This window comes from Perognathus longimembris, chromosome 4 (genome assembly GCF_023159225.1).
Source record: "Perognathus longimembris pacificus isolate PPM17 chromosome 4, ASM2315922v1, whole genome shotgun sequence".
In the NCBI taxonomy this organism is placed as follows: Eukaryota; Metazoa; Chordata; class Mammalia; order Rodentia; family Heteromyidae; genus Perognathus; species Perognathus longimembris.
In genome coordinates, this window is record NC_063164.1 from 38,158,947 (window position 1) to 38,231,035 (window position 72,089).

The 72,089-nt window shown below is 37.8% G+C and overlaps 1 protein-coding gene across 1 annotated transcript; it reads right to left on the reverse strand.

Annotated features, from left to right (window-relative positions):
• Positions 1 to 22,686: 22,686 nt before the first annotated feature.
• On the reverse strand, positions 22,687 to 46,201 carry Wdr75 (WD repeat domain 75). The gene is made up of 21 exons (XM_048345107.1): positions 45,813 to 46,201; positions 44,209 to 44,338; positions 41,769 to 41,834; positions 40,895 to 40,985; positions 37,563 to 37,687; positions 35,963 to 36,033; positions 34,645 to 34,764; positions 34,039 to 34,127; positions 33,500 to 33,658; positions 32,720 to 32,779; positions 32,520 to 32,635; positions 31,983 to 32,158; positions 31,212 to 31,372; positions 30,176 to 30,356; positions 29,045 to 29,139; positions 28,209 to 28,304; positions 27,423 to 27,592; positions 26,750 to 26,809; positions 24,384 to 24,530; positions 23,274 to 23,365; positions 22,687 to 23,022 (listed from the first exon to the last, which is right to left on the reverse strand). The coding sequence occupies exons 1-21, from the start codon at positions 45,896 to 45,898 to the stop codon at positions 22,821 to 22,823; spliced, it is 2,493 nt and encodes an 830-aa protein (XP_048201064.1). The 5' UTR covers positions 45,899 to 46,201; the 3' UTR covers positions 22,687 to 22,820.
• Positions 46,202 to 72,089: the final 25,888 nt, after the last annotated feature.

A 72,089-nucleotide genomic window follows, 5' to 3' on the forward strand; every position in this document is an offset into this window, starting at 1 on the left:
ATATCCAAAAGAATTTGGTTTTTGAGACAAGAGTCTTATTCTCTTTGATTCTCTCATGATTCACCTTCCTCAGCTTCCTGAGAGCCAAGATTATACACATGCTCCAGTAAGCCTGACATTTCATTCCCCAAACTCATTAAGAGAAAAGGAGAAATTTATCCCAGGAAATTACATAGGAGACCTTCAATTGTATAGTAGCCAACTCATTTTATTCCTATTTTAAGAAAAAGCAAAGCAGGGTGCCAATGGCTAATACCTGTTATCTTAGTCCTCAGAAAGCAGAGATCTGACGCTTTCAGTTTAAAGCCAGCTAGGGCTGGCTGACACATCTAGGAAACTCATCTCCAAAAAGCCAGAAGTGAGGATGTGGCTCAAGTGGTACAGTGTCAGCATTAAGCAACAATTACTAAACAACTACTAAACAAGAGAGTGAAGCCCTGAGTTTAAGTACCAGTACTGGCGCAAAAAATTGCAGAGAAAGTCTTCATATGCCTGTTTCTTTATATCAATCCTTTTTAATTTAGGTTACATGTTATGTGGAATTCGAGGAAGTGTGTCTGTGTTAGAGTAAATTAGTAATGGGTTGTTTGTGTGATCTGACCACTGCGGGGGTGGGGGGGTGGGGGGGTGGAGTGTGAGAAGCTGGTGGAGATCTGATTGGCCCTCTATTGACTTGGTATCTCAAATGAGCTTGTGAGAAGCAGGCAAGAGAGGGGGTTTGTATCCCTGTCTGCTCCTGAAATCGCAGGGTTCCGGGCTGTAGACTGAGAGTGGTTCCTCACATAACTGCTATTTGTGTAAGAAGCAAAGCCAGAGTTCTTTTAGGGCCTTTTAAGAGCCCTTTCTACCCGCCCCCCCACCCCTGACTGGATGGGAGCTCCTACTTAACATTTTCATTTCTTAGAAGTAGATTGCCAAATGGTCACGACTGTGAACAAAAATTATTGATCATGGCCGTCATGTTATGAAAGGAACACTGACATATTATTTGAAAATAATGGGAAGTAGTCATTGACTATCTGAAAAAAAGAGCGCCTTGAACCATCATTTTTCAGTTCATGTGATGAGGTAGCCTGTTGACACAGCTGGCTAAACCTATGTGTGGTAAAAGAATTACATTTTAATGAGCATTCCTCTTTACCATTTGCTTAGAGGATGACCTAAGCAAAAATGGTAAAGATTGTGGTTAGAAATTTTGCTCTGTATTTCTTTTTACTTGAAACTTGTGTGTGTGTGTGTGTGTGTGTGTGTGTGTGTGTGTGTGTGTGTGTGTGCTTGCGCATATGTGTATACCCATCCTGGGGCTTGAACTCATGACCTGGGTGCTTTCCAGGAACTTTTGTGCTCAAGACTAGCTCTCTATTACTGGACCCACTGCTCCACTTCAGGCTTTTTAGGTGGTTAATTGGAGATAAGAGTTTCATGGACTTGCCTGCCACAGCAGCTTTGAACCACAATCCTCAGATCTCTGCCTACAGAATATCTAGGATTACAGGCATGGGCCACAAGTACTTTAAAATGTCTTATCAATATAGTTACAGCGACAGATTTACATGTAGTTTAAGAGTTTACACAGGATATTCCTGTTTATACTGTTCCTAATTTTCCTCAGTGGTAGCAGAACTATAGTATAAATTCATCATAAGAGACATTGGTGTCAATCTAATACAGATTGACAGACCACATACAAAAATTTAAATGGAATTACTATGATTTTTCTCTATTCTTTTAAAATATTAACTTACTTTATTGTTATTATAGAGTTGATGTACAGAGGGATTACAATTACACGAGTCAGGTAATGAGTACATGTCCTTTCCTATAGTATCTTCTGTCCCCTCATTCTCTCCCACTTCCTCCCTCCCATCTCCATCCATGAGTTGTATACTTCATGTTCATCCATATCCAGTGAGGTCCACTGCTTCACTTTTTCATCCTGTACCCTTCCCCCAATCCTCCCAAAGATCCTGTATAATCAATCACATCTCAGTGTCCTTAGACTTTCTCTATTCTTTTTGTAAATTTAATTTTAATGTCAAGGTGGTGTAGATTTTCTCTATTCTTAGAGTGGGTTGAAGTGAACTATTACTAAAAGAAAGAAAACAGTTGAGCTGGGACATAGCTCAGTAGCAGAGCACTTCCTAGCATGTTCACAGCTCTGAGTTTGACACCTAGCAAAACAAAAACAGCAAAAATCCTGAAAAACAATAAGAGAGAGTATAAACTATAGAAAATTTAGGTACAGTTGTGAAAAATTTTAAGAAAATAAGTGTGATGAATTCAGCATCATCCTAGATATATCTGCATTTTTTTAAATTCTTTCTGAATTACCTCCTGCCTATAGCCAGTGGTTAAGAAGATAAATCACACCCTCTTAGGAGATTTCTAAAATTTTATTTTATTGTTTGATCAGAGAAATCGTAAAGAGAATCTATATCATGAGATTGATGGAGAGGGAATTATTGAGAGGACCCTAATGAAAATGCACATGTTAAATTGAAACCCCTTCATGCAATTACTTCAAGATAATAAAATATGTATGAATAGAAAAGATGATAGGTAAACATAATGGATATGTTATATTGAAACTCCATTGTGTAATAAAATAATAATAAAAGAAAAACAGGGTTTATCAAATTGGATTTTACATCATGAGGAGCATTATTTTATTTTCATTTTTTATTGTCAAAGTGATGTTCAGAGGGGTTACAGTTTCATATGTAAGGCAGTGAGTACATTTCTTACCCAACTAGTTACCTCCTTTCTCATTTTTCCCCCACCTCCTCCCTTAAAGAAAAATCACATCAAGATTAATCTCTTTTGATTACTATTGAATTACTGAAAAGTCAAACCCATGTTTTATTATTACTATTATTAACTTCATTGTCAAGATGATGTACAGAGGGGTTATAGTTACATGCGTAAGGTAGTGAGTACATTTCTTGTCACACTTGTTGCCCCTCCCTTATTTTTCTCCCACCTTCCCTCCCCCAACCTGACCTCCCCAAAATTGTCCTGTTAATTTCCAACATATTGTCTTGTGAGTATCTCTATTGCACTGGTTCACCCTTTATCCTTTGTCTCATCATTTTAATGTTCCCCTTCTCTTCCCTAATTCAGATAAACATATATTCAATACCCAGGGTACCAAAATTAAATACAGTAAGAACATGTTCTATATATGTTTCCTTATTTTATTGTTTTTGTAAGTTCTCTCAAGTTGAAAAATAGCCAAACATTAGACAAATAACTTAGTGAATTATACTTGAACATTTTTAAAACAAAAAAACAGCTCTGTAATTGTTACTGTTTGTTACTGTAGGATTCAGAAGTCAATAGTTGCCATGCATAACACATTATTGGATTATCATGTTCCTATAACATCTCTTGAAGATAATGCATTGCATTACATGGGGATACTGGGGAAGAATATACAACTCTGTCTGGTGATGACTTGAGCTCTTTCCTGGCAGAAAGAAAACAGGAGTATGCAGTAAAATTTAAATGTGTAATCACTTTGTCTCAAAATAAATCTCAAAATCTCAAAATAAACATTCACAAATACTTCTATGCAAACAACAAAAACAGAAACACTTCCTTTTACAGATCTCTGTGCCTTTTGCATCTTTTAAGGATTTTGTAGCAAAGAACTCAAACCTACAAATATCTATCTGTTAACTGTATATCATGATGCAAGGTTTCTTGAATTCAACTAAGAAAACTTCCTGTAAGTATATCATACTAACCTTCTCTTCCTTTCTGCAGCAGTCATTTTCCATTGTCATCAATCCGATCAGAGTTCCCTTGTTTTCTAGGAATACTTTCTCTTTTACAGGATCACAGTGGATGGACTGGCACACTCATGATCAGTGCTAATGCTTCACAGCAATTTCTGATAGGCTGGTAATCACAAAAACTTCCCTTAAATCCCAGGTGCAGAGCTTGCCTCTTGGGAAAAGTCAGAAGAATAGGTAATTGCATTTAATCTTATGTAAACCAACCATAGGAAACATTTGCTACTTATTCCATAATCTACCCTTTTTATTTCCCATGACTCCAGTTCCACTCATAAGGCAAAGCTCCTCCAAGAGTGAACACACTTAAAAGCTATATTTAACTCCCTGCCTTTATTCACAGAAATGAACAGAAGTAGATACAGTAATACTGTGAAAAACCATTGTGTTAATGAACCATTGTTCACACAATGAATACTATTATCTTTTCCTTACAGACATGATGTTACCTCCTGTTGACGGTAGATCACACTGGGATTCCCCCCACCTACACATACACTTGCAGTCTGAGTTTTCCATTTCATTGGTGGTGACCTTACAAGCAATCTGAGAAAGTGGTAGGGGGTGAAGAATGTGAGTTACACCTGAAGTTTTTAATCTTATCCAGGTTAGTTTTTGTTTATAGGTCTAGGAGAATGGGGAAAACCTCATAGAATCATTTACAGATGAACCAGAGCCAACCATTCATACTGGCAGGCTGCAAGAGCTGTCTCACTCCTCACCAAAGGCCTTCAGATAACCTTGACAATCTCCATCTGAAATCTCTCCACCATTTAACTTCTTCCTTAAGCCTTTGCAAAGTCTACAGTGTCTTCTTTTTGTTGTCTTAATGCTCCCTTGTGTATCTGCTACTTCATCCAGTTAAAAGGAAACTGATGGGTGGCTGTGTTTTTTAAGATGTCCTATTTTGTTTCAGGTCATTTAATTACTAAACAAAATACCTTCTAAACTTCCTGGTCCCACTTTTAATATTGCCAGATTTTTCTTCTTCAATTATCTTGAGATTCTCTCTACATTATTGGTAGAATTAGAAATGTTTACATAACACAAAACAAATAAGAGTTATACCTTGTCTTGTATGTTGTAAGAGTGCCATTACATTCACTAGACACTATGTTGAAAATGAGCTATACAATTTGTGAGTGGGTACGGGAGGGAAAGAACGGGAGAGAGGGCAACATGGTCCAAAAATAAATATACTCATTATCTGACTTATGTAACTGTAACTCCTCTGTTTATCACTTTTATAATAAGAAAAAATGAAAACAAAAGAGTGTACTGAGAAGCAGTGATATTTCACTATCATGAACATTGGGACTGGGCCCAGGAATCCTTTGAGACCCTGTGGTTGATGATCATGCTCTTTACTGAAGTTAAAAGAAATTTTGATTAATAAAATCTCCCCTCAGCATTTCCTACTCTAATTGTGTGCAGGTTTAGTTGAAAAGGGTTTTTATGATTTAGGCAAATTATAGATGAAGCAATTTGGAGAGGCCTCCAGCTATACCATTTTCTCATCTTACATATTGACATATTTTCCCATTGAGGGGGCAGGGAACTGGTAAATAATAAAGTAAACGGACTACATTACCCATAACAAAAGGGAAAGAAAGATTAAAAATAACCCCATACAGGAATAGACAGAATTGTATGCTGTGCATGAAAACAAATTTATATGAGGGTTTGGGGTGAGGAAATGACTTAATGGGTTTGCAGAGTTGGCCGGGATCTAGGGATTCATTGGTGGAGTGTCTTTTGAGAGACATGACTGAACAGGAACTTGGAAAGTCTACAAACCTGGCAAATAGGAGGGATCACTTTCCAAGGCAGTGGTGTCCAAGACCTGGATTGGAACTTGAACAAAAATACAATGCTGCTTTTGGGTTCATTTTTCCATCTTCCTTAACTGATTACATTCCACTCATCAGTAGTTTGAGCAACTAGGCAAAATTCTACAAGCAATGTTAAGTTGCCCAGAACCTGGATAATGACTTCTAAGGCTCTGAAATTTGAATTTCCTTTTGAAATAGGGTATTCTACTTATATGGACATGGAAATTTTATCATTTTTTTCTTGCTTTTGTAGGAAAAGGTCTGGCAAAGAGTGAGGTTGCAATGAAAACACTTTTCACACCGTCTTTTATTGGTGCAAAAAGTAGGTGATTTTCTTGCCTAAATCTGGCTACCAGAACCAAACGGACTAAGATTGAACCACAGCACCCTCTAGCTTGCAGGCCTGCATAGCCACAGTCTGTTTCTTAATTGTTATAATCAATTGCAGTCAGGCCCTCCTGAAGATGCAAGAACAAAGTAAGTTTGACAGTGGGAAGATACGAGTGAGAGAGAGGAACACAAGTAAGTTTTTGGAGAGAGGAGACTACACTCTCTTAGGGAAATATGATAGGCTTGGTTAGTACTAAGTACTCCTTTGAGATTTGTGATCATGGGTATTCAACAAGTTCTCTCATGTGTTTTTTTCTACAGTGTTCAGTTGCTGAGTTAAGGAACATGGAAGATAGCAGTTTGGGAACATGAAAGACAGTTTAGTTTTACCTAAAATTGAATTTGTCAAAGTTACTTGTAGACTTTGTCAAATAGTGAGGAAGAAACATTACTCTCATAATCATCTTTGCTCTTTCACTGAAGCTTTGCTAACCAATTATTTCCTTTGGTATAAAATATGCTATGGTGCCTATCATCATTAAACCACTAGAACAGCAAACAAAACCTTTCTTTGAGCTCACTTGTCTTAAAATGATTAAGTTACTACCCAATTTATCTGCCTTCCCCCAGCTTAATTTCTTTAGTTTTTCTATTTTATTTCCTTACTTCCCATTTTCCTTCCCCCTAGCCAATTTCATTGGCTGCTTATCTGGGGGTCTGTCTCCTCTGTAACATTTTTTATTTGTGTTTGTTAATGGAAGTGATAGGAAAGTTTATTAGCCTATTCTTAATAAAGTAGACATTTTGTAGAATTCCATACATTTCTGGAACTTATGGAAAATATTATGTTTGAGACTCATGGTCTTCATGCTCCATAAATAGTCTACATTCAACATGGAGAACAGACCATTGAAGGTAGTAGTTGTCAGAGCTGTCCGTTTCTAAGAGAAATGCAACAAACTCTGCCCATCCTGATCAATGTCAATGCTATAGCTGAAAATCCCTGGAAATAGGAAGGAACTTTGTAACTCCACCATTTCATTACTTTCTCCTCTCTTCCTACCAACTGAACCATAAAAATAAATTTCTCAGACTTATTTCAACTACCTGAGTATGAATGCAACTGTGGTTTGATTCTTCTTCAACAACTATCCTTTTCTTGCTGGTGGTCAGGGCTAGGGGTGAGGTGATAGACTTTGTTTTTGTTCCCAATCCTCCATTCCCACTGGTTAATGAAGTAAACACTACATATCTTGGCCTGTGCTTTGTAGCACTTTCTAATGGAGAAGGCAGAATATATATCACTGCCTCATGTGTTGACCTTTGTGAGGTGATTTGTTTTTTGTTTTTTGTTTTTTTTTTTTTTGGCCAGTTCTGGGCCGTGAACTCGGGGCCTGAGCACTGTCCCTGGCTTCTTTTTTGCTCAAGGCTAGCACTTTGCCACTTGAGCCACAGCGCCACTTCTGGCCATTTTCTGTATATGTGATGCTGAGGAATCGAACCCAGGGCCTCATGTATACGAGGCAAGCACTCTTGCCACTAGGCCATATTCCCAGCCCGAGGTGATTTGTTTGGAAAACGAAATGCTACTGGATATAACATGAGTGTGCATTGGCTTCTTGTACAGCTCCCATTTATCATGAGAGGAGTATGCCATGGAGGTAGTAGTGCCAGAGTGAGGACATTTGTGGGACAGACATAAAAAACATACAAAGCCTTGACTCACGTGCAGTCAACTCCGAGCAGATCCAGAAATTACAGATAACTTAAATGTCTCTAAGTGAGGAACAATTACTTGTTTTTGTGAGCCACTAAGATGTTGGCAGTTGCCTGTTTTGGCGTGCAGTAATACATGTGGCAATATGCCCAGCTGGAGGATGAATCATAATTAGGCTAAGAAAGTACTCTTGTTGTTTTCCAGATACTGGATTTCTAGATTCTCTTGAAGCTATGGGTGACTAAATGACCCAGTCTTAGCTGTTAAATTATATAAAAAGTAGTCTATTAAGACCTCCTGGAGATGCTTTTGCTTCTCTAGAAAAAGGAATAGTCGATGCCAGAAACTGTCTCTCTTTTTTGTTTCTTAATGGAAAATTCAATGCCCATAAGTAAAAAGACAGTGAGATGAAGATCTCAGACCTCTTAACCAAAGATAATCGAGGAAATAGGAAGTTTGAGATGGTGAATTTTAGTGCTTGGCTAATATTTATAACTTCCTATCTATAAACTTCCAATTTAACCAAATTTCCTGTTTCTTGCTACCCAAAGAATTTCTAACCTAATGTACCTAATATGACAGCTTAGTATACTAAACTGACTAGTCACTGTTTGGGGTATGAGGGATGAAGGAGAAAATACAGTATGGTTCCTAACTCCTTACAGAGACCCCAGGAAACCATCTGGTTATTTATTAGAACCTGATAGTTTTTGCTATTCTGTCTGTCTGTCTCTCACACTCACATACACACACACACACACACACACATCAGAACTCAAACTCAGTACCTTACAGTTTCACTCACTGGCTCTTACTCTACCAACCAATCCATGCTTCCAATCCCTGCTATGGTTTCTCTTTGTCAATATGTATATATTATAGAGAAACTGTTGGATTATATTTTTCTTTAACTAAGAACATGAAGTGGGGTGATCACTTATTCAAATACAGGAAAAAACCTGGCCAATATTGGAAACCATTCTGCCAAATTTTGATTTCTGAAAAGGAAGCTATGCCACCTATATAAGAACATATCTTTGAGGATTTCTGTGAAACCAGCTGCCAAGGTAATCTAGAACTGTATGTTGTGAAGCTCATGACCATCGTCAACTTGTACTAAGTATATAACCCAAGATGAGTTTGGATGGTGAAGGGTATTGGTTGAAGGAGAAAGTGAAAAATACTGTGTGCCCTTCAAGGCTTTCACCAAGCATAGACACAGAGTTGGACACCTGAATGAAAGTTGATGTCTACAAAGATGTTTTTGGAAAAACTGTTCTGCTAAAACTTTTCATCTTAAAATCAAAAGATAAAGAGAAAAAAATCTCTGTTCAAATAGGCAAGTTACTTTTCATAGCCTGTCTAGAATTAAGACATAAAACAGACATCGTCAGCTGTACAAAAACCTGTTCTGGGTACTGTGTTCTAGTGGAATTTCTCCATGCTGGACATGGTTGCCTCCAGGTCAGCCGGGAGCATGAAGCCTGACAGTCCAGACAAACTATTACCTTAAACTGCCTGATAGACTTAATTTGTGGGAATATGTACAGAAAAACAAAGATAGAAATGACTTGAGAATAAAACAAAAATAATTCATGATGTCTTCAGACTTTTGGTGGTAAATATGATATCTTCTGATTTGTCTTCAAGGATGAAGGCCAAGCCCTGTATTTTGAAACGCTTCACAATTGACTCCATAATAATCCCTTGCTGAGTTTGTAAGATCTCAAGAACAGGTGCAACTGGAATGTGTTCAGAGAGTACTCAAAACAAGGGCACCTGGGGATGGTGACAGGACTGCTTCAAAAATTGTACATTGAACTTTGGAAGCCCGAATCCTTCAGCAAAGAGACTGATAATCTCATTTTTACCAAGAAGTTGGCCTAGTTAATCATAGGACCAATGAAATAATTAAGCCAGAGTAGAATATTTCTGCAGTAAATTTGAAGTTCACCCTTATAAACAAGCAGAATCAATGATGTTGAAATTTAAACACCAGTGCCAAGAGAAAAATTTTAAGGACAGGTTGCCTTCCAGCCTTCGTACTGTCTAGTTGCACACATTCCACTGCCTGATTACACAAAGTACACAAGATGAGATCAAATTTGATCTCCAAACTGCCAATCTGGTTTGTATGGCCAGATCTGGGTCCTACGATGTATAATGCTTATTGTTACTGCAGAAGATTGGACATAGGCAACAATGAATCTGGGAAAGTCGAAACAATGGTGTGATTGATATACACTTAAAATTGATCAAGATGGAGATGCTGATGAACAGAAAGCAATTTGCTGAAGTAGCAAAGAAGCCAAGATCTTTCTGGTACATATATATCAAAAAAGAAGTGAAAAGAATTCCTTAAAAAGACAAGGTCGAGGTTAAGAGAATTCAGTAGCCCATGATCCTATTTGTGATTAGAATTTGAATTTAAAGTAGTCACTAAGAAAGCATCAAGGGTATGAGTGTCAAAGTTTGGGCCATTACCTAGATGTATCAAAATGGCTGAGGATTTTTATTTTCATTTTATTTTCCCAGAGCATATTATGTGATGCTTCTAGCTTAGTCCAGAATTCTGTTATCTGTCAGCAGCCCGACCTACTTAGAAGATATATCACAAGTGAATGTTATCTACCACTCAGTGAAAAACACTGCTATCCTCAAAACCTGTGAATCCAGTTTTATCAATCCCCAAGGGGTTCAAAGATGCCGTAACCTTTGCACAATGGAAGTGAATTATTGGCAGATGTTCAAACTCTTCCGTAAGCATTCTTGTGGTCATTGAGAGTCATGTTTCCTGACTTAAGAACAACAACAGCAACCACAACCTGTACCTAACTTGTGAAGGTCCTCTATCATATATATATATATATATATATATATATATATATATATATATATATTCTTTACAAAGGTCATATATATGTATGTATATATATGAATAAATACATAGAGGAATTATTTTCAGCACATTAGTGTTGAAACCATGATTTCTCACCCACTGTAATACATTTAATAAACTCTATAAACAAATGCTCTTATCAACTCTGGAAACAAGCACAATTAACCCTCAGTTAATTGGTTGGACAGCTGAGTCAAAATGCATTTGTGATTATTAGGAATCATGCCATGTAGTTAATTTGGGGTGTATTTTGTTCCATGTTTAAGTGTGCCTTTCTCTTTGAGGGTCAAAAGAGCAGTGGAAGAAATGGGCAGTTATGATGCAGTTTGTGTTGTACTGTACAGGATTGGCATTATATAGTGGCCATTACTGCTCATTTCTCCAGGATAACTATCTTTAATTAAATGGGGTTTTAAATTATATGAAATTTTGCTAATTTTGTGTCCAGAGTTTTGCACTAAAGCATTCATAATATAAAATATGCTTGTTGAAAAAAAGTGATGCTATCATGGTTTCATGCCCCAGTTTTGAAAAGTGATGTCAGCTTAAATCATCACACACCTTATTGCCCACTTATTGCTGCCATTTCCCAGTATTTAAGTTATTTCATAAGACATTGGTTAAATCTGCAATTCTTTTTTTTTTTTTGGCCAGTCCTGGGCCTTGGACTCAGGGCCTGAGCATCGTCCCTGGCTTCTTCCCGCTCAAGGCTAGCACTCTGCCACCTGAGCCACAGCGCCCCTTCTGGCCGTTTTTCATATATGTGGTACTGGGGAATCAAACCGAGAGCTTCATGTGTAGGAGGCAAGCACTCTTGCCTCTAGGCCATATTCCCAGCCCCTCTTCAATTCATTTTTATGCAAGTGTTTGAGCCTGCCTGGTTTAAGAAGTTTTAACATATTAATGAGATTAATAAATGATTACAATTAATATATAATTAATATTATTGGATTTACATAAAAGTACTGGGCATGGTTCTAGTTTTGTAGTCAAGAGTTTGGGACTAGAATTTGGGCTACAAATTAGTTTGACACTTATCCATCATTTATTATCATCATCTTACTCATCATTTATTCTATTCTATCTATTTATTCTATCATGTATTCATCATTTGGCTTTTGGCTAGTCACTCCTTCTAGGCTGTTTAAATCATTCTACTGCCTACGTTTTTAGTTAACTGGGATCAGGGAGGGCCTGGGTAAGTGCCTTTCTACTAATAACACATGCCCAAGGACATCTGTGTGCTGTGTCAGTGGGTTGGCATTTTCTTGGTTGTTTAGACATAGACACATGGTGTTATGGTTTGAAATGTAACAAAAGTGAGCCTAGCTACATAGGAGGGCAAGACCTTGAGGATCAAGGTTCAGAGCCAAAAAAGCCTGTAATGCTTCATCTCCAATTAACCAGCAAAATGGCAGACTAGAGATATGGCTTAACTGGTAGAGTACCAATTGTGAACAAGAAAGCAAAATATGAGCACTATTTAAGTCCTGCTTACCCCCCCCCCCATAGGGCCCTGGGAGCTCGCGCACTTTCTCCTGCTCTGCGGGGGAAAGGCTGGAGCATGCCCTAGTGTGAAAAGCCGAGGACATGTGTAAGTCGCGAATAACGCCCACCCAGCCCCTTACATTTAAATAAGGACTTAGGATACCAGGCGCTTTGGGGATCCGTGGCACGGAAAATCCGAGGCTTTAATTTCAGGGTAGGGTTTATATAGCAGTAATGGCGGCAGGAAGGGGAGGGATTTGGAGTGGCTAACTAGACACGGCGATAGGCTGATTATGAGCTGTCCATCACAATGACGTCATGGGACTTCCTCTATGGGCGGTCGTCATATCCCATAGGACTGCCACCTGGGTTCCGCCCGCTGCCATCTTGGCGCACATGTGGTCCGAGGCAGGAGGCGGGGCTAGCAGCCAAGCCACCCAAGGCCAGGAGAAGAGGCGGGCCTAGGACCGCCTCTTAAAGCTATAGGCCATGCCCAACACCCCCCCACCACACACAGAGTCTGATTCAGCAACTTTGAGCACAAATTTGGGATAAAATTAATTACAATGAACAATAAAAATACGATTTTTTTTGACGTAATTATAAAAGTGTCTCCAGTTCCTAGTGAAGGGAAGTAATGGACAATGGACAATATGTGGCTTGAAATGTACGTAACTTCTTCCTCTCTCTCTTTTGTGCCAGCCCTAGGGTTTGAACTCAGGGCCTGGGTGCTGTCCCTAAGCTTGTTTAAGTAAGGCTAGCAGTCTACCACTTGGGTCACAGCTTCACTTCTGGCCTTTGTGGTATTTAATTGGAGATAAGCGTCTCATAGACTTTCTTGCGTGGGCTATCTTTGAACAACAACCCTCAGATCTCAACTTCTGGAGTAGCTAGGATTGCAGCCTTGATCACCAGCACCCAGAAATATTTTTGTTCTGTTTTGTTTTTAAACATAAAGTTGGGCATGGTGGTGTATTCTTGTAATTCCAGGTCTGTTGAAGCAGGAGGACCATAAGTGCTAGGTCAGGCTAGGCTATATAACAAGATCCTGTTTAAAAAATCCCAAACACTGCCCTGTTCAGAGGTAGTAAGCTGTTTTAGAAAGAAAAACAAAAAACCAACTTGAAAATCTAGGGAGGTGTAGGGTGCATATATAATGGTTGAAAAGTGAAAGGGTCTGAGGAATTTGGAGGGCAGAAGTCCCCATTCTTGGAATGAACAGATTAAACAAGAATTGGAGCCACAGGTCAGAAGACTTGGAAGTCTGAGTTGTTAACTACAATTCTAGGATCTATAGCCAGCAAGGGGCTATGACCTTCCCGGGGACTGTGGGAGTTGAATTCTTTTTGGAAAGCAACAACTATTCCTAGAGACCAAATATATTGTCAGATAGAGACAAAACAGAAGCAGTCCTTTCTAGCTGGATGATGGTTAGCACCTGCCTGTAATCCTAGCTACTCAGGAGGCTGAGATTTGAGGATTGCAGTTTGAAGCCAGCAGGAAAGTCCATGAGATTCTTTAATCTTCAGTCAACCACCAAAAAAGCTGGAAGCTGTGGCTTGAGTGGTAGAATGACAGCTTTTAGCTTAAAATAAGCTAAATGACAGCATCCAGGCCCCAAGTTCAAGCCCCCTTTCCGGCACCAGAAAAGAAAGAAGTAGCCACTTTGCTCCCAGTTCCGTATTTGTCTACAAGATGGATGGAAATATGGCCAACTTCCAGGCATGGAACAGCTGTGGAGGAAGATCTAGAGGCTTCAAACCATCATCTTTTTGGCTTCAGCATCCAAAGGTGGGAACTCCAGGATGGGGACTGAGTCATTTTCTTGGCTCTGCCATTTAATGGATGAAAACATTCTAGAAAAAAATTAAAAGAACAATAAACAAAAGCAAAAGAGTATAAGACCAGTTCTAAAGCTTTCAAATCTCATTATCTGTTGGATAACTTTAAGAGAAGTCTCCATTGTTTTCTGTTTTAAGTTCCCAGTCCCCAACCTTAGATGCAATTCTTCAATATCCAATAAGAGGAAAGTGAATGTTTGTGTTCAAATCCTATGTGATCCCCATCAGAGTTCCTGTGTTGAAATCCTAACCCCTCATGTGATGAACTTACAAGGTGACTATTGTTAGGTGACCATATCATATGGGTAGAATATTTATTTATGAATGAGATTAGTGTATTAAGAAGACACTCCAGGCCAGAGCATTCAACATAGCTTTCTAGGAGGAAGATGGCCCCAATCAGACCTAGACTCTGCCGGCACTTTGATCTTGAACTTCCCGTTCTTCAGAACTACGAGAAATAATTTTGTGTTGTTTCTAAGCCACTAAGTCCATGGTAGGTATTTGGTTATGATAGGCTATATGGACTAATAAAAAAAACAACCCATAGTGGCTAGAGAGGTATTTCCATCACTCCAGATCCCCACCTCTACTCACACCCCACACAACAGAAGGTAGAAGCCATAGATAAGAAAAGGGAAGTATCTGTTACCAGGTGTATACTGAAATCTGGCAGCCTAAATCAAAGACAGCAGATTACTATGATGGAGATATTCAGATCATAGTAAAGTACAAGTGTGTTAAAAAATATTGGAGTAGGGAAGGTTTTTTTTTTCTTTTTCTCCTTAAAATCTTTATTGAAAAGGTGGTGAGCAGGGGGTTACAGTTACGTAAGTAAGGTAATGAATGAGTACATTTGCTTTAAACATTGTTACCCCATCCCTCATTTTCTCTGGCTTACCCACACTCCTCCTTTGCTTCCTAAGTTGTAAGGTTCATATCCAACATAGTGTCAAGTGAGTATCAATGTTGCATTAGTTCATTCTTCGTCCTGCTGTTCCTGTGATTACCTTTCCCTTTCACAGACTAGATAATCTTAGCTACAAGACACAAGATACAGAAAACTAAGAGAAAAAAAATAACTGCATACAGGACATAATAAAAATCTCGTTTCCATATCTTGGAGTTCATATTGGTGCACTTCCATATATATACATATGTATATATGTATACATATATGTATATATGTATACATATATATATTCCTATGCTGTTAACAATTGGGTTACTGAGATCCCCTGTTGAGAATATCATAGACATATTCTAGTTCTTACAAATGAAAGAAACCATGCAACCTACTTTTCTTTGGGTCTGGCTTACTTCAATTAATATAATTTTTCCAGGTCTTTCTATTCCCTTACAAATGGGGCAATGTCATTCTTTCTGATGGAAGCATAGAACTCCATTGTACACACACACACACACACACACACACACACACACACATTCATCTGCTGAGGGGCACTGGGTTGGTTCCATATATTACCTATGGTAAATAATGCTGCATTGAACATGGTTAGGCTGGTAGCTTTACTGTGACCTTGTTTGTGGTCATTTGGGTAAATGCCTAGCAGTGGAATTGCTGGATCACAGGGGAGCTCTATGTTTTTGTGGAACCTCCATACTGATTTCTAGAGTGATTGGACAAGTTTACATGGAGTAGGGAAGTTTTCTTAAATAAAAAAAAAAAACAAGGATTACATGAGCTTTTAAAACATACTAGTCATAGGCCACAATAATCCCTTACAAGAATGGTATCATCCTGCTTCACACAGGTGCTGGGAGGATATCCCTGTAGAAAGATTTTCTGTGTAAGGTTATGACAACTGTGTAAGATGGTAGCCTGGCTGAATCTTTGATGATAGTTATTATTAGGTAGTTACATGTAAGACCTTTCCCTTCACAATGTCTACGATCAATGATTTTGGTTGTTAATTTTTCTGTTAAGTGTTAGGGCTGACATAAGTAATTTCCTATGGGTCCTGACAATTCTTTTCTTTCACCAGGCCCACATGGTGATGTGGCCCATTTAGCAGTTAGGAGCCATGTTCAGTTCCAGGAAAAAAAAATCTCAAAAGTGAGAATCAGGTAGAATACTTGTCCTTCACATAGGCTCTACATCTGGCTTTGAACAGGTAGACTTGCAGGTCTAGAAGAGCTACAAAAAGCATGGTGAAAGCACAGTGATGGAAAGGGTGTTAATGGCTAGTGACACACCACCAGTGAAGTTCCACTACTTTGCTCTTGCTCTGTGTCCTGCAGGACAAGCACAGTCCTCTCCTAGCTGGCATAACAACAGTTGCTGTCAGTGAGGAGGGCAGGTTCCACTCACTCACCCAGCTGAGCAGTGAGGAGGATGCGCAGGATGTGCAGAGCAGCAGAGGCTATGACAAGGTTGGGATGATGCAGAAGGGCCTCCTGAGGCTGGGGACGAGGGTAGAAGCCTAGGAGAAGAGATTTTCCAGACCTTCACTACTGTATTTTCAAGACGCTGTGGCATATGGGCAGGTGATGTGGTCGTGGTAAGAAAACCTTCTGATTTTTGTGGATGCCAGTGGCTAAGGAAACAGGTCCTGGAGTCACATGGAGCTGTTATTTTGGTTCTTTGGATGTACTAGCACTTTGACCTTTGGCATCTCACCTCTTTCCTGGGCTTTCGTGGCCTATCCTGTAAGATTGAGATAGCAAGATAGAATTTTCATGTGTAACTATATCCTAGGGTATGGATTAAATGGTTCCTGATAAACCTTAAATATGGAGTATTGTTCTCACTTATTATTTTATCTGTAGGAATGCAATGAAACTTCCAAAGATCTTGTATGACATTTCATGTCTGGGCTCCTACCCCACCCTCAACCCTCAGCACTGCCCCCCTCTGTATGGTATTCATACACACTTGGAGTCAACATCCCTAGAACACAGGCAGGTGAGCATTACTGCAGTTCATGTCAAGCTTTGCTTATACAGGTCAAGTTGGGGGTCTTCATTTTCACAATTGTTGAAAATAAGCTGCAGCACTCCATTCTGTGGTCCTCTTCATTCAACCAATGTGAGTCCGCACAGCCAGAGCCTCATAACTTTTTTCAATTTTCCCAGAGTTTCTGAGGATATAGTTAATGAGGAATTGTTGCTCCCTGATGTAGTCTGGAGATTCATGCAAAGAAAATCTTAATCTATAAGTGACCATCTTAAAACTCTCCTACTGAACCAAAGGTGGCTTGAATTAGCAAGGCTACTTAATTTTTGGATGGGTGCAACAGTGCCGGGCCCTTCTTTACAGAGTCAAGAAAGGGCCTTCAGGGAGCCATCTAGCAAAAGTCAGTCCCTTTTTATTTGGGGATAAAAATAGTAACTCAAGTTTTCACAGTAAGAGGGAGAGGTAAAACGAATGGTCTTCTAACTTTAGGCCAAGGCTCCTTCCAATATAAACTGCTCACCAAATCAAGCTGCATTTGTGGACTCAGATTTCACACTGTGCACAGGGATTTCTGAAGGAACAAGACTTTTAAATTTACTTTCCTATGGGAGTTAGGGTGCAACATCAATATTTACATTTAAAGTGCTTGTTTTCAGAGCCCTTTCAATTAAAGTAAGCCCTTCAATTGAAGTAAGTAACTATTAACAAGGATTATTAAAACTCAGTAAAACAATAGGAGGAATTGGTACTTTCATGTTTATTTCATCTTGGGAACCATGTCTTCTGATCTCCCATGAAGTTGCTAAGCCAAAGGAGTATTGTGTCTGATAGGAAACTATATGCTATCTCCAGTTTCTATACATGTCACAAATTTAGTATGTGAAGGACTGGCCAGCTGTTTGGCTTTGTAGGGAATCGAATGGGAGTGGGGGTTAGACAGCATCACTCTGGCATCAAATTTAATTTGATGGTCATAAAGTAGCAACACTGCAAGTAGTTATTTAATCTTAGAAAGTAAGAAAAATTTAAGTCATTCACTGCATCTCTGTGGTTGAGTGGTTCATTTTGATTCTATTCTACTCTCTACCTCAAAGTACACTACTGTCAAATCATGGTTACTGCTACTTCCCTTTAAATTTCACAGGTATTCATCAGTGATAATCCACCTGTGATCTTAGGCCCTTCTCAGGCCTTTTTTTTTTTTTTTTTTTTTTACCACTACAGTGAGGCTGCTGCAATGACAGGTTACTGGAGATTGAATTCAGGGTTTCTAGCTTGCTAGGTAGGTATTTTACCACTGGAACTATGCCACCCCCTCCCCCAAATCACTCTATTTAACAGTTTCCTTTTTAGATATCATCTCAAAGTTTTGTACAGGATACAATCATTCTCTTTCCTAGTAGCTGATATTACAAGCAGACTGCAATGCCCAGATTTGGAGTCACTTGAAAAAAAAATCCTTTTTATTTTAAAAAATACTAAGCAAATGATCATTGAGGCTCTGCTCTTGAGCAAATATATCTTCAAGGAATAAAAGACATCTTATCTAATGTGATACTGAGTATCCTTATCTAGTGGAGACTTAATTTTTCTCGTAAAAAATATGAGCTGCGCACATATTCATATTTTTCATTTCAAAATACCTCGTTTCAGTTTTCCAGTTCTTAAAAACTGTATTTATATGCTATCCTATAAGAGGGCAATGTAATTAATTGATACAGAAGAATGGAAACAAGAAGAGGGGAAAGTATTCTGTAATGTTAACCTGGAGAGGATGGTGAATAGTTTTTCTGTTTATTGTAAACAACTAAGAACCTGCAAGGAGGCAGGAATGCTCTGTGCTTCTGTAACCTGACCATCATGCATACTGTGGCTCTCCTGTTGTCAAGGCATGCTTGGCCTATCCTGCTCAACTACCTCTTTGGCACCTTTTTCTTCCATTTCATCTTTACCTTAAATTCACTCATAGCAATTTTACATTTTTATGTGGTACTAATCAGTTAAGTGTTACAACAGACATTATTTGTGTTGAGAACATTCAAAGTCACTGCAGTTATTCTAGTGTTAGGAACTCATTTCCCTGTACTTCCTAACCACTGTCTTAGTACTGTCCCCAACTGTTCACCATGTCTTGACATTGGTGTGGTGCGAAATATCATTTCATGGTCATCAGCCAATAATGGAGAGCATAACTTGTAAAAGTAGTAGTTTAGATACAGCAGCCTCATAAAAAATCAGTGCCATTTTACAAGACATAGTTAATGTTAACCAGATCGTCATATTTAACATAAATTTCTGTTAAAATTCTATCACACTCAGCAAATTATTGAAAACATTATCCACAGAACTACCAGAATACTCTATAATTTCTTTACTGAGTGCTAGTGTGTGATTTAGAAAAATACCAGAATGTTGTTCCATAACATTAACAAGTTTATTTAACTAATAAGCAGCAATTAGCCTAAAGCCTAGATTCTTAAAAGATTTTGCTTATACTCTAGTGTACAATCTTGCACAATATCAAGATTTTGCACTTTGCCTATGTACTAGTGAGGAACTCCACCATCTGCATGGGGAGGGAGCACTTCACTTTATAGATAAGTGTTGGAGCTCAGACAGCTTAAAGGACTGTAGCCAGGTCCAAGGTAGGAAACGCTGGTTCCTAGCTAGGATTAGACCTAAAGCTGAGCTATTACAAGGATAACCAGGGAGCAGCACAGAAGGGAGTACGCTTTCTAGCCACTGTTGGCTGATGGCATACCCTTCTGTGCAGAAGTAAATTTTGCCTTGCTGACACACACAAACACACACAATCTTCCCTAATTATTTGCAATGCTAATTAGCAGTTTTAAGTGAGGAGGTATACTGGCAATACTTCTTACTCCCAGCTCCGTGTTGCTGAGGTTAACTTCCAAACTAGAGGGTTTCCCTTCCTTTATCAGGCCTACTTTCTTTGAGTGAAAATTGTACCATAAGAGAAGGCTTAAAACACTAGAGGCTTGACTGCTTTTGCCCTAGTTTGCTTAGAGCAGAAATTTCATGTCAGCAGAGATGAGATTAGAGGATTTTGTCTTTACCCAATTATGAGGCAGAAGTATGAGTCTGAGAAATGTGGGCCTTTATGCCTAGCTGCAATTCTGGAGAAGTGGCTGAGATTTTGCCTAGGGACAAGTCACAGTTCCCAAGAATAAATAGTGCAGAAGTTCAAGTCTAAGGTTGTTCTTGAAAATGGGTTTTGATAGTAAGCAATAAAATGGAAGCTGTTATCACTATGAGGACAAGTTTGACCACAAACCAGATAGTTTGTCAGGAAGCAGGGAGATAGCTTGAGTCCTCCTAGCATTAGAGTAAACCTCAAAGACTGGCCTCAAAAACAAGCCCTGTACTCTCAGAGCAATGAAAATGCTCTGCATGACACATGCCATGGTGGATTTATCCAAACTTTTATTTTAAAATGTACACCAAGAGGGAACTTGTAAATTAAGGACTTTGGGTGATAGAATCTTACTACTACAGGTTTGTCTATTATAACACCGAGAGAGACAGAGATAGAGATGGAGAGAGTCAGTCTGTGTGTGATAGAGGAGGGGACTAATGGTTAATGAGGATGGTTCTGCATGCATAAGGGAAGCATCACAGCAAATCTCTATATCCTCTCAATTTTGAAATTGAGTTTTTTTAAGGATGTAAAACAACAAAAACAACCAAGCCTTGCAAATGGGCCTAAGATTAATTTATCAGGCTATGAAGCAATGTTTGGGGCCATGACATAAATAATATACTGTTGTATAGCTGGTTTTCTTAAGTTATGGTGGTCCTTCAAAGGTATTCCTAGGCATATAGCCAAGATATGAATACAGTAAACAGGAATGAAGTACTAATAGATCTATAACATGGAAGCTAAGTGTTATGGATGAACATAAGTGTGTCCACCACAGGCTGATGAGTTGAAGAGCTGATTCCCCCAGCTAGTAGCACTATTGGAGTTGACTAGATCATGTGTTAATTCATTAACACAATGATGAATACATACTTGAAGGAATTATTAGGAGGTGGGGTCTCATTGGAGAATATGGGTCACTATGGACGGGTCCTTGAGTTATCTTGTCTCTGCGTCCCCCTTTGTCTTCTTCAAAGCCACCATGAGATGAACTGCCTCGTATCACATTATTTTGCCATCATGATGTTCAGTCTCATTTTAAGGCCACTGTAATTAAATCATTTAACCGTGGACTAAAACCTCTGAATCTGAAATAAATCTTCTGTCCTTTAAACTGTTGCTTTCAGATTTTTGTCACAGGAGCAAAAAATAAAAACCATACACAAACACACACACACACACACACACACACTTCATTGATATAAAATGTTCCTAATAGACAAACTCATAGAAATAGAAAATTTAGTTGTTGCTTAGGGTGTCTGGGGTGATAAAATTATAATAAAATTGACTGTGGTGATAGTATACATCAATGCAAAAAAGCCCAAACCACTGCAATGTCCACCTTACATACATAAGTTATAGGCTTATAAATTCTACCTCAATAAAACTATTATCTATATACATCTCACTAACTCAGACATATTCAGTCCATTTGGACTACTGTAACAAAATCTATGTCTCACTGGCCTACAGGATGAGAAATCCAGCAAAAAGCATTACATGTCTGGTGTGGGACCACCTCCTACATGGACAAGAGGTAGTTGTTGCAGACAACAGATGGTTATCTTCTTGCTATTCCCATATGGTGGAAAGGATGAGGGAGCTCTCTCGGTCCTTAATTAAATTTTATCTTGCTGGGGTAAAACCAAGGGTCTTGCAGAAGCTAGGGAAATGGTTAACCTCTGGGCTATAGCCCTAGGTTTTCTTTTATAATGTGACCACTATTCACCAAGGCTCCATCTTTACAACTCAATCACCTTCCAGAGGCTCCAAATACCAAAACATTGGTTGAGTAAGAATTTTAGGGGAGAAACAGATGTTCAGTCTACAGCACATATTAAACAGAAGCAAGTGTTCATATTTACAGAGATGTACACTTATGATTTATACAATCTACTGTTCTTTTGCAGACTTTTAACATAATTACTACCAGAGAACTAGAAAACTCAAAACACTAAGTAGTTAAAATGCAACAACTCCACTACTTCAAAATAAAGAGGATACTTGGACTGTTTCCTATTAGCAAAATAACCTGGGGCCAGGTAACTTGAATTTATAATTACTTTGACTTTAGCAGTTTACATCATTATATGATAGGTTCTGTAAGGTCTCTGTGTGATAATATATGCTCAAAGAATTTCTAAATTTCTCTAACAGAAAAGAAATAAATACACTAAGAGGAATGAATCAGGACTAAAGTATACAAGTTCAGGTCATATCTAGCCACCAAATCAATTTCAGCATCAAAACTAAAACAGCATGAGCAAAGCCTTTTACATATTTCCAAATTTTGCCCTTGCGTATTTCCAAATTGTAGGTAGGGCTGCAGATCATTTAAATTCTAGTCCCAACACTGCTATGTCATAAGGCTAATATGTTTGATTCAAAATAAAAACTGACACATGATATATGTACCTAGTAACTGTAAAGCATGAAGCAAATAGTTTCCTATTACCTGATTTTTAAAAGAGCAAGTCCTGTAAATATTTAGTATTTTATTTTAAGAACAGAAACATTTGCTGGGTGCTGGATGTAATCCTAGCTACTAAGTTGGTTAAATAACGTGAATCTGAAGATTACAGTTGAAAGCCAGATATGACAGGAAAGTCCATGAGACTTTTCTCTCTAACCAGCAAAAGATGGAAGTGGAGGTATGGCTCAAATTGATAGTCGTTACAACCTTGAGGGAAAAAAAGCCAAGGAAGAGCATGAGGCCTCCAGTTCAAGACCCAGCACTGAGACAGAAAGAAAAGAAATTTTAAAATGTTTTTTGATTACTGCCATACAATAAGAAACACAAAGTGCAAGACCATTCTCTCCACCTCATATTAAAGGCCTTTTAAAGAGTGGCAATCCAGCTATAGTCAACCTTCCTGAGTTTCCTCAGTTCTTTTTCTTCAGATTTTGACAACTGACGTACAACATCTTCCTCCAAATCTATGTTTCTATCTTGAACTTGCTCAGTAAAATGATTTTCTTCATCTGAATCATCGCTTCCTTTTTCTTCTTTCATGTCTACATCATCAGGAACTTCTCCAGCGCTTTAGCAAGAATGGAACAGAATATAAAAAAAAACAAAAACCCATCGGTTATTATAAAGGAACAAGTGAATTTATAAATTATATACCATCTGTGTACACACAGAACACATCTTGTCTAGTATTTGAAAACTATTTTACTCGACAATATTCTATGCCCTTAAATTGAAAAGTGATATAAACTAGAAAAATATTTAGTAAAGGAAAAACAAACATTATTTCTTCAAACAAACATATCTGAAGAACCACTTTACCTCTTAGTCTCAGTAGACAGCAACAATGAATTTACAAACATGGAACACAGGAAAGAGGCAGATGGCAGTACATGGGCTGGAGTGTGAAGAAGCTAGAATAAAAGCAGAAAATTGGGGTTTCACTTACAAAGGTCAGCCTTTGGCATGAGGTCTTTAGGTCAAGAATCAAACAAAAGGTTTTACCTATGGAGAAACCAAACCCAAGGGAAAAAAAGTCTTTCCATTATCCTACATTTGTGTAAACCTCCTCCTTACCTTTCAGCCTACTCTAAGTTCAAATCATCCAAATCATAAGGTTATGTGATATTTACACTGGGTTTTAATGCAGTATAATGTGCAAATAACTATATAAACTTGATGTGACAGACTGTATAAAAACTCCAAATTGCTGGGTGCTGGTGGTTCATGCCTGTAATCCTAGCTACTCAGAAGGCTGAGACCTGAGGCCAGCTTGGGCTCCAGTTAATCATGAGAAAACCAGGAGTAGCACTGTGGCTCAAAGTACATATGATCATCTAAGACGATGCTAAACCAAATGAACTCCAAGATATGGAAACAGAGGTTTTTCATTGTTATTTTTAATGTACTATGAGAAATTATTTTTTTCTTTTGTTTTTCCTTCCTTATGGTTTATCCCCTATATTTGATTTTGTTTCCCTGGGTATTGTATATATACATTTATCTGAATTACGGAAGGGAAGAGGAACATCAAAATGGTGAGACAAAGGATAAAAGGTGAACTGCATGCAACAGTGATACTTACAAGACAATATGTTGGAATTAACTTTATAATTCAGGGGGCTAAGGGGACTAGGGAGGAGGGAAGGTGGGAGAAAAATGAAGGGGGAGTTAACAAGTTTGACAAGAAATGTACTTCCTACCGTACATATGTAACTGTATCCTCTCTGCACATCACATTGACAATAAAATTAAATTAGAAAAAACAAGTGATAGAGTGCTAGTCTTGAGCAGAAAGCTCAGGGACAGTGCCTAGGACCTAAGTTTAAGCCCAATGACCGAACAACAATAGCAAAAACAACAATGACCACATCCTCCAAATTAAGGTGCTTTAATATATTTAATCTGATCTATAGCTTCCTCTCTACTTACCTCATTAATTGCAGGTATATTCTCTGTTAAGGGTAACTGTACCAGCTCATTTTCTAAAGTTTCCTTTACTTTTTCATCCTGCTGTTGCCTATGCTTTCCCAATATGAAATAAAATGGTGTTGTTGGAAGACTTTCTTCGGCTAACAGCTGCAATGATTAAGACAAAGTGAAATTATTTCAATGAGGAGGAGCTCTTTTGACTTATAGTAATAAGTATTTCTGAATCACAAAATATCTAGCACAGAATGTGAAATTATTTTGTATGATTCTCTCATTTTATAGGTAAAGCAACTGAGGCCTATCATCTCACTTACCATGGGAAAGCTAACAGACACTTAGATGAAGAACCACATAAATACACATTTACATTGCTCCTATAAAAATGAGAGCAAGAGGATTTTCAAAAGGGGGAAAGGCCCTAACAGTGACAAGCACGAAGCAGGTTCAAAATGACATTTTAGTAAAAAGTAAAAGTCTGAGCTGGCTTTGGGAAAGGCCAGGACATACTCCAACTCACAAACAGAATTCCACAAATGTTCAGCAATTGGCACTAATACTATCTCTGTAGGTGGGGGTGAAAGTTGGGCTGAAAAAACCAGATGAAGGTAGAAAGTTTATTTAGGAAATTCTCAGATCCTTCCATCTGCTTAGCCACAGCAGAAGGCTCAAAATACATTCTTTGGAGAAAAGGAGAAAAGTATGTCTACAAACAGTAGTAGGCAGGTATGTACATTTTCACAGGTCAAGGCAATGAAATGGTTCTCAGAATGAGAAAATACTGGACTACTGGGAGCCAGGTCTGAATCCTTCCAGCAAGAAACTTAAGAGATGACGTAAAGTAATGACATTGAACATGTTTCATAATATAACAGCTGAGCCAGATATAGGGTAAGTTCCAAACAGAGAATTTCTAAACCATGTTTTAACTTATGTAACTACACAGACACACACTCTTAACATGCATGTAGCCAAGGCCTGCTTTGAACTCTTGATCCTCCTGACTCAGCTTGTAGAGTGCTGAGATTAAAGACATGCAATACATACTTCGTTTATTCTTATGTTCTAAAGTACTATTTATTTTGCTTACTTGATGCTTATTTGTGTATTTTCCTATAAACACCATAAAGTTAGAGACTTATTTTGCTAACGTACCTCCAGAAAAGTCCCTGACATATGGCAGGTGACCGAAAAAAATTCTTGAATAAATTCAGCAAGTTTTCAAAGGAATATAACTCAAAAATAAAGAAGATAAAGATTAAGACGGGTATTGGATTTCTAGTAAACTTAGAGGCGATAAAGTAATAGAACAATACTTTCAAAGTACTGAAAGAAAATGATTTTCAATTACAACTTTATATTCAACCAACTGATCAAGTAGGAGAGAATAAAAATATTCCCAAATATGGACATTCTTAAATATCCTATTCATATACCAGTAAAGCAAGGGAGTAACCAAAGCAAAGAGAACTATGGTATCATAGCAAAACATGCAAAACAGATCTCTAGAATATGGATGAATATGAATCCTAAAAAGACTACTGTGTAGATTTATTTACTTCAATTCAGAATGAAGTCAGGTGTTCAGAAATATTTCTTTATAATTTTAAAGAATACCTAAAGTGTCTGAAATTATTGAGAAGACTAACTTGACCAATTAAAAAGTACCTATAATAAAAAAAATATATATGCACATATATATGTATGTATATGTGTGTGTATGTATTTGGGGAGTGGTAGTGTGCTTAGATATTAATATCTATTTTTGAAAAATACAGAATCAGTAACAGTGATATGAATCTAATTAAGAGTGATTTTCTTTGTGGTTAATGCTAGTGGTAGAGAAGTTTTGCCAGAGGCTTATAATGCTGTAATTGCCCTTTGGTATTTCTGTAGAACTGGGGCCAGAACTCTGCAGATGCTGAACCCAAAGCTGTTTGAAGCCTACATAAAATGGCATAGATGAAATAAAACCTAGGCCATACTCCGATACACTCTAGCATAGCCTTTTTTCCCTTGAATATTTTCCATCTACAAATGGTTGGAACCCATGGATATGGAGAGCAAACTGTATTGGACTCTTTAAACTGCAAATATATGTTACCGATATTATAAATTTGTAAACAGCTCTGTAAACCTTCAAGAAAGGTGTACCAGTTTATAAATACATGTTTTGAAATTCCATCAGGACCAGGTGAAATATTCTTATAGCTCAACTTTAAAAGATAACAACATTTCCAGGAAAAGAATGCATTCAACACCATGCATTTTGTGGTATATGGGCTGAAACTGGGGCTCACATGTGCTAGGCAGCAACTATACAACTTGACTGATGTCTCCAGCTAGCACTATGATTGGCTGAATCATACCTGTTTGCTTGTTGGTGTGAGTTTCTCTTCTGGAGACTTTGTGCTGAATGTCAATAAACTCTGAAAAGAGAGATAAGTTAATGATACAAAGAATAATATAGAGTCTAAACCTAAGCAAGACAAATCAAGGTACTATGAAGAAGTCCAGTTTTTAATTTGATTCTGATATATCTATTTGCTCAGAAAGCAAAAAGTTTAAAATTTATTTCATGGCCAATGTAAAGTTTCTAAGATTGCCTCTCAGGGATATTTAAGAACTGGTAATGAAATAATATTAAATAAACTGATACTTCAAACTCAAGCCACAATTTTCTTCAACAGCAACCCCTTCCCCCAAAACAAACAACCCCCCCCCAATTAAATTTCTTTTGGCTGTCTATAATTACATGTTCAAAGAGGTCTCTGTTTTTGTTTTTGCTGGTCCCGAGGCTTGAAATCAGGGCCTTGTCACTCTCAGAGCCTCTTTGTGCTCAAGGATAGTGCTCTAACCACTTGAGCCATATTGCCACTTCTGGCTGTTTCTGAGTAGTTTATTAGAGATAAGAGTCGCATGGACTTTTCTGGGGCTGCCTTTGAACCACGATCCTCAGATCTCAGCCTCCTGAGTAGCTAGGATAATAGGTGTGAGCCACCGACACTTGGCAAGGTCATTGTTTTTGAGGGAAGAAGTTACCTGTGATTTTGTTAGGAAGTAAAACTGGGATCTATTCAGCCACTGGTAAGCTTCTGAGGTAAATGACTCAGGGACATCTCGTGGAACAAACACTCCCCACTGAACTTCCTCTCTGGATATATTCTTTTGGATATACAATGGCCTTGGCTCACTAGGTTTAAATATGAACACTAGAAGGAGAATAAAAAAGATAATGACATTTTGCTTGCAAAGCTTAGTCAGACTCACACTAACAGAGCAAACTAAAGACTCTCCCTATTGAGAATATACATGACCTAGCTCAGGACTGTTTCAGGTTTTGATTTAATGAATATTTACTGAGTGCCTACTATGTACCAAGCAGGTTAGGAATGAGGACTAAGAATCTCAAAAAGAGAAAGGTTCCTGTTTCAGAGACCAGGTCTACTGAAGAAAACAAATATCAAAACCTTATCCAAATATTCTTTCTTAAGTACCAAAGAGATGCAGGAATTGTTCCAAAACATACAGAAGATCCAGTTAAAACTCAAGGGAAACTTATGAATGTATCAAAGAAGTGAAACCACTACTATGTTTTGAAAACGGAGTAGGAACTGGCCTGTGGAACAGTAAGACATATACTGGAATTCTTCTGGAACTAAGTATGGATAAACACATACACACACACACAAACACACACACACACTATGTTGGAGCAAGGGAAGAAAAACTAAATGCCTTCAAATAAATATCTGATATGATTCATAGTAAAGACACTAAACTATTTGGATAGAATCTTGTTTTACTATCAACATAGTTTGTACTTACAATCGGAACCTACTGAAGACCGAGAGACTGCAGCAATATTCTCTGAATTAGGATCAGGTTCCATCACTCTAACATTTAATTTTGCACTCCATTCCACTGTGGGGAGAAAAGGCAATTCACTTCTAAGAAGAGACTTACAAAGAGCTCTTAAAAATTTACAGTAGGTAAAGTAATATTTTTAAACCATTCTTAGTCTTTACTGGATCAATCTATCCAGTTCTTCCATGTAGAAGGACCTCATGGAGGGCTTCACTAAAGTGAGGCAAAGAAACTGAATGAAACAAACAAACAAGGAACTTTGTTATTTCTTCTACATAGCCACGTAGTATGAAAAAGTTAGTTTCAAACGTATGCTTCAGCTCACTGTAAGTGAAATAATCAGTCACCACAGAGAAGGCACATTCATTCCTAATAATCACTTTTTCCATATATTCCAATGAGTAAAGTGTCATAAAATTCATATTTGTTACAACTGTAGTAGAATACACTCAAATTCTATGTGGTATGGGATCTAGCGGGTTAATATGCATCATAAATTAGAAGTATTCCTCAAAACTTTATGAGGATGAAGAATATGGAAGGTACTATAAAGTCTTACACCTGATCACAGTGGCAAAAGTATAGATATTGAGCCAGCTGTTGGTCAATTTGGTGGTTTTCAAGTAAACTACAATAGACTTATCACTCCCAAATTTTGGTGGTACAAAATGTCTTGTGAAAACTATTGTCTGGGTAGAGACGTGAAGATGTGACATATAATTCCCAAAATGTCAAAGTTTAATGGCAACTTTCTCCAGGTGCTTCACTGAGTCACTTTAGGGCACAAAACACCTTACATGCACAAGTGAGCAGATTCCAACAGCAAAGAATGCCACTTTCAGTAGTCCCAAGAAGATACTTTGAACAAGTCAATCTCCCAAAGCAAAGGTGCCTAGGTTAAAGCCACAAAGAAGTTAGCAACAGGCGGTTCTATAACATTCAATACCAAGGACTTCATACTTCCATCCACTATTAGTTTTATGCAATGAAGAGTATTCTGTTTGTTACTATCTTGAAGAAATAAAAGCTCTATGGGATATGGAGAAAAAGTTTTACTTTAGGTACCTTTTTCCATTAAAAAAACCAAAAACGTGAGCTGGGAGCTGGTGGCTCACACTTGTAATCTTAGCTACTCAGAAAAAGAAATTGATAATCTATTTGCTAATATATTGTACAATGTAACAACCAATATTGTTTCTAAGGAAACAATGATGAGTACAACAGTTTTAAAAGGAATACACAGAAGACGAGCATCTCATAATCCTCTTTGTTTATGTAACTCCTATTATATAGCATAACAATGAAAGCATTATTACAAAGAAAAGAGCTGTATGCTCAATTTCAGAAATGTTGGCACATAGTTCTGGTAGTCAGATTTTTCAGCCTTCCAATACTTTGGTTAGCTGCTTGTACCAAGGCTATCTATAACAAGGAAAACATGAATGATTACTGAAGTTTTAAAAAAGTCTGAAATTTTTCTTTTTGCTAGTCCTGGGGCTTGGACTCAGGGCTGAGCACTGTCCCTGGCTTTTTGCTCAAGGCTAACATTCTACCACTTGAGCCACAATGCCACTTCCAGCTTTTTCATGTGGTACTGAGGAATTGAACCCAGGGTTTCATGCATGCAAGACAAGCGCTCTACCACTAAACCATATTCCCAGCCCCCTGAAAAAATTGTTTTAAAGAAGTATTTCTGCTGGGAACTGTTGGCTCATGCCTATAATCCTAGCTACTAAGGAGGCTGAGACCTGAGGCTGAGACCAGGCAGGAAAGGCTTCTTATCTCCCATAAACTACCAAAAAAATCTGGAAATGGAGCTGTGGCTTAAGTGGTAGAGCTCCAGGACAGGGCTCAGGTCCTGCAAGCACTGGGACTGGTGCATGGGAACCCTCACACATGCATGTATTAGTATTCAAATAATCACCTACCTTATTTTCCCAGCTCGTTGGCAAAATGTACATTTAAGTTCCCATGTTTCTGAATCCCATATTGTAACTATTTCCTCAAAACTAACTGCTAGTAAAGAGCCATCTTCAGAGAAACAACAGTTAGTTGCTTGATATTTGTGATAACTACCCACAAAATCGCAGGTCCAGCCAATAGCTTTCTCTGTGAAAATACAAGTCATAACATTTAAAAATGGCATACCATCAGATATCAGAGATGCTATATACAATAAGGGTTAAGATACAAAGAAACATTAGAAAAAAAGAAGCCTCCTTCCACACTTTTTTTTAAGGTTAGGCGGCTACAAAGAATTGAAATTTATACCTTCCCCAAAGACCTTGATCTCCCTCTAGTGGAGGGAGAACAAGCCTTTATAGAAAGGTTCTTTCTCTCTGTATATTTGTGCCAGTACTGGATCTTGAAATCAAGGCCTTGCCCTCTTGGTTAGATTTCTTGCTCAAAGCTCATGCTCTACCACTTGAGCCACTTCTCCACTTTAGGCGTTTTGATAACTGGTGATAAAAGTTTCTTGGATTTGTCTGCTCATGCTAACTCCAAAACTCGATCTTCCATATCTCAGTCTCACGAGCAGATAGGATTTCAGTCATAGGTCACCAGTGCCAAAGCCTTTTCTACTATAGCCTCACAAATAATTAGCACGATAAGCATATGATTATTATTATACCCCAAACACAAGTTTAAAAAAAGTGTAATCTTTCACATCTACTAAAATTAATAGCTTATAGAGAATTCAACGAAGTAGGAAACAGTGCTCCACAAATGGATACAAGCTGTGACAAAACACTACCCTCTTTACTGAGGCTTGAATTAAGGGTTTCCCCTACTCCCCTTCAATTGGTGTTCTACCACTTGTTTGCAGGGGCTGACTCTGAACCAAGAGTCTAAGACATCAGCCAGCAGAGTAACTAAGATTAGAGGCATGAGCCATTGAAGCCAGATGAAATAATCAACTCTTAAAATGGTACACTCTTTCAATATAATGTTTAGATAACTTACTGTATATATCAGAATCATCTGTTAATATCCACACTTTGAAGTGACCATCTTTGCTAGCTGTAACCAAGGTTACAGGCTTTTCAGATTTTTCTACATTAGAGAAACAGAGAGCTGTGATGTGGTCATCATGTGGCATGGCAATCTTTGTGTTAAGAATGAACCTAGTAGGAAGGAAAACAACATATTTATTTGTACAATGGGACAATATGACATTCTGTCATAGGAGTCTTCTAAAAAATGTTCCTAAACATTTTGTTAGCTGGTTTTCATAAACTGGGGTTTATGGTTTAAAAGTGTCTTTAAATGGCAACCTTTTGTCCAACATCTTAATAATAAAATTATATTAAAAAATAAAATAGTGTCTTTAAGATCTGTCACACAATGTTGCTTAAATTGGTTAGGGAAAGAGAGGAAGTGAGCCTGATCAAGGTATATCGTATACATACGGGGACATGACGAATACTGCTGATGTAGTTTATTTTCATGAATGTAAATAGGGTAATGAAACCTGTTGAAATGATTTTAAGAGTGGGATCGGGGAGAATGATATAGGGAGTGAAAGTGATTGAGATACCTTGCACACATATATGAAAATAAGAATGGAATTTTTCTATAACCTCTGTATGATAATAAAAGTGTAGGAAAGAAGTTCTAATAGAGAAATAACTCCCCTAAATCTTAAGTCTTAACGATCTTAAAGACTACTACTAGCCATGAAATAGGAACTCAAATTTGTACCCTGAAGTGAAGTGGCTGTACATGTAAAATTACCCTTGTGTTTTCTTATTGAAGACCCACAGCTTCATCTGCAATTCTAGTTCAGTTTCCTTCTCTTGTCGCTCTTCCACAGTTGCAAGCCATTTGCCAAAGCAACCAAAGGCAGCCTTTGTTAGTTCAATTTGGATCAGATCATCATCATTGATATACTCCTGCTGTATGATATCTAACTGATGGGGTTAAAAAGAATAAAACAACGCTTATTCACATAAGTACATTTGTTAAAGCATTTCACAAACAACTAACTATAACCATGGTAACTTCTAGAATCTACAGTAACGGACTTTTTTTTTTTTAGATTGTGTCTCACTGGCTCTTTGCATAGGATGGCATGGAACCATGACCCAGAATATCCATGATTACAGGAATGGACCATTGCAACACTGACGATTAGCTGTCATATTTAAGTGTTCTAAGTAAAACAGGTAAAAGATATTATTTTAGAAATTACCAAATAAACAATCTGACCACAAGGATAACTATAAAGAACTTCCATCAGTCTGAAGGTTAGTTAATAGATCAAAATCTTACATTGAATAACTGCTTATCCCTCTGGAGGCAATAAAACTGCAGGTGACCAGGCTTTCCGTTCAAAACTAAAGCTTTAGTTCTTGGGTCAATTATCAAACCAGTAAAAATACTCCTATCTGTAAAAGAGTCAGCAAACAATAACTGAAACAGATAAACATTTGCTATACAACACATTCCAAACCCGCTGGCTTCTCCATTACCTTTCACTAGGCCTTGAATTACTGCAGATGCATCAAGGTTTCGGTGAATAACTGTTATCTCTGCGGATGGAAAAATTCAAGATACGTATGTCAGAACTTGTCACTTTGAAATACACCCAACCAAGTCAATTAAATCAGGACTAAAACTTGAGATTTAGTTGAAAAATTAGGGGTGAGTATGGTAGCTTTTCTGTCAGAGCCTTTGTTAAGATTTAATAAGTTGTGCCTATGAATACACTCAGTATTCATAGACTATATCTATATTATAAAAATATCTATAGCACTGAGATAATGCCAAAAGAGAATCTCAAAATACTGTTTGAAAAATGTTATTGTATTTATAAAAATACCTTAAATTATCCCACTTTAAAAGATTTTGTGAATACACATACAGCTATAACTAGACAGTCTTCCATTTTCATTGAAAAATGATGTTACACTGTCTTAGTGTTATCTCCTTACATTGTAATAGATGCTGGCTGGTTTATGGCATTGTACAAATTACCTTTCCTCATAGTTAAGAAATTTACACTTGTCATGTGCTGGTGGCTCATGCCTATGATCCTAGCTACTCAGGAAGCTGAGATCTGAGGATCACAGTTCACGGCCAGTCCAGGCTGAAAAGTCCCCATGAGGCTCTTATTCCCAGCTAACCACCAGAAAACTGGAAGAGGCTCAAAGTGATAGAGTGCTAGCCTGGAGCAAAAGAGCTCAGGGACAGTATCCAGGCCCAGAGTTCAAGCCGTATGATAGACAAAGACAAAAGAAATTTAGACTTACTATTATCAGAGTGAGAAGTACAGAACAAATCTCCTGCAGGTGAGACAGAGATATGCTCAATAGTAGCTCCTAAGCGAGGGAGAAATTCCTTGTTCTTCTCTGCTGCATCTCGCCACTCTACAAGTACACACTCACGCCCACCACTCAGCAGACTGGTGCCTTGACACAACCAAAGAATTTAAAGGAGTGTTTTTGGGAAAAAACAACAACAAAAAAACCCAGAAACATGTAATTAACATTTCCATTTTTCCTACCATAGAAGTAGACAGCTAAGTAGACATATATTTTAAAAAATGTAATATAGTTTATATAGGTCTTTATATTAATAATATTATCATATACATACTTTGGAACTTTGAAGGGATTTGAAAAAGTATAAAATATTGGGCTGAGAAAATACTAAATGCATGGGCCATAAACAAGTATTTGATTTGTGTGGCCTAGCCAACTTTACATCTCTCAAACTATAAATAGAGTGAATTAAAACACCTGATCCATATATTTCAAAAGGTCATTTTAATGAGTTAGCTTGCACTTACCTGTCACTGAAAAAGCCAAATCCATAACCATATCATGGTGCCAATGTAAACATGTGTACATATATTTTTTCTCATCATCAAAATTTCTCCTATTGGGAGAAAAACAAAACTCTTAATTTGATCCCAGGTGTGAATTAGGAAAAGAGCAGGCTAAATATAACTAAATCTAAATATCAAGCTTTTTGGTCTTAAAGGCAAAAATAGATTTTCATTTCTCCTTGATTACTGGCATATGCCACCATGGCTGGCTACATTTCTATTTCTAATCCATCACTTCTACAAACAATATGTCATCTCTGCTACCCACTACTGGGTCCCTTTGGGATGAAAGTTGAAAGAAAAGTTCTCTTCAACAAAATGGTAATATACTACACAGAAATTTTCACCCTTCCTGTACGCTAGTAATCTTAAGGTAGTCTGTATGAAATAAAGAACATAATAATAAGAGAAATGGAGGGTGCTAGAACATCTAATACCTATTATCAGCAATAGCTTTAGGTGTGCCCTTTCCTCTGGACCTAGAGAAGCTCTTGTTCTACAGGAGGTCTTGTTCTACAGGACTAGTGTGACATACTATATAAAAATGGACATGGTGAGTTAACTGACCAAAGGCGAATTTTGCCGTCCATGTGACCAGATGCAATGCAGTCTTCCTTTGGGTGGCATGCTACACATGTAAACTCATTCTTAGCATGTTTCTTGTTTTTTGATGACGATAAAGTAAATCTAGGAGAAAAACATTTCCCTTGATTATTAATTTTCTTAAGAAGTGGTAAAGTAGGTTTAGGAGTCTACACCTCATCAAACAAAATTGGCTGCTAGACAATCAATACAAATGTAGAATCTTTATTAGAAAAAATTTTGATGAAAAAACATTGTTTTGTAATGTATATTAATAAACATAAATCTCACATGATTAATGACTAATCGCAATAACTTGTTTAGGAAAGCTGCTGACATTTAAGTAGTAGAAAGTCTTTTTAGTAGTTTCTTCAACTGGGACACAGCATCTTTAAATTTTTCATGAATCCTAAATTTCAGTATATAGTACAAATAAGCCCGAACTTACAAGAGTCAAATGGGCTATTCTACCTAAAAGAACATGTAGGGTTAAGTATCTAAGCCATTCCCTCCTCATTTTATTTGGGGGCTAATACTGGATTTTGAACTAAGTTTGAACTCAAACTTGATCAGATTGCTTGCTGAATTAGTGCTCTACCACCTGAGAAATGTCTATAGCCCAGATTTTCTGGTTATTTTAGAGACGGAGTTTCAAACTTTCCTGTAGGTGTTTGCTAACTATAATCCTCCAGAATTTAGCCTGCTAATTAGCTAGGATTTTAAGCATGAAACACTGGTTCTTGGCTATTTCCTATTTTTAGGATATGTATTTATCAATCATTTGGCTGTTAATAAGTCAGGATCCCTATTTATACTGAAAAGGAAACATATGTTAATCTTGTGAAAGTAAGTGAAAGGACAGTTTCCTAAACATATTATCTTATACATCTTTACAACTTATTAGGTAGATATGACCTATATTTGAAAAAATATTTAATCTGAAGCATATATAGGTGTTCAAATGGGCTAAATCTGACTCACTTTCAACTCAATATCCCAAAGCCTGTCTGTTTCTGTTCATACAACTATAAAATGGTAATTGAAAATCACTTGGCCAAGCTTTCTCAAACTACACCTAATTTTGACACCAACTATGCAGACCATAATTTCAGGTTTACTGTATATGGACAGACCTTGGACTGGAAAAAGGTCCCTAAGCTTTCGTAACTAACATTCCCTGTGGTCTCACAATCTCTTGTAACATAAAACTATTAATAGCTATGAATCATAGAGAATGAGGATGGAATAAAATTATAGCAAGCTCTTGTGTACAAAAACAAAGCAATAAAAAAGGAGCTCTTACCTTGATGTTTTTTTCTTTTTTAAAAAATAAACAGACAAGTAAAAGTCCCGTACTGCAGCAACATATTCTCCCTGGTTTTTCAAAGACAACATTTGCAAGAGTCAACATTTAAAAGATTGCATTAATATAAAATATCCTCTAGTCATAGAAAATGACTTTTCAAATAAGACAAACTTAAGTACTAAATCCTAAAACTAGACTCACTAGTTTTAAGTACAGTGACTTAATTTTTTTTCTGTTAAAGAATACACACAAACAAATCCAAATTTGACATATGTCACCACTACAATCAAAATCTAGAATACTTCCTTCACCTAGGGAATGTTCCATTGTTCTTCGTTAGTCATTCCTCAGTGGTCCTCTCCAACAATATTCATTTCCATCATTACAATCTCTTTCCCTCCCTGTTTAGGACTCACTTGCTCAGTATCTTCTTTTTTAGGTTCAATCACACTCTTCTATGTATTGTTAATTCCATTACACAGTTCAGTAACATTACTTAGAAAATATGCTCTACCATTTTGGTAATGGCTGATATTTGGATTATTTATATTTTGGAGCTATTGTGAAGTTATTATTGTGCCCATCATTTTGTGGTCATGTTTTCCTTTTTCTAAGATTAGAATGGCTTGGGTAGAAGTATTTAATTTTGACAACATTTAACTATTTTAATGGATATGTAGTGTTTTGATGAGTTTTTTTTTTTTTTTTTTTGGCCAGTCCTGGGCCTTGGACTCAGGGCCTGAGCACTGTCCCTGGCTTCCTTTTGCTCAAGGCTAGCACTCTGCCACTTGAGCCACAGCGCCACTTCTGGCCGTTTTCTGTATATGTGGTGCTGGGGAATCGAACCCAGGGCCTCATGTATACGAGGCAGGCTCTCTTGCCACTAGGCCATATCCCCAGCCCTGTTTTGATGAGTTTTTAACATAACTGATAGCTAGTGATACTGAAGAATATTAATAATGTTATCAGTATTTTCCTTAATAAATATAAGCTAATAAAAACAAGTATTTACTGGGAGAAATCAATTCTTTTCAAAATGTGTAACAAAACAGTGCTACAAAATCTAATGACAAAAAAAATAGATTTCATGCTGTAATGTTAAGTTAAAAATAGTAACATTTCTAATCCTAAATTCTTTTGGGAAAAGTTATTTTATGTATGCTAAAAAGTTTCAAAAAGGAATCCCTACCTAATTGTTTTCACTAGAGAGGTTATTGTATCCAAATTTTCTATATGGGCATATAAACTATAGATAACAAGGTCATATTTTCTTGAGATGAGCAAAGCATTACAGTATGAACACTAAACACTGTTATTTTAGGTGTACGTAGTACAGTATAAACACTAAACACTGTTATTTTAGGTATACGTAGAGTATTTACAGGGCAATAGTTCAGACTATTAGTTAAGACTATATAAAGATAGTCGTAAAAAATCTATTCCATAAACACATGCTAAGTACTGAAACAGACTTCTTTACTAACAAAACTACAGTAATTCAAGGCAATTATAAAATCACTATAATATAAAATACTCAAAGGAGAGATTGCAGAAGAGATTTACGGATAAAATTAAAAAACTAGTAAAACATATTTACCTTGTTTCCAAACGCAATGCACTTGGGTGACTGGTTTATGTAATCCAAAACAAGGGAAACCTCCTTAGCTTCTACTTCCTGGCTTGGTGATTTGGGCAGTTTCACTGAGGCCAGCTGAAATACATCTAGCCAAAGGAAGCCATATTACTTTAAAACTTCTCAAAAGAAAGTGAACATGTGCGCTTATTGACATGGATCTATTTTTCAGTACTAGAATGCCAAGATTTTACATTTAATGTCAATACATTTAATGTCAATATTTAAAATGTACCTTCCTTTCTTGAATATGTATGTTTTAAGTGAAAGTCTAATCCCACAATTCTATGTACACACATGACCTTTATATGTAGAACATTTTTGTGTTATACTGGGGCATTCTACATTGAGAAGTATCAAGTTGAGGATTAAAATGAACTATAAATAAACCACTAGGCGCAATAAGCCTTCTCAAGTTTTCAGAAATGCTATTCTTGCTGCAACTTTCATAGGTAAGTCTACTTTTCTCTAATGTGGACATGCTCATGTTTCTGATTTCTCTTAACTTGCCCTCTGAATAGAAATCTTTTTAATAGCCTAAAGGAGTAACATGCTTGTCAAAATACAACTTACTCTTATTCCTCTAGAGACCCTCCATGAACAGTTATTTAATACGTATTCCTTCAACACTCCTCCTTCTCCGCTATTATTTTCTGGAATATTTGTTATTGTGTTGTATTATACGATCATTGCAGTCATTTTGCTTTTAGAACTTACTGTCAGTTTTGTTGTGTTCAACCATAAAGTATCTAAGCACATGGTTGGTGCTCAATTAGCTGTTGAGGGACTATAGTGTACATAAATAAAAAAGGAAACAAAAAAGATCTCATGTAAATAAAAGATTAATTTGATTTTATAACAGAACAGCATGTTTCAATATGACATAGAATTTTCTGTCAGAGACTATGGACTGGGTCTTGAAACACAGAAAGTACAGTGGTATAGTAAGCAAATCAGCTAACATAGGATATTTACAAGCCCTGTGTAACATATATCCATGATTTTAATTAGGTGTCCATAATATGCCAGTACTGCAGTAGTACTGAACCCTATTGTGAGTTGAATTTTCAGCTAACTACAAAAGGCTGATCAAGATCTTTCCTTTAAGATTAGTAGTCCCCGTCCCACCCCTCCCCGCCTTCTTTGCACATGAGACCAACTACGATAGTTTTAAACAAACAATTAGGTCCCACCACAGAGAATCTTAAGGGCTGGCCTTGGCTCTTTTTCATGTGTAGCCCTGATACAGGCATGGATAACAACTTTTTTTTTTTTTTTACTAGCAACTATCCTTTCAATGTAGAAATCATGAAGAGAACATAAGAAGATACCAAATATTAGTGATAAGCAGAATCACTAGGAAGATTCTCAGACTACAGTCTAGACCTAGTGCATATTACTGTGAGATTAGAAATGCAAATTTTCAGTATCCACATGGGCTGAAATCATGAGTCCACACATTTATATAAAAATAAAACAAACTAGGAAGAATACCATATATTTGAGGTTACTCATCTGTGAAGGTAATCTAATTACTGTGTTGTTTAGAGGCCAGCTCTTCATCTGTGCAGCCCAAATACACAATCCCCCTGCCTCTTGCATTCCAAGGGCTGGCCCCTTCATTTGTTCAGAATATCTTTTTGAATGTTCTTTAGAAGGAGCTTTTGATACACATAGGAAAACTGAACTTCTTATTCCTTCTATGTCTTTCAGTCTATATTCTTGACATTATCACATATTATCAGGTGTGGCACTAAATGACCTTTAACAAATGAATATTTAGCCTTCAAAGAGTTTTTGTTTTCCTAGTGCCAGGGACTGGATCCAGAGCCTTGCATGTGCTAGGCAAGTGCTCTACATAACCATCTCTTTATTTTCCTTTTTTTGAGACTTTGTTATGTAACTTTGCTATGCAGTGTAGATCAGGAAGTCTTCAAATTGTGAACCTCCTGTGTTATCCTTTCCAGTGCTCAATGGGAGCCTACTGCCCAGCTAGATAAAGACTAATTTAAAATGACCTTTTAAACTACCACAGTCCACTCCTTTTGGGGTTTTACTATTCACAGGTTACTTAAAAGTCTATGACATAGAATTACAAATGTTTCAGCAAAATATCTAAAGCAAACAAAAATGTAGTTGAAAGGACTCACTTAGCTAATAAACCATGAATCACTCAAGATGACTGTCCAGTAAACATCTTCAAGATGCTTTGTACTTTTTAATTCTGAAGACAATCACAACTTTATTTTATGGTAGATACCATACAATCGCTTACTTGAATTCTGGAATTTGAAAGTTTCTTTTGATATTATCCTACTTGTCAATATTCTGTTGTATCAAATTCCCTATTTTGTAACCATTGAAGACATTCTAGGAATTACTGAAAAAATCTGATTCATGGAAGACTTAATGTATAATGTTCTAGTGACAGTAAAACTCAAATTTGGTCATATTGGGTTTTTTTTGTTTTTGTTTTTTTTTTGGCCAGTTGTGGGCTTTAACTTTGGCCTAGGTGCTGTCCCTGAGCTCTTCAGCTCAAGACTAGCACTCTACCACTTATGCCACTTCTGGTTTTCAGGTGGTTAATTGGAGATAAGTGCCTCATGGACTTTCTTGCCCTGGTTGGCTTTGAACTGTGATCCTCAGATCTCTGCCTCCTGAGTAGCTAGGATTACATGCGTGAGCCAGTAGCGTCCAGCATGTTATTGGTTCTTAATATGAACCTGTTTTCTATACTATTTGCCATAATGTACCTAGTTCAATAAATGGCCATTCTATAAAAAGATAGTGATGCTTAACAATGACAAGATTTAAGCTGGGATGGTGGCTTGTGGTTTGTGCCTGTAATCCTAGCAACTTGGGAGGCTGAGATTGGAGGACTGAGGTTTAAAGCCAGGCAGAAAACTTCAAGATTCTTAGTTAATCAGAAAGAAGCCAGACAAAAGATCTGATCTACCTTAAGTAGTAGAATACAGCTATGAACAATAAAGCACAGTGAGAACATAAGACGCTGAGTTTATGCCTCTGTACCAGAAAAAAAAAAAAGATTAAGATTTTTAGATAAATTCTTAGTGGCTTGTCAAAACAGCTTGAAAATTTGAGCTAGGTTGATCACAATCACGTATGAAATAGTCATTCTTACTGCTTATTGCAAACTGATAGAAAGCATCCTCAAATAAATGTGAAAATGATTAAAGCAATTTAAATTCAACTCTGAAAACTCTTTAGCTCCAAATTAAACCCAAAACGCACAATTGCTAACATATAAAAAACAAAGTAAATGCATTATACTATACCCGATTCTTCTTCATTTATTATAGCAAAGATAGAATCCTCAGCTTGGGCAAGAGAAAAGAGGGAATGAAGTTTATGCCCAACAACAAAAGTCTGAAAGAGAAAACAAACATACCATATTATAATTTGTTTCTGTCAGCAGAGCTTTAAGTCCCACAGGGTAGGGCTATTTAACAGCTTTGTTTACTGTGGAATTCTCATGCGGGACCTTGTTTAATCAATACATGGAGAATCAATATGTTTGCTGAATAATCTTGCAGCATAGAGATATATCTGATGCTTCAATAGCTGTATAGTATCACAAAATAAATGTGCTATAATTTTAAGTGACATAAAGGTTGTAGGTAATGTTTTTTCCACCATAAACGATGTTTAAAGTACTATAAATATAAGTCACTATTTCAATGACAAGACTCTTACAGGTGAGTGTTAGAAAAGCATATTTCTTCATCTGCAGTTTTACCCTCAATGAAATATCCATTTCTCTATATTTAACTATCACTAATTACCCTGCCTGTCACAAAAATGCATGCATTTTGGCTAATCTGAGAGAGAAGAAAGTGCTGTTGCCTCAGACATGATGGACAGATCTATCACTGAATTATACCCCCGGTGCCTCTGCCTAGTTAATAAATGCCTATTAGTTTTTCCTCATTGGAATTTCGAATTTTGGGGGGATGATTATACAGATAATACCTTTGGTATTTTTTACTTGTCTTTTTGTTAAACAATTTATGCAGTAAAATTTATGCTTTTAATGACATACAAACTTTATAGTTTGTTCAATAAAAATTTGGTCTTGAAGAAGAACATGATGTCTATCATTACATTCTCACATTTTTTCACAGCAGTAAAACTGAAGATTAATCCACATACCTTTATCAGAATGCCATCTAGATAGTCCCACAATTTAATTGTGCCATCAAAGGAACAAGAATACAGCTAAAAGGGTTAAAGAAGAAAAGATTACAAATAGGGTTCTATTATTAACTGCTACCACAGAAGCAATTTCTGTTCATTAATTCATAGAGTTTATACAGTTTATAATTCCTGAATTAAAATTTGAAGATTTTTAAGCCTCAAAATAATACTCAAAAAATGTTTCTGACTTTAAAGCATTTCAAATTTCAGATCAGGGATGCTCAGCCAGTAAAATATTTTTCTTTTTTTTTGTACTGGCCCTGGGGCTGAACTCAGGGCCTGTGAACTGTCTCTGAGTTGTTTTGCTCAGGCTAGTGTTCTTTTACTTTAGCCACAGATCTACTTAAAGCTTTTTGTGGATACCTGGAAATACAAGTCTCATGGCTTTCCTGCTTGGGCTGGCTCTGAACTGGAATAATCAGATATCAGCCTCCTGAGTAGCCAGATGCAAGGGCCTGAGCTACCAGTACCTGGTAAAACAAGTATTCCAAGTTGTTCTGCAACTAAAATCTAAAACATTTTGGTCTCATTTATTTGGGACCAAATTGTGTATATTGCTTCTGCAAAACAGATAATCTTCTGGAGAAAGTAACCCCATCAAATAGAAGTTTTAACTAAAACTGAAGGGGAAATATCAAACATCTATCTTACAGCTATGGAAAGCATCAATAATGTGTTTATATTTCTGAGTTCAGTTCCTTCCCATTAGCTACAATGCTTTCAAAAGTGTAGCTATATATACATTAAAGTGCTTTTCTCTCAAATTATCAGAGAACATCTCATGTTGGTTTTTAAAAATTCCAATTCATCAAAAGGAGCAATATTTTCACAAAATAAAATAGGAAGTATTATGCACTTGCAGGCTGTGGCAAGGTCAAAGCACTATCAAGTTTCAAGACATTCGATTTCTGTACTCATTGTAGACTGGTAACAATTTAGGACAGTAGTCTGTGGAGCATACTATGCTAGTGACAGAAGTCCTTACTAACAAACGAGTTTATTTTTTTCCCAATTAGGCTTAGTTTTACTTAAGTAACAAAAGATGCTTTTTTTTGTAATTGTTGCTCTGTGAAAGTATTTTGTTTGTAAGGTTTATAAAGAAAAAGATTATCTTAAACAAAGTAGCAGTTTTAGGATTTACACAAGTATGGATATTAATTCAAAGTACAGAAATAAGAATGTATGTGGAGTAGGACAATATTATCAATTCAAGTAAAAGAATTATATTAAGTATAGATAGCATGCTCATTACATACAAGAATCAAAAGCATGAGATAGTACAATATACAAGCCAAACATATATTCATTGTCAAAGCAATGAACTCCTAAATCTCTAGATCTTTTCCCTTTCACCTCAACAAACCTATTGGAAAGATTGCCCTTGTCTGATTTTACTAACTTCTAGTCACCTGAAACAGAACTTTTATGCAATGAGTATATAGATTTGGTTTGGTTATAAAACTTACTAATGCACAATTAAACATATTTTAGTTTTAACCAAAGAATATTTATTTTCTTTTGGTTATTAAAAACATTCATGTATGGGACTGGGCAAGATGAGGAAGAATGATGGGAGGAGTGACAGTGACCAAGAGAAACTATACTCATAAACTGAATTCTTGAACTGAAACCCGTTGGTACAACGACTTAAAAAAATTCAGACTACATATGATAATAAATCTTGTCAAATCAGAAGACAGAATAAGAAGTACAACTAGTCCCAGTAAGAAAGTTACTTGTGATTTTTAAAAGTAGATCACTGAAGTGTGGAAAGGAATGATCAGTGTTGCTTTATGCTTTACTTCTTTTGTGACTATGCAGTAAAAGGCAATGCAAATTTTACATGAGCAATACCTTTCAAGTTGCCTATGACTAACCTATAAAACCATAGCAATATCAAAACACAGTTGAATACATCTTGGGTATATTCCCAATACCAGTGGTATAAGAGGATTTGAGAAAATCTGTAATCAAGAAATTCATTTTACTGTGTTTAAATTTCAGAACTTCAGAAACTGACACTGCCAAGAATATCCACTTCAAATAAAAAGAGTAAGCATTGTGTGGTGCAAATGGTTCTCAGACTACATGATAGGCATGTAGTTCTGACCTTACTTCAATAACTAGTAAAAACAAAAATTACCCTAACATAAAACAGAAAGAAAAATGAGGGTGTAAGATATCACAAGAAATGTACTCACTGCCCTATTATGTAACTGTACCCCTTTTGCATAACACCTTGTCAACAAATTTAATAAAAAACAAACAAACAAACAAAACATTAACTGATTTCTCCCTGATCATAAATAACCTGCAAAATTTCTCAGGGAAAGTTCACCAGACTTCTGTCAACACAGGCTGATGTTAAAATGATCAATTGTAAAGGGTTTGGCACCTGCAGATGGTTGTTGGGGTTGAGCTGGATTCCAGTTACCAGATTTCTATGCCCATGTAGTATGTGTACACACTCTTCTGTAACTGTGCTATACACTTTAATAAAGTCCCCAGAGACACAGAAGATATACCTGGGAAAAAAGAAAAGAAAAAAACAAAACCAAAAAACACTTTCACATACCCTTTGAGCAGTATAATCTTTTTATGGACCATTACAAAAATAACCAGACAGCCAATGTTTCCTTCAAAGTAGTTAATAAACTACGTTTTAATTTGAGCACTGCTTAAGTTTAGGGGGAAGATCTAAGATCAAGTTATTCCTTAATTCAGAGGTGAATGTCACTGCATGCCTGCAGACAAAGGCTATGAACAATCATTCTGAAAGCAAAGTCTAATCAAGCTGCCTGGATATATTACTAAATGGATGCAATTTTTTCATTCCCTGCTTATTAATGTTCTCACAATCCCAAGGGCTTTATGGTTGGTTCACTGTGGATACCAGCTCACAAATGATAAATTAAAGGCTCTGCTTAATCGGTGAGATCCAGGCTCTCTTGGTTAACATAGTACGGACTTCTTTTTCTTATTCTTCTAGTTATGGAAAGGCTAGTTTTGCTTTTATCTCTCTTCTAGGGTTTCGAAACAGCACACTGGAGGAAGAAACTGGACACATGGATATGGGGCTTCAGAGGCAGAACTTTGGAAGTGGAAGTGTGGCTTACTGGTAGAGTGCTAGCCTTAGCTCAAAAGAGCTCTGACAACTTCTTTATGCCTCAGTTTTTTCCTAATTCATAAGATGAATGTTAACAAAGCCCCCTTCACTTGTAAAATCGATTCAATGTGTGTGTGTGCATTCAGCAACTTCTACTACACACACATTAAACAAGTGTCTTGGACCAATAGGCCAACAAACAGGAAAACACACTTTCATAAATTACAATCTACTGTCCTAAAACAGAAACGATTTTTTTTTACTAAGTATCACTCCATCTTAAGTGATTTGAAAACATTTTTTTACATTATTTCACTTCTAAGAACTACAATGTAGCAATAGTGGTGACAGCTGACCTCACTGGGTCAATAAGCGCACCAGACAGTATTAAGAGCTTTATATTACACATTGAGGCATGTAATCCTCCCAAAGAAGTCTGTGAAACGCAAACGGTGTGTGTGTGTGTGTGTGTGTGTGTGTGTGTGTGTGAATATATTTGTGCCTGTGTGTCCAAAGGAAGAGGGTTTAGTAACATTTTCCGACACTGAAGACAGGACACAGCTGTGGGAGGCACACAGGTCCAGACTAGGACCTGGATCGCTGTCCAGCCATCCTAGCTCCTCGGTGATCCCAGACACGTGGGCCCGTCCCACGCCCTCTCAATCTAACGGGAGGCACCCAGTCCGGTGATGCAGAGGTGTGCAACCCCAGCGTGCGTGACCAGGTCTCTCACCCCCCGCGTGCAACGGATCTTTCAGCGCTCTGGGGTCCCCAGCACGCGCGCCCTCCGCTCCTGCAGAGCCCAAACTCCGGAGTCGGGAGCCCGGGTAGCGCCTGACAGTCCCGAGGGCCAGCCCCCGGAGTCTTCCGCCCTCAGCCCGGCGCCCTCATACTTAGAATCCGCCGAGAACACGGCTCTCCGGAAGTTCAGCTCGCTGCCGCCACAGTGAACCACGCGGACGCCGTCCTCCTCCACCATCTTCCCGCTCAGTTCGGCGCTTCCGACCGTGGGCTCCGCCCCTTACTGCTCACTGGGGCCGAATGCTGGGCGTGTCTTCCAGGCCCGCCCGCGCCGCCACCGCCGGCCTCTCTAGGATGGAGACTCGGTGATGGTGGGCTGGAACTCCGTGGTTGGGCCCAGCGCTCGAGCGGCCATCTTTTGTTTGGGCAACGCCGAACCAAAACATCTTTTTTTGGTTTTTGTTTTCCTATAATGGTGAAAGCAAAGCGAGCAGGCAATTGAATCATACTGAAAGACTTCTCTCTGCCCTCGTCAAAGTCTGTCCCCGGTTTCGGCCAGGAGGGAAAGGCGGCGCCCAGGCATCACTTGACCTTCCATCCCGCTCCTGCGATTCAGGCCGTGAGATATGACGTAATCACGCCGCGCCCCTAGCTCCGAGGTCGCCGAATTGGGATCTTTGGTAGGAAACATCTTGTACAGTTTTTACCCCTCTTATTTGTTAGTTGTCGCTCTGGCATCCTACATGGTGGTGGCTTTTTGTTGAAAACGGGGTCCCTAAGCGGCTGACAGAGAGGAGCGCGGTTCGAAGCTAGTCCAGGCGTGAAAGTCTGAGTGACTCATCTCCAATTAACCATCAGAAAACCGGAAGTGGCGCTGAGGCTCAAAGTGGTAAAGCGCTAACTTTGGAACTTTGGGATTTAGCCTAGGCCTTGAATTTGAGCCCCAGGACAAGCAGAAAAAATAAGTGGGAAAAATAAGCAGGGGGAAAAAAGCAGAAAAAAATACGTTTAAAATCTTGCCCCGATTCCAAAAATCTCCTGTCCAACTACATAGGTTTCTCAAGGATTGTTTTGTTGGTATTTTCTTTTGATTTTTCTCTTCCTCACGTGAGTGGAATGTGAGTTAGAAAAGACCTGAATAAGTAGGTGCCTCTCTATCAGTCTAAGTTTTCAAGTTAGGTATATCACTTTCGTGTAGCCTGTATATTAGAGGATGCTTATTTTTAGCCATTTATCTCTAATATTGAATATCTGTGCTGGCCCTGAGCCACCCCTAAGGAGGAAGAGCCCTTGTGTTATGCCAAGTCGGGACCACCAAGAAGACCATCGAGAGCCAGATGTTCCGAAATGCAAAAGCAAGGCTTTATTCAGGCGAGCTGCAACTCGGGCCTCATCCTACCCACCAACACAGCAGAGGTTAGGAGGAAGCCGCGATCTGTGATTGCACAGGGCTTATAAAGGCAAAAAACAAAGTTACAGCCATCAGGTGTTCAAGCAAGACAAAAAACAAAGTTACAGCAATCAGGTGTTCAAGCAAGCAAGATTAGGACACGGGTGTAAATCTGATTGGCTCAGGGCTCCAGGCACAGGGCTCCAGGCATTCTGGGGGCGGTTAGAGTTAAGCATTCCCAGTGGTTAGAGTTCTTGACTGGCTGGGCCCTAATAAGCTTGTCCTGGGTTTGTTCACAGGGCCTGCTTATCTCAGGTTCGCATGGTAAAGTGGGGCCTGACTTAAAAATGGCATTAGTCTGGCTCTTCACTTGCTGGCTTGCTTGCTGGTGCCTTATGTGTCACAATTTGAGGCCACACGATGTGTTTAATTATGGGAAAATATGATTTTTCAAAGGTCAAGGCATATTTTTAGGTGGAAAAGTAGGAGACTGTTATCTTGATAGCAGAGGAAGAATATCAAGGAGACAGTGATCAAGTCTATGACATGTTTATGACAGTTTTACAGATGAAGGAGGGGAAAGATGGTTTAACAATATGGATATTGTCTTAGTTATGTGGAAGAGTTGTGGACTTTGAAAATGTCTGAAGTGAATTCAAAAGAGAATGGTATTGTGCTAAGCCGCGAAATGACCACCAAGAAGGCCACCGAGACTCAGACGTTCCGAAATGCAAAAGCAAGGCAAGGCTTTATTTAAGCGAGCTGCAATTCCCGCCTCGTCCTACCCACCGACACAGCGGAGGTTAGGAGGAAGCCCTGAGCTACGATTACACAGGGCTTATAAAGGCAAAAAACAAAGTTACAGCAATCAGGTGTTCAAGCAAGCAAGATTAGGATACAGGTACAAATCTGATTGGCTCAGGGTTCGGGGCATTCTAGGGGTGGTCAGAGTTAAGCATTCCCAGTGGTTAGAGTTCTCGACCGGCTGGGCCCTAATAAGCTTGTCCTGGGTTTGCTCACAGGGCCTGCTTATCTCAGGTTCACGTGGTAAAGTGGGGTTCACGTGGTAAAGTGGGGCCTGACTTCAAAGTCTGGCACTTCTTTTCCCCCTTTTCTCTTTGGTACCGTGGGAGCCAATCATGGCTCCATTCTGTCCATTTCAATGGCTTGCCTGTCTAGGGGATGATATAGATATAAGGCATGGGCCAATAGGGCCCAAAGTAGTAACCAAAGGGCCTGTCACCATTTCTCACAAGTACAGTCTCTGTACCTCTGTTTTGCATGCCTCTAGTTTATCCTGCCTCATCTTCCCAAAAACAACTCTGGTCCCTCGGTTTTAAAGGGGGGCTGATGGGTGAAGATCATCCATCTTCTGTAACTTCTTCAGGCTGACTCAGGGGTGTTGACCTTACCTAGCCAGGAACCTATAACCTTTAGTCTACTTTACCAAGGGATTGCACACCTCAAAGTGGACAGGACTCCTGCTCATCACACTCAGGAAGTCGCTTATTCAGGTTCGGGTCCAAATGATCTGGCACATCCCAGTTGCCTGTGGCCAGATCACATAAGTCTACTACTAAGTCTGGCCACCAGGTTCCTAAGGGGGCTTCCTTAGTTGCTAAAATAAGGGGGTCACCCCACTTTGGAGTGAGCTGCCAAAATAATTGGAAAGGCTGGTGAAGGTTAACATCAACATTAGCCAGGGTAGCAAGGAAAGAAGGCAAAAAGAAAATTATAACAATATTCAGTCTAACTTTCTTTTCTTGAGGTGAAGGCGAAGCGGCTGAGTCGGGTGCTTGGAGACCTCCCATGTTCCATCACAGTAGTGGTTGTCCAGGGCAAAGGGATCAGCTGGCCTGGCGTGGAAGCAGTGAACCCAAGTGGTGATGCCATCTAGGGTCCCTTCCACCGTGGTTCTAAGGATTTAGGGTTATGCCTTCGGACGAACACCCAGTCCCCTGGTCTGAATAAATGGGGGATAGGGACAGAAGCAGAATCATATAATGCCTTAAGTTGGGGTCACATATTCTTGTGCACGAGCTGCAAATAATCGAGATTACACAAAAATTCAGCATCATCCAAATCAGCAAGCAATTCAGTCTAAAGGCTAGGGATAATGGGCAGGGGGTACCCGTACATTATTTCAAAAGGAGTAAAGCCAAGCTGATAGGGAGAATTTCTTATTCTAAGCAGAGCAAAAGGAAGGAGTGACACCCAGTCTGCACCAGTCTCTAAGGCCTATTTAGTTAAGGTCTCTTTTAGAGTCCGATTCATTCTCTCTACCTGTCCTGAACTCTGGGGTCTATAAGCACAATGCAATTTCCAATCCTTCCCAGTGCAGCGGCTATTCCCTGACTTACTTTTGAGACGAAGGCCGGTCCGTTGTCCGACCCAATGGTGGATGGGAAGCCATACCTGGGTAGGATTTCTTCCAGGATCCTCTTAGCCACTACATTCGCGGTCTCATGCTCTGTTGGATAAGCTTCAACCCATCCTGAAAAGGTGTCTACAAAAACTAGCAAATATGTGTATCCAAATTTTCCAGGTTTAGTTTCTGTGAAATCTACTTCCCAATACACTCCTGGCCTATCCCCACGGAGGCAAGCTCCTTTAGTAATTGGTTGATTGGGGGTGTTGGTGAGCTGACAGGCCTTGCAATTTTTAACAGTATCTTCAATAAGTTGGTCTCCTTGTCTAATTTTTACTTTGGAGTGTCAGAGCAAGTCCTGCATTCTTCGGGTTCTCATGTGAGAAGCTCGGTGGGTTCTCTTAAGGATCCCCTTACCCAGCCCTTGTGGCAAGATAAGTTTCCCTTCACAGGTTTTCCACCAGTCATTGTTTCCTTCTCTGTCCGGGGTTTTGTGGGCCATGGGAATCCTCCCCATCCACTCCAAGTCTTCCTGGGAAAACTGGGGCACAGGAGGCAAAGCTCGTGGCCCTGGGTCTACTAAAGTCAATACTTCTGCTCTGGGCTGAAGGGCTGCTTCCTTAGCTGCCTGGTCAGCCAGATTATTCCCTCTAATCACTGAATCAACTCCCTTTTGATGACCTGGATAGTGCATAATGGCAATCTTTGCTGGTTCCCATAGGGCCCGTTTGAGGCTTAAAATCCCCTGCTTGTTTCTAATGGCCTTTCCTTCGGCTGTCAGTAGCCCCCTCTCTTGGTATTCATATCAGGTAGGCCTAAGGCAGTGTCTTCCAGAAGGCTTTTCTTGATTGCCTCAAAGGTGTTTTTTTTCTTTTTCTTCTCAGTCCAATGAAATTCTGGGAGGTTTTTGGTGGCTTCATATAGAAGCTTGGCCATCTCAGCGAACCCAGGTATCCACAGCCGGCAAAAGCCTGCTGTTCCCAGGAACTCTGACTTGTCTGGCTGACTTAGGCACAGGGATTTTTAGCACAGTCAAAGGGATTTTTAGCACAGCCTCTTTACGTGCATCCAACAGCCAATGCTTGTCCTCTTAATATGAAGCCCAGATAGGTAACTTCAGGTTTACAAATTTGTGCCTTTTAACATTCTAGTTTGTAAAAGCTTTTTCCTGACTGGCTGGGGAACTGATCTCTGATGACCTAAAAAATTACCTTTGCAGGCCTTTAACAGATCTCAATAAGGCCACAATCTCAGGTCTACAAGCTTTCTTTCCTGAACAGATGTATCAGCTTAAAATTCTCACTGCCAGTCAGAGCTTTGAGTAGATGCGGGGGGGTTGAGATTTTAAACTGTCCTCTCATTTGACAAACTTACCCTTACTAACCACTATCACAGATGACTGGCAAGTTCCTGCCCAGTAGACAGACATGGGCATTAGTAAGGCATGCTTACGAACTATTCTTCTAGGACTTTCTGGCTTTGATTAACTTTTGAGAGGCCAAACAGGAGTGACTCTAGGATCTGACACCATCTCTGCCATCCAAGCAGTGGCTTACTAACTCTGGGTGCTCCATCATTTTTGTCCCAGGAGGAGTGACTTTCCACTGGACTTGGACTCAGGGCCTGAGCGCTGTCCCCCAGCTCTCCACCTCAAGACTAGCACCCTACCACTTTGAGCTCCACACAACTCCGATCCCAGCACTCTGCTGGCTGCTTTGAGACAAGTCTCTCACAGGGACCTTTCTCTGCCCGGGCTGGCTTCGAACCGCAGATTTCAGATCAGTGAGTCTTACAAGAGGCCGCTTTACTCCAATTAAAGCAACAAGGTGGTCCACACAGAAGTAGTTTTTAAGCATGTTCTTACCTGGAACTTATTAAAGGCCAGTATTAGATCTTGACAAACTTGTAGGAAATACCTGTGCTTCTCTGTGGGCCTGCTGGAAACTGTTACAAAAAACCAATAAAGAAGCTGGAATGGCAATTAAACATTTTGGTAGCCATAATTCTCCTTTTCTCACTTTGCAATAATTATTTAGGACAATTTTACTTCCATATTTCTTATTTAGAAATGAATTCTTGGTTTCCAAAGCCTTTTTAAGACTAACACAACACTTTAGCTTTTATCTGCATTGGAAAAACTGAAGCTCACAGGCATTCTGAAACCAGGTGCCGTCCTTTGCCTATGGGCTGCTTGTCTCAAAAGAGCCTCTTTTTTTTTTTCTTCAGTCCCAGTTACTGCATGGCATGAAGACCTTTGAACTCAAATGACAATTTTTCCTTAATGCAAGAATTACAATTAGAAATACTTATCCATTCAGCTTTCCAATATATTAGTGAGAAACATTGGCCCATTTTGCCATTTCTTCCTACATACATAGAGTTAATGAGAGTTTACTTCTATCCCAATTAGTTTAATATATATATATATATCCTTTTAAATCCAAATTTCGGACACTTAGCTCTGATTAAGCATTTTTTTAACTATAGTTCCTCTTTAAAACAATGCAATCATCCTTTAAAGCATTTGGTAATGTCCAAATTTGATGACCATTTGAATTTAAACTTAGTTTTGCATCATACTGCAGTCTTGAACATGTTCACATTCTGGTTTTGAGCTATCTCCTTAACCTCCCTCTAGTGATCTAGGATCAAGTCTAGAGGGCTAGATGGAGGTTCCCATGATGGAACGTTACCCATAGCTCATCAGATGTTCAGTCCAAAAGGCTACAGAAAACAAAACAACTATTGAAGTGCCAGACTTTGAAGTCAGGCCCCATTTTACCACGTGAACCCCATTTTACCACGCAAACCCCACTTTACCACGCGAACCTGAGATAAGCAGGCCCTGTGAGCAGACCCAGGACAAGCCCATTAGGGCCCAGTCGGTCTAGAACTCTAACCGCTGGGAATGCTTAACTCTGACCACTCCTAGAATCGAACCCTGAGCCAATCAGATTTGTACCTGTATCCTAATCTTGCTTGCTTGAACACCTGATTGTTGTAACTTTGTTCTTTGCCTTTGTAAGCCCTGTATAATCACAGCTCGAGGCTGCCTCCTAACCTCCGCTGTGTCGGTGGGTAGGACGAGGCCCAAGTTGCAGCTCGCTTCAATAAAGCCTTGCCTTGCTTTTGCAGTTTGGAATGTCTGAGTCTCGGTGGTCTTCTTGGTGGTGGTTTCACAACTTGGCACAACACTATAACAATACAAAAGGAGGAAAACACAGGCAAGAACAAGAACAAGAAAAACTGGAGATCTCCCAAGTTGGCCCGCACAACCTCCTGCAAGGGTGCAGAAGGAGTGGACTCAAGTTGAAAGCAGGGCTCCAGAAGTCCCCCTTCAAGGGTGAGGAGTCTGGGGCATCCTGCAGTCTCCCCAGGATTGCCAAGTAAGCGTGTCTGCTTCGACAACCTCTTCAAGAAATAAGCAAAAGCAAAACAGACAAACAGACACATTACAAGACAAATGAGGCTGCTTTCTTACCTTCGGAGTCTGGGGTCTCGGGGGTCTCTGGGGCTATCCCGGATGAAACCCCAAATGTTGTACCAAGTCCTGAAACGACCACCAAGAAGGCCACTGAGACTCAGACGTTCCGAAATGCAAAAGCAAGGCAAGGCTTTATTTAAGCGAGCTGCAATTCGGGCCTTGTCCTACCCACCGACACAGCGGAGGTTAGGAGGAAGCCCTGAGCTACGATTACACAGGGCTTATAAAGGCAAAAAACAAAGTTACAGCAATCAGGTGTTCAAGCAAGCAAGATTAGGACACAGGTACAAATCTGGTTGGCTCAGGGTTTGAGGCATTCTAGGGGTGGTCAGAGTTAAGCATTCCCAGCGGTTAGAGTTCTCGACCGACTGGGCCCTTATAAGCTTGTCCTGGGTTTGCTCACAGGGCCTGCTTATCTCAGGTTCACGTGGTTAAGTGGGGTTCATGTGGTAAAGTGGGGCCTGACTTCAAAGTCTGGCACTTCAATGGTTGGAGATAAACTTAGTGAATATGTATATAACTTGAGTTTTTCTGAAAAAGGAAAGAACAGCTTGAAGTTTGAAGTGGAGATATATGTAAGATAGGTTTATTTTTTTCTTTTTCCTTTGACAGTCCTGAGGCTTGAACTCAGGGCCTGGGCACTGTCCCCGAGCCTCTTTGTGCTCAAGGCTAATGCTCTGCTGCTCTACTACTTGAGTCATAATTCTACTTATAACTTTTTCTGAGTAGTTTACTGGAGATCAGAGAGTCACATAACTTTCCTGCTTGGGCTGGCTTCAAACTGCAATCCTCAGCTCAGCCTCCAGAGTAGCTAGGATTACATATGTGATCCATCAGTGCCCTGCTGCCTTTTCTTTTAAGTTGGTATAAATAGGGTGTATGTCCATGTGCATACTGCTGAGAAAGACTTAAGCAAGGAGAAAAGTAGAGAGGCAGAGAGATTAGAGAAGCCCTTAAGTAGGTACCAAAGTAGAAGTGTTGGGGCAGTATGACAAAGTTCTTAAAAGCCAGTGATGGAACTTATTCTAATTTAAAGTGGAAAGGATTTTAAAAAGATAGGATATTCAGGATATCTAGGCTAAATAGGAGAAAGAAGATCCAAAATTATATAACAAAACTGTCCCCTTAGTGATTCCACTGCCACCACTCTACTGCACAGGCACTAGATGAGTTGGCTTTATTTGACCATATTCTAAAATTATTTTTAGGTAGTTTTACAAAGTGATAGCAAGTAAAATGTGGAAATTTAGCTCAAATACTGAAAGCTGAAAGGGAAAAATAAAGCTTAGTCCATCAAGCTTAGTCCAGTGAGAAAGGTTTAGTGCAAGGAAGATCTGGGAGGCAGGAGATTAACATTTGACAAGATTCGACTGGGTCAAGCAGCAAAAAACATCAATCTCCATTAACTCCTTCCTGTAAAAAATAACAGTTTTGTGTGATGGTTAAAACCAACAAGTTTGTCTCAAACTATTACTGTTAATTTCATCAAGTCCAAGAAACATCATATCACTAATATTGCAATATGTATTACAGGCAATGTCATCTTGTAATTGAGGTAGTCTTAATTGATTTACAGTCACAATGTAATTAAAATTTTTGGCAGTTTGCTATGCTGCAATATAATTAAGCCAAGAATCAAATAAAAAATTGAAAAGTATAATGTTTGGAGAATATATACCTTTTACAGTGTTACATGAAGTTATAGTGTGTCTACATTATATCTATAGATTACAGGTTCCCCTCCCCCCGTGGGTCTTGAACTCTGGGCCTGGGCACTGTCCCTGAGCTCTTCAGCTCAAAGCTAGCACTCTACCACCTGAACCACAGTGCCACTTCCGGTGGTTAATTGGAGATAAGGTTCTCATGGACTTTCCTGCCCAGGCTGGCTTTATATCTTGATCCTCAGGTCTCAGCCTCCTGAGTAGATAGGATTGCAGATGTGAGCCACAGTGCCTGGCTTAGATTAGATTTTTGACTTTGAAATTTTTCAATTGCCTTAGATTTGGGATTTGTAAATCAGGGTCAGGAGGGTAGTTTTAAAAAGTAGGGATTCAATTCTCCTCCCTCCATCCCTCCCTAGAAGGAGGATTTATGAAGATTCTGCTATAAAGTACTACCTGTGAAGTGGGAATTATTATTTGAAAGTGGATGTTGCTTGTGAATGTTATTACCAACTCAAGGGCAATCTCAAAATGTAAAAACTATGATGGATGTGTTAAGAAAGAAATGGAATAAATATGACTATATAAAAGAAGAGAAAGCAGAAAATGAGTGGAAAGAAAAACATAAAACAAAGGCAAAAATAAAGTAAATATATGATAGATTTAATGCTACTAGTAATCATTTAAATCTCAGAAACCTAATCACCAAAAAAATGTCACAGTGGACCAAGAAACAAGAACTAACTACATGCTGTCTATAAGAGGGAGGTGGTAACAAATTGTACAAGAAATGTACCCACTGCCTTATGTATGAAACTGTAACCTCTCTGTACATCAGTTTGACAATAAGTAATTATTAAAAAAAAAAAAGAAACCTACTTTAGGCTGGGCATAGTGGCATATACCTGGAATCCCAGCTACTCCAGAGGCAGAGATTGGGAAAATTGGGCATCCTCCAATGGAGCCTGAGCATCCATCTTATCCAATATCTTTGGCATGGTATGTGTGTCTATAATCCAGTCTTCTGAGGAACATGGATAGGAGGATCATGGTCTGATGGAAAAATGCAAGACCCAAGGAGAAAAATAACTGCAAGCAAAACAACAAGAGAGGAAACCCACTTTAAGTATAAGGATGAGAAGAGTGATGTATCATATCACTGAAGATTAAGAAGCTATACTAGTTTCAAACAAAGCATACTTCAAAGCACACAAAATTGTAAGACCTAAAAAGGATCCCATTATCCAAGAAGATATAACACTCCTTAATGTATTTGTACCTAAGAACATGTCACCAAAACACATGAAGTGAAACCTGATAGATCTGCAAGGAGAAGTAGATGATTTCTCTTATCAGTGGAGACTTCAAAGCAGCTTAGCCTGCCCGGTTTCAAGCAGAGGGGAAATGGACTTAGCTTTCAATGGGAGGAACAAATTATCACTGTTGTGGACATCACTGGAAAAACATAATGTTCCAGAACCATATCTATCTAAAGGAAAACTTCTTTCCTACAGGTGTTTCCCCCATTAGAAACATCTTGGTCTCATCAATTGTTAAGTTCACTGTAAGGCCATTTTAGGACTGCACAGACATATTGAAGTTTAATTTTTCTCTATAATGAGGGCCTCTCCATGCAATTGAGGTACTCTTCTGCTCTGGTCACTGCTATAGATACTTTACTGTTCTTCCATCCTGTGAGAGAACAGTCTTCTATACTTTGTTTTCAGTAGTGTCTAGGTTATGTCTAGGGGTCTTCAGTAGCAATATAGTATTCTCATTTTAATGTATAAATGCTTTGGTGGGAATGGGTAAGCATGCAATTAGAAGTGGCCTGAAACAGAATTGGGAACTAGTACTCTGGTTCTTCATCCTAAAGTCGTCAGGGCTGGATAACTTTTTGTTCAGGGATACACATATGTATCCTTTCATTCTGGCTGCTTTTGTTCCATAGCCCTTCTTTTCCATTCCTCCATCAGATAAGTGTCAATATTTCAAGCCAGCATCAGTGGAACTTGGTAGTTCCATGGAATTGAAGTAGATCAAGATACTCCATCAATATTTGTAGTCCGGAGACTTGTGAGGTGGACACAGTGCAGTGAAGAGGGGTTTGCCTAATTCTGCTAATATACCATTGTTCATGTTTACTTAATTGAGAGAAACTTCCCAAACTACATTAGAGAACACAATGTATGGACTAAGAAATGAGGAGAGTAAATGAGGATGAATATAATTGAAAGAGGTTTTTTGCATATATGAAAATATAACAATGAGACCTATTGAAATAAGTTGGGGGAGTGGGTGAGATTGATCAGGATATATTTTATACATATATGGAAATGTCACAATGGATCCTAAGAACACACTGTGAGGAGTAAAGAAACGATAAAAGGTCATGGTATGTGGCCATTAGTTAACTCTGCATCTCAGGTCTATTGGAAATTGATAAAGATAGAATGGGAAAAGCAATATTGCCAATGATAAAATAGCTCCTGATTTATAAGCTGTATCTTAACTGGAGGCACAATATAGGTCTCATAAATACTTGATGGGAGGTTGCAATTTTGTTTTTTTCTAAGCATTTTATCTTTTGCATAATTGAATATGCCTTTTATGTGAGTCATGGGGTGAATGGGAGTGGGTTTGGTTCTTGGGATTTGGCCTTCCATGATATATGAGACTCAACCACTAAAGGTCCTGTGTGGCCAGATAAGACACATGGAAGATAAACAAGGTAAATGGAAGGTATACTTTTAAAATTCCAAACCCCAGACATCATCTTAGATGAGACTCCTTGTGTAAACGATCTCAGGGAAATCTCTCCAAAGTACAGATCACTTGCACAATCTTTCAAACAAAGATCCAACCAGATCTTCGCACGTAAGACTTGAGATATAGAAGCTAATACCAAAGGCTACAAGGATTTAAATACTAAAGCTACTTATTATATTTTTAAAGTGAGGTCATATGTGACCAAAGAGAGATGGGAAGAATATCCCCATTTAGTGAGCCTGTGTTGGGCCATATTTTTATCTTTTCAGTGAAGTGTATTGCAATTATCCTTCAGTTTCCATAGCAGATAGAATCGCCCTCCCCATACAAAAATCCTTGTATGCTAAAGTTTGTAAAATGGCATTTGGAAAGCTGAGGCAGAAGGATTATTGAGCCTTGCCTATGAATCTTACTTATCAACAAAGTATTTTTTTGGTGAAGGAATGGCCACTTTGTCTCAGAAGACTCTAAAGAAAAATTCTTCAGCATCTTTAACATTCAAAGAGCATTTTGTAACTTGGATGAGAATTAAGAAAATCATTGCTATTCTGAATATTAATGTTAAGAGTTCTCTTTTGGTAGTGAATAATTGCATCTGCCTATAATGTTACAATCTGAAAAGTGATTTCAATTACTGTAAGACTTTTTACTATATATTTTTTGGAAATTACTATTTTCCCCCAAGAGTATGTATGTAAAATTCCCCCATGTTTTCTTACTTGTGAAGATTGAGAGGCTATTATTTGTTTTTTTGTTTGTTTTTAGGATTTTTTTTCAAATTTTTATTATCAAACTGATGTACAGAGAGGTTACAGTTTCATACATTAGGCATTGGATACATTTCTTGTACTGTTTGTTACCTCGTCCCTCATTCCCCCCTCCCAACTCCCCCTTTCCCTTTCTCCCCATGAGGTGTTCAGTTCACTTACACCAAACAGTTTTGCAAGTATTGCTTTTGTAGTTGTTTGTCTTTTTTTACCCTGTGTCTCTCGATTTTGGTATTCCCTTTCAATTTCCTAGTTCTAATACCAGTATAGACAGTTTCCAGTATACTCAGATAAGATTACAGAGCTAGTGTAGATACAACCACAGGAAGGTGATACAAGAACATCATCAATAGTAGAAGCTACAGATACACATGGGACATTGAAAGTAGTTACAACTGTGATATAACAATCGTTTCCATAACATGGAGTTAATTTCACTTAGCATCGTCTTATGTTATCATAAAGGTAGAGTTATTGGGCTCTTGTGATCCTCTACTGTGACTTGCCTAAACCTGTGCTAATTATTCCCTATAAGGGAGACCATAGAGTCCATGTTTCTTTGGGTCTGGCTCACTTCACTTAGCATAATTTTTTCCAAGTCCTTCCATTTCCTTACAAATGGGGCAATGTCATTCTTTCTGATAGAGGCATAAAATTCCATTGTGTATATGTACCACATTTTCCTGATCCATTCGTCTACTGAGGGGCATCTGGGTTGGTTCCAGATTCCAGCTATGACAAATTGCGCTGTGATGAACATTGTTGTGCTGGTGGCTTTACTATGATTTTGTTTGTAGTTTTTTGGATAGATATTCGTCTACTGAGGGGCATCTGGGTTGGCTCCAGATTCCAGTTATGACAAATTGCGCTGTGATGAACATTGTTGTGCTGGTGGCTTTACTGTGATTTTGTTTGTAGTTTTTGGATAGATACCCAAAAGTGGGGTTGCTGGGTCATAGGGGAATTCTATATTTAGCCTTCTGAGGAATCTCCATACTGCTTGCCAGAGTGGCTGAACCAGTTTACATTCCCACCAACAATGAAGTAGGGTTTTTTGGCCACATCCCCTCCAACAATTGTTATTGTTAGTTTTCTTGATATATGACGAGAGGCTATTATTTGATCTTCACCCTGTGGATCCCTTATTCATTATGGCACTCTGTATCTACAAATAAACATCCTAGATCAATACAGCATTAAGAAAATATCGGGGCTGGGGATATAGCCTAGTGGCAAGAGTGCCTGCCTCGGATACACGAGGCCCTAGGTTCAATTCCCCAGCACCACATATACAGAAAACGGCCAGAAGCGGCGCTGTGGCTCAAGTGGCAGAGTGCTAGCCTTGAGCGGGAAGAAGCCAGGGACAGTGCTCAGGCCCTGAGTCCAAGGCCCAGGACTGGCCAAAAAAAAAAAAAAAAAAGAAAAAAAAAGAAAATATCGAACACATACTGTTCTTGTTTAAAAAATTATTTTCATTCACCATTTTGAGAGAAAAGACTCAATTCTGGAGTTTTCACTTTTGCCTGGACATGTGAGTGCCATTAACCTTGCATTTGTTGTGCTTCTTCAGCCCTTAGACTAGCCCTCAATCTTACCTGACAAATTAAATTATAGCCTGCTAGGCTAGAGACTTGATAAGAGATTTACTGGTTTCCTTTGATTTCAGGAACTGAGTCTTAACTTTCTTACTTAGGGTAAAGGATGAGAGCATCTCAGTTACTAGATTATTCTGTTTTGGAAATAAATTGTTTTAATTTAAATTCATAGATGTTCACATTGCAGAAGTTTTATGTCTAACATGGAAATACCTATGTGGAATTAATGTTTCACATTAGTATGATAATAGGCTTTCAAGTCTTATTGGCTGGGCAGTAAAGACGTCACAATTTGTCTTGACTTACTTTTTCTTGCCTCCTGAAACTTCATTTTTAGTAGTTATCTTCTAAACACTGATATTCTAGACACATATTTTATTTAAAATTAACTCTGTGTGATACATCCTCATTTTCATTCTGTATATCTAAATCTTTTCCAGTGGCTATGAAACAACTCAGTTCTCTTCTGTGAATGTTTTCAAGCACCTTTCCATTTTATATTCAAAATACATTTTAAACCAATAATTGCCACACAATAATTTTTGAGTTCTTGCATATTCTTGATTTGCCTATGTTTTGATCTTAAAGTCTATATGGTCTTTGAAAGCAAGAAAATATTCTTCTAGTCATAGTACAATACTTCTTGCCTTATTGGCTCTTGCTTGCTATTAATTTACCATTGATTCCTTGGTACGTAAATTATCTGTGGATAGATCTGTGTTCTTCAAGTCCTTAATAGTACTTTCATGTCTGAGGTCTGAGATGGCTTCAGAACCAATCCTAGCTACTTAGGAGGCTAGGATCTGATGATTGTGTGGTTCAAAGACAACCTGGGCAGGAAAGTCTGTGAGACTCTTATCTTCAATAAACTAAGATACCCAGAAGTGGTGGTGTGGCTCAAGTGGTAGAATGCTAGCCTTGAGCACAAAGAGGCTCAGGGACAGGGCTCAGGTCTTGAATTCAAGCCCCAGAACCAGAAAAAAATAAAATAAATTAGAACAAACAAAAAGAACAGATCTACCACATGGTGGCAGCAAAGGCACATCATTGTTTTTGCAGGGGTCACAGAAAGTATCCTAATAAATTGTGAATTTTTATAAACATCTAACTAGCTAATGAGTACATTTACTAGAACAAACATTTGTTAATGTAAAGAAATATAGACAGATCTTTGGATTTTAATTTATTTTTTTTCCCAAACAAAGCATTTCTTGCATCTTAAATGCTAGGGGTCCAAATTGTTTTTTTGTTTTGTAACCAGATGTGTCTTCTTTATTGCCTTTCCCCTCTGTACAATAAAAGTTTAATGAGTGGTAGAATGATGTTCTGTGACATTTGTTTTTGAGAGTAGAGTCACTGGTGGCTTAAAGAATATTACACTGTGTAGAATGTGACCCGATACAAAATCCAGCTGTTGATAGTACGTGTGGTTCTTTTTCAGCCAGGCTTCTTCTTTGGCATGGTTCCCAAGTTTAATTTCCATGGGTAAAGTCATACTTAAAGTATGTAAACTAAAACAGATGTTTGTGCTCTGAGAATACATTTGGTTCAGTGAGAAACAGATCCTTAGCTGCTTCTTACACTTTATTTTGAAAGTCCCTTTGAATAGCAAAGGGCCTCAGGAGAACATCTAGTGTCGTTGCCTCAATTAAGGTACAGCAATTCATTCCTGGGAAACAGTTGCCCCAAATAACTGTTGGATTCCTCTTGAAATTCTTTTAATTACAGTGTGGTTTTCTTTCTTTCTTGGTAAACATTTGAATTTTCTTCTTTAATTATAGTTTCTCATCCTAATAGAACAAGTTTTCTTAAAATTGAACTAGGTCTTACTGATATTATTTCTTAAGTAATAACTCTAAATTTCTTTTCCTCCCAAATTAGCAGCAATAGTCATAAGTTTGTACAACACTTGTATAACTTCTCACTACTGTAGTTCTGAATATTACTATATCAGTAAGTGAATTGTTTTGAAAGTATTACCATTTCTGAACTATGTTGGTGGGAGTATGTAAATATATATCTAAATCATGATGATATGAACTTCCAACTTTTTCCAAAGAAAGTGTGCTTTTAGACAGTAACATCTAATTACCTTCATCTCTCCTTTTCTCATTCTCTCTTTTTTCATCCTTGCCTTTTTCTTTCCAAACATTTGTTGAGATATGTACCTTCTAAGACTATACTAAGATACAAAAATAATGAAAAGAGACCCAAAATATCAAGACCATTCAGTATAGCCTAGACATAAACACATGATTTACTATACTGGCAAAGAAAAACATCTCACAACAAAAAAGTCACTAAGAAGATTTAACAGAGAATGTGGTGATGCAGTTGGGTATTGAAAAATAGAAGAGAAGTTTTATCTCCTCTATCTTTGCATTCTTCCTTGGGAGCATACATTCTATGTATTAGAAAAGAATGAACACCAAATGATGAGTTTGTGGAATACAAGTAGAACTTTATATAATTTTCTTCCAGATATACTGGTGAATAAATTGATAGTTAAAAATGAAAAGAAAGGACAAGGAAAGATGTATTCATGCTGAACAATTTGAAAATACAAGTACATTTTTTTAAAAATTAAAAGTTAGTAATTATAACTTTAAGATATTGTGGAACTGGGATTGTGCCTTAGTGGTAGAGTGCTTGCCTACTATGCATGAAGCCCTGGGTTCTATTCCTCAGTACCACATAAACAGAAAAAGCCAGAAGTGGTGCTGTGGCTCAAGGTAGAGCACTAGCTTTGAGTACAAAGAAGCTTGTGAACAGTACCTAGGCCCTGAGTTCAAGCCCCTGGACTGGCAAAAAAAATAAAAAGTCCTTGTGATATATTAATTCAATATAATATATAACTTTTCCTTTGAGAGTAAAAATATAGACATTAACAATTACTTTCTAGTTACATCCATGAATATGTCAATTGACTAAAATTTTAGGCAATTCTATGCAGTCTACTTTCCCATAATTTTTGCTTTTCTTATTGTCAGGGTGATATACAGAGGAGCTACAGATACATACATAAGCTAATGAGTACATTTCTTGTTGAACATTGTTACCCCCCTCATTTTTCTCCCACTTTCCCTCTTCTTCACCCCTCCCCAAGTTGTAAAGTTCATTTCCAAACATATTGTCTTATGAGTGTCACTGTTGCATTGGTTCACCCTTTGTCCTTTGTCTCACCATTTTGTTGTTCCCCTTTCTTTCCCCAATTCAGATAAACAGATATATAAGATACAGGGAACTAAAATCAAATGTAGTGACAACAGGGGATAAACCAAAGGGGAAAAAAAGAAAGAAAAAAGAAATAACTTTCCACAGTACATTAAAAACAACAACAACAAAGGAAAACCTCTTGTTTCCATATCTTGGAGTTCATTTCGCTTAGCATCATCTTATATGGTCATATGTACATAGCTATTGTGATGATCTGCTAGAAAGTCATAAACTAATTATTACAAATGAAGGAAACCACGAGTCTATGTTTCTTTGGGTCTGGCTTACTTTACTTAACATGATTTTTTCCAAATCTTTCCATTTCCTTATGAATGGGGCCCTGTCATTCTTTCTGATAAAGCTCTTTGAATTTGTTTTTAATCACTCAAGACCATAGATATTAGTTTTCTAGATTAAAGAGGAAAACTTTAGTGAAAAATGAAGATGTATGACTGTAATGTTATATTAGCGACTAATTGATTATTTAACATTTTCCCCTCTTTTTTGAGTTCAGGCTATGTACTTAATAGACAGGTGTCCTACCACTAATCTTTTAATTTGTGCTTTAAAAAATAAGAAATGAACTTCATCTTTTTCTCCACGATTATGTTGAATTTGACTTTCCTTAACTGTGATTTTGATGAAAATGACAGGTGGTAGTATTTATTAAATATAATTAAAAATAGTTTAATTATATAGATCTCCTCATAAAACAAATCAAGTTCAAAAATAAGTCTGTGTTATCTAGCTTTCAGGTCATTGATGGAAATTTTTTTTATTCACTATTTTTTAATTTAATACTGGTGATTAAACTCAAGGTGTTATACATATTAGACAAGCAATCTGTCACTAAGTTTCCAGTCCCTTGCTCTGTTTTTAAAATACACAATACTATTTTCTCTTTTACAAAAGTAAATTACATTTCCCTATTCCTAATTTTGTATTTCTTACATTCTCAAACCATATATCTTTTGGTCTTGACACTAAAGTCTTGGCAATATGGCAAAGAAATAAGCTATTTGCTGGAACATATATAGATTTCTTTCAAAAAATGTTCCTGGAAGAGTGTCTTAAAGTACTTTATAATCTTTTTTGTTAAGAAAAATGCACTTCTAAGTTAAGAAAGACATGTTCATATTGTGTTTTTTCATTTAATGCCGAACATTAAATTCCCTCTTAATGTTTTTTTTTGTCTGAATTATAATTATAAGGCAGACAGATTGTATGTGTTCTACTTTCCACTTTAGTTTCCATCAAGCTGTGGTTAGGGAGTGGATGAAATTCTATTATGAAAAATTCTTCAGTTTTTTTTTTTTTAGTCTGTTTGAACTACTTAAATGGTAAGCTACAGTGATTTTGGTTATAAAATCCATTTGAGAAAATAATTGGTTAATTAAATTATCTTGTCAAAATAATCCATTCCTACAAAGGAGTGTTTTATAGCTTATATTTTACTTTTACACTAAATAATTCTATTTTTAGAATTAACCTCATCAAGGAATTAAGTAGTAATTGAAATCTGAATTTTTACAATTATTAAAAATTACTTGAAAGTGGCATTGTGGCTCAAAGTGGTAGAACTCTAGCTTTCAATGAAAATGCTCAGGTACAGTGCCCAAGCCCTGAGTTCAAGCCTCACAACCAACAGCAAAAAAATTACTCACCTCACAATCAGAAGTAGGAAAGTATCTTTCATTTCTAAGGCTTCTCCAAAAATGTATTGAGGAGAAACTAGCAATAACCGCTTTTTTTTCATTAAGTCCTCAGAGAATATTGTAAAACAATTGTAATTTGAGTTACGTTTCTGATTGACTAGGACATGTGTCCTAGCAATAAAAGTTAGTTAATAAAATATAGTAAAATGTATTTCAATAATGACCATGTGACTTGAAAGGAAGTCTCATGTTTTCTTGTTGGTTAGAAACAGTATGATTTCTTTATAACTCCATATTCAAATGACATCTATCTTTTTTTTGTTTGTTTGTTTGTTTTTTTGGCCGGTCCTGGGCCTTGGACTCCGGGCCTGAGCACTGTCCCTGGCTTCTTCCCGCTCAAGGCTAGCACTCCGCCACTTGAGCCACAGCGCCGCTTCTGGCCGTTTTCTGTATATGTGGTGCTGGGGAATCGAACCTAGGGCCTCGTGTATCCGAGGCAGGCACTCTTGCCACTAGGCTATATCCCCAGCCCTCAAATGACATCTATCTTGATCGGTAATCTAAGCACATACATCTGGAAAATAGAATAGCCTGGAAAGTTGGAACCAGATAACATAATTATCACTTGAGTGGCCTTAAGAAATTCATTCTTAAATACACAGTTTCCAATATACTCAGATAAGATTACAGAGATAGTGTAGGTACAACCACTGGAAGGTGATACAGGAACCTCATCAATAATAGAAGCTACAGATACAGATGGGACGTTGAAAGTAGTGATATAACAAACTGTGATATAACAATCGTTTCCATAACATGGAGTTCATTTCACTTAGCATCATCTTATGTGTTCATAAGGGTATAGCTATTGGGCTCTTGTGTTGCTCTGCTATGACTTGCCTAAAACCTGTACTAATTATTCCCAATAAGGGAGACCATAGAGTCCATGTTTCTTTGGGTCTGGCTCACTTCACTTAGTATAACTTTTTCCAAGTCCTTCCATTTCCTTACAAATGGGGCAATGTCATTCTTTCTGATAGAGGCATAAAATTCCATTGTGTATATGTACCACATTTTCCTGATCCATTCGTCTAGTAGGAAATTGAAAGGGAATACCAAAATTGAGAGACACAGGGTAAAAAAAGACAAACAACTACAAAAGCAATACTTGCAAAACTGTTTGGTGAAAAATGAACTGAACACTTGGGGGGGGGGGAATGGAAAGGGGGGGGAGGGAGGGGGCTATGAGGGACAAGGTAACAAACAGTACAAGAAATGTATCCAATGCCTAACATATGAAACTGTAACCTCTCTGTACATCCGTTTGGTAATAAAAATTAAAAAAAACAACAACAAAAAAAGAGAAATTCATTCTTATTCCACCATAAAAAATATAGCATCCTGGGGCTGGGAATATGGTTTAGTGGTAGAGTGCTTGCCTTCAAGCATGAAGCCCTGGGTTCGATTCCTCATCACCACATAAACAGAAAAAGCTGGAAGTGGCACTGTGGCTCAAGTGGTAGAGTGCTAGCCTTGAGCAAAAAGAAGCAAGGGACAGTCTTCAGGCCCTGAGTCCAAGCCCCAGGACTGAAAACAATGAAAGAAAAAATGCATCCTGAGTAAAAAGATCTTTCATCTTTTATAACAAGATCTAGAGTTTAAATCGGAGTTACTGGAAAGGCAGTTTTAGTATTTTTCTTTTCCCAGAAAATGAAAAACAGAATAACATGTAGTCAGTGTTCGGATTAAATGTCAATGGTTACAGATGTCTTATGGCAAAGCAAATGGAACCTGCAATTGTTCAGAACAACAGACATGGTATTTTGAAGCAGTACTACTGTGAGTTAATTTATTTATTGTGTTAGAAAGAAATTTTGTTTCCATTAAAATTATGCTGGGTAGCTGATTCATAAACTGAATACTTGGAAAAGAATCAGTTTCCTGAGTCTATTTACACTCATTCATACACAGCTGCTGAGGGTGGGGAAGGCGGTTTCAAAGGCAGAGTTTTATCTTTCATTAAAATGTTAGGTCATGGTCACCTGAAAACATTAACAAGTAACAATGTAGAAAGTGACATATTGAAAAGGTGGATGTCTCTTTCAGTGCACAGGGAACTTCTTATTTAGGTATTCTAAACTTAGCTTTAGCCTGTTTTAAAAAAAAACCTTCCCTTTGATGCAAAACATCTGCCATGCTTTTCTTTTTTTTTTGAGAGGTCAAACCAGGAGTCTTTATTAGAAAGGTGGGGACTGCAGGCAGGCACATGTCCCCCTAAATATTTGCAGCCTTGGGTACATGTAATACTGTCAGAAAAATGAGCCACAAGGGTAGCTGAGAAAGACAGAGCAGAAAACAATCATAAAACCAGATCATCTCTGATGGAGAGCTGAAGAGGGACACCATGGTGACTGGAGGAGAGTCAGGAAGCATGAGGCAAGATGCAAAAATCATCTGCCATGTTTTGAGTGATATAAAGATTCCCCACTTTCTCTCCCATATTCTTACACTGTCCAGGCTTGAAGCAAATGATTTGTAATTAATTTTTTTCCATGCACTTGCACAGTGATTATCTTTTGGACCAAGTATCAATTTGGACCAAGTAACAATTACTGTATCTTTACATGCATTCACTGCTTAGGATGACTTTTGGCAGCACAAAGAATGAGTTAATAAATATTTAATAGATATTTGAGATGAAACAAGCAGACTAGTTCCCTATTTTTTTTTCCCATTGAGTTTGTAGGAATTTTCTTCAGCACCTATAAATTACCATACTATCCCTCTCAGTGCTTTTGAGATGATTTGTCTATGAGCTCTTTGTCCCAAATAAAGTTAAGATGAGATCATTTTGCGTTTTGTGCTTTAGAAACTGTATGAGCAGATTATTAGCTACTTCTTGGCATTTTGTATCTGAATAACATCATTCTTACCTGGCTGTTAACTTACAAGTAAACCAGTATAAACTGATCGGGCTGCTTACCAGTTACATAGCTAGAGGTCAGAGGTGGGCCAGTCATGTTTACTTACGGATTCTTGCCCCTTATAGAAATTTTCTTGCAAGAGCTCAAGTACATTTTATGGTGGCATTTGAGAGAATAAGGTGATTTTAGGTTAAGGAATGGTGCTAGGATAGAAATATAATTGTACCAGGAAAAATACACCAAAACTGATTATTTAAATTGTAATACACTCGTAAAATTTTTATTACCATAATTTAATTGTTAAAAGGAATTCCATTGTGATATTTACATACATGCATATAAGGTATTTTGATAAAATTTACCACATCTATATTATTCTTTCTTAACTCCATTTCTTCTCTTCACTCCCTTTAAAAGTTTTTGGTGGTTTTACAATACTATCTCTCACCGTGTATATATATATATATATATGCATATATATGTACATGTATATACATGTATATACATGTATATGTATATACATGTACATATATATGCATATACATATATACACACAGTGTGTATGTATACATATAATGTATATACATGTGAATCTCTCTCTATATATATGTACATACTTTCACAGAGATTCTTCCCCTCCAAGATGTTTTCTTTTTGTAATCCTATTATATTGTCATTATTATTATTGCTATTATTATATTATGTATAATTATATATTATGTAATATATTATATTTATTGCTATATTATTATTATAGGTCCCAAACCCTCATATAAGTAAAAACATTCAACAAACAATACATGCCTTTTGATGTTCTTAGAAATTTATGAATACGTCAGCTTTAGGTAGTATCTGTATTATCCTACAGATAGAGTCTACTACATCTTCATATTATTTGTTAAACAAGTTACCAAAATCTAAAGTTCAGTGGAATAAATCTCTCTCCTAAGCATCAATAGCTTTAGCACTATGCAATAAAAATTAAAATGAAATTGATACTAAATTAGAAATTTCTAAGACATTGATAATGGAATTTCTTTTCTCTGTTATCTTGAACCTATTTCTCTGAAATTCATTAGTCATTCACTTAGTAAAAATTTAATATTTTATTTGGAAATGTCAAAGTTAATTACTGTTGCCAGGTGCCTGTGGCTCATGCCTGTAATTCTAGATACTCAGGAATCTGAGATCTGAGGATTATAGTTTGAAGCCAGCCCAGGCGGAGAAGTCCCTGTGAGACTCCAGTTAACCCCTCAAAACCTGGAAGTGGTGCTGTGGCTCAAAGTGGTAGAGTTCTAGCCTTGTGCAAAAGAGATCAGGGACAGTGCCCAGGCACTGATTTCAAAGCTCCATAACCCACAAAACAATAAAAATTAAAAATTTCTGTTTATGACTATGGTTTGGGTGGGGTTCAAGCCTGGCCATGGGAGAAGTGTGAAACATTATCTAAAAAATAAACTTAAAAGGATAGAGAGCACTTGGGCACTGGTGGTTCATGCCTGTAATTCTAGCTACTTAGGAGGCTGAGATCTGAGAATCTCAGTTCAAAGCCAACCTGGGCAGGAAAGGCCATGGGTCTCTTCAATTATTTTTACTTTTCTCCCATTTAGCATGACACACACTGTGGATAGGTTTCTCATATAGCCGTTCTAAAATGTTGAGATGTACCCCTCCTATTTCTAGCTTCTTCAGAGTCTTTCTCAAAAAAGTATGTTGAATTTTGTCAATGAGTTTCTCTGTATTAATTGAGATGATCATATGATCCTTGTCTTTGATCATGTTTATATATTGCATTACAATTATTGATTTATATATTTTGAACAAACCAACCTGAAATCAAAGTAACTTGACAAGCTATGTAACCTAAAGTAGTAGCTTTCCTGTATGCCATAAGTGAACAAGCTAAGAAATAAAAGAACAATTCCACTCACAATAGCCTAAAAATAGTTAAGGCATAACGTTAACCAAGAAGACAAAAGACTTTATGACTCCATGAGAACTGTAAAACCTTGAAGAAATTATTAAGAGTTAATTAAAGTTTTTTTTTAATTTAAAGATGACACTCAAACTTGGAAAACTTCCCATGATTATAGATTGCCTGAACTAACATAAAACTAATATAAAATGGCTATAGTGCCAGAAGAACTCTACAGATTCAGTACAATCCCCATCAAAATTCAATGCCATTCTTTACAGAGAAAAATCAATCAAAATTCATATGGAAGCCCAAAAATTACTGACAAAGGAGCCAAAGATGTATGTTGGAGAAAAGATTACCTCTGAAGAAATGGTTCTGGGAAAACTGGATATCTATCTACATGCAGGATCTCTATCTTTCACACACTAATTATATGAATTCAAAGTGGACCAAAGATCTTAATGTGGGAACTGAAACTACCACAAGAAAGAATATGGAAGACACTAGAACTTATTAGCATAGGTGATACCTTTCTAAATAGAACTTCAGTAGCTCAATGAGTAGAAACCAGTATTAATAAGTAGGATTGCATCAAAGTATAAAGCTTCTGCATAAGCATGGTACCAGAGGTTCATACCTTTAATCCTAGCTACTTAGAAGGCTGAGATCTGAGGATCACACTTCGAAGCTAGCCTGGGCAGTAAAGTCCCTGTGAGACTTATCTCCAATTAAGCCCTCAAAAACCAGAAGTGGAGCTGTGGCTCAAAGTGGTAGAGTGCTAGCCTTGAGCCAAAGAGATTAGAGACAGTGCCCAGGACCTGAGTGAAAGCCCCACAAATGCCGCTCCCCCCCCCCCAAGCTTCTACACAGTAAAAGAGATAGACACCAAGCTGAATAAATAGGTTATAAAATTGGAAAAGATTTTTATCAGCTATACATCTCATAAAAGATTAATCACTAGAATCTACAAGGAGCTCAAAACACTAATCTCCCAAAGAATCAACAGCCTAATTAATAAATGGGCAATTTGAAATGGAAAAACTAGTCTCAAAAGAAGTACAAGAGGGCAGGGGATATAGCCTAGTGGCAAGAGTGCCTGCCTCGGATACACGAGGCCCTAGGTTCGATTCCCCAGCACCACATATACAGAAAACGGCCAGAAGCGGCGCTGTGGCTCAAGTGGCAGAGTGCTAGCCTTGAGCGGGAAGAAGCCAGGGACAGTGCTCAGGCCCTGAGTCCAAGGCCCAGGACTGGCCAAAAAAAAAAAAAAAAAAAGAAGTACAAGATACCAATAATGTGTATATATACGTATATAATTACATAAAGAAATATTCATGCATTTACATAAGAGAATGTTCAGCATGCTTGGCCATAATAGAAATTATAATAAAAATGACACAAATTTCATCTCACTCAATTCAGAATGGCCATCATAAGGAACACAAACAATAACAAGTGTTGGTGAGGATGTGAGGATATAGGAACCCTTACACACTGTTTGGGGATGTAAACCAGTGTATTCACTATGGAAATTAGTATTTAGTTTTCTGAAAAACCTAAAAACAGAACTCTCATAAGAGCCAATAATAGTAATCTTTGGTATATAACTACAGGGATATAAATGATAATACAGCAGAAGTACTCACATAGATGTATATTGTAGTAGTATTCACAGTAGCTAAGATGCACCTCAGATGGCCTTCAAATTGATGAATGGATCAAGAGAATCTCTGTCTCTGTCTTTCTCTCTCACACTGAAATATTATTCAGCCATTAAAAATATAAAATTATGTGTTTGCAGGGTAATAGATGGGTTTAGAGACCATCATATTCAATAAATTAAGCCAAGTTCAGAATTCATATTTTTCCTCTCATATGTGGATGCTAGGGTATCATAGGTGTGTATGTGATCAACTGACTAAGTATGACATATGAATTTTTGGAATACCACGGTGAAGCCTCATTGAACAGTTAACATGTCCTATAACAAATATCAGTATCAGGGAGTTAGAATCTATCCTTTCTGGGATAAAATATGGGTACTAGTGGAAAGAGGCAAGGTGAATGGAGAGGGTGAAAAAGAGTAAATAGTGTAAAAAACTTTATTGTGTAGGATTACTTGCCATAGGTATGTTAAATGGGTAGTATGTCTAAGGTGAGGCATCATTTGGTTTTCAATTAACAAAGGCAAATTAAATGCAATAGTCTGAAAAGAATGGAGAACATAACACATGTGGTTGGAAAGAGTAAAACTTAAAAGACAGGATGTCTTTTGAAGGCAGTAAGAGCATGTGGGTAATTGTGAACTTTTATTATGGTGAAAGTCTTGTATGAAATGTCAGACTAGGTCTTGATAACATGGGGGTAGGCATGCAGAAAGTGAAGAGGATTTCAAAAAGGAGCCAAAGAGGACAATAATAGTACTGTATTCAGGTACATTTTGCCCAAATCCTGCTATACTGTTGTCTTGATACAATGGTTTCTGCTTGATACATTGGACAGTAGCCCCCCAGCAGGGATTTTTCCCTATTCTAAAGGGTAGCTATAGGACTCATCTACATCTCATGTCTCCCAGAAGTTACCTCTGTGGACACGTTAGTATGGAAACCATTTTGTATCCTACAGTCCTTGAAAATATCACATTTTCCAGAGAGATCAATAATTAAAGTACATATCCTTAGC

Coding starts and splice junctions, on each gene's coding strand:
- Wdr75 (XM_048345107.1), bottom strand. CDS start 45,898: ATGGTGGAGGAGGACGGCGTCCGCGTGGTTCACTGTGGCGGCAGCGAG. Junction 40,986..41,768: donor TAGATGGCATTCTGATAAAG/GTATGTGGATTA, acceptor TTTCTCTTTCAG/ACTTTTGTTGTTGGGCATAA. Junction 28,305..29,044: donor GAATCTGCTCACTTGTGCAT/GTAAGGTGTTTT, acceptor TTCTCCCCACAG/TGGAATGGAGTGCAAAATTA.